This window comes from Solanum dulcamara, chromosome 9 (assembly GCF_947179165.1).
Source record: "Solanum dulcamara chromosome 9, daSolDulc1.2, whole genome shotgun sequence".
NCBI classification, from domain to species: domain Eukaryota; kingdom Viridiplantae; phylum Streptophyta; class Magnoliopsida; order Solanales; family Solanaceae; genus Solanum; species Solanum dulcamara.
Genome location: NC_077245.1, coordinates 68934053 through 69006141, shown reverse-complemented (window position 1 = coordinate 69006141; position 72089 = coordinate 68934053). Strand labels below are relative to the sequence as shown.

Here is a 72089-nt window from a genome sequence, read left to right as displayed (position 1 = left end):
ATCACGATCAAACCAATCATATCAAGCACAATCCACTCAATTGAGAGTTTCTCTAACCGACAACCATCAATATATGAGCAAGTGATAGTACAACAAGCCGACTTGCCATGTCCGTTCATACCTTGACAGGGTATGAACGAATCAACAATCATGGATCCATAACCAATCAAGTCCTATCATGTCAGAAAAGTAATTTAGGAAATATCTGACTTTAATGGTTCAATCCTTTCCTATGTTTGGTGACGTAGTTATTAGTTTGAGTATGGACTATACTCTTACCCAATTTGGTGCTCGATACTCTTTCCAAGACTCAATATGCTCAAATCTATCAAGTGAGTAAAATACTCAAAATACTCATTTAGTCTCTTAGGACTTGTGTTCAAATCAACTCATTTAGTCTCATTGGACTCTTTTCAAAACTCATTCAATCTGATCTCATTGAACCTTCATTCACAATCAACTCATCTCAATCATCAAACTCTTCTTTTAAATATTTGATACCATCTCAATTCAATGAATGCAAAAAATATTAGATGTATTTAAAATATAATTTCAACTCCTCAACTCAAACTCAAAATAGATGTTTTTATGTAAAAATGTTCAACTCGTTTATACTCAAAATACTAATGTTCAAAAATAATTAAAAGACTTCTCAAACTCAACTCATGCTTAAACTCTTTTTAAATCAAAGATGAAAATAATCATTCTTTAAACTCAAAATAGTGTATAAATAGTTTATGCAAAAATGTTCACAAATCATTTATTTAAAACTCCTTCTCAAATAATAATTTATACCCATATGACTCCAATCAAATCAAATTATGCAAATCACATATCATATAGTCACATTAGACTCCAATCCATTTCACCTCAAACATTATCATCAACATACCTCAAGACAATTATGATAAAAGAAATCTCATCTTGGGTTCATGTGAACGAATACATGAATCCATACTCTCAACAAAACTCAACTCAAGAACATCATCAATACATATGAATTTAAAAGGGCAGCCCGGTGCACTTAAGCTCCCGCTATGCGCAGGGTCCGGGGAAGGGCCCGACCACAAGGGTCTGTTGTACGCAGCCTTACCTTGCATTTCTGCCAGAGGCTGTTTCCAAGGCTTGAACCCGTGACCTCCTGGTCACATGGCAGCAACTTTACCAGTTACTCCAAGGCTCCCCTTCATCAATACATATGAATTTATAGATAAAAATTTATTTGTAGTCAATATGTAGCTACGGTTTATGAAATAAATATGAAAGATAATTATTCAATAATTCAAGTCATGAAAATCATTAATCAATTACTAGTATATAAAAATATTCTAGAGTTTAGGAAAATTTCAAGAAAATCTTCATAGAAGGTTCAAGCTTTTCACCATTTTCATCCAACACAACTATGAAGAACTCAATCCATATTTTAGGTTAGCCTTACATACCTTAGAGTAGATTTTGAAGAAACCTTGATGTTAGGTCTTCAATGGGAAGCTTGAATCTTTGAGATTTTGAGAGGATTTTGTTGGAGATGATTTGGAAGAGAAGAGGGGATGAAGATTAGGGTTTTGGGGAGGTGAAAGACAAAAAAAATGATCCCAAAACGTTCCAAGTTAGTGTATATATGTTTAGGGAAAAAGTCCAAGTTGCCCTTCATCAAAAATCTTGAAAATGGGCTAAAAACCCTACTGGCGCTATAGCTGGCGCACCGCGCTAGCACCCAAACTACTGAGGCTGGTTTCGGGCGCTATAGTGGCACCGGACGCCACTGGAGCGCCAGGCCTAAAATTCCTGCAGTGATAGTCTGTATTAAAATGGTCATAACTTTCGACTTCAAACTCCACAAAATGCAATCTTGGTGGCTTTGAAAGAAGACTCGAAGACCTTTAATTTGATGAGTCATGGGACACATAACTCTTAGTATACTGAAAGTTATGATCGTTTGAAGTTGATCCTTATACAAACTCATTCGGAAAATTAATCGATAGAAACTCCTTAGACTTGGTTTGATGTTAGAGATCCCTTATGATCCTAAAACACCTCTAATACACTTCAAATATTTAGGAATTGATCCTAACTCATATATAAAACTATAAGTCATCGAGTTCGATCCTACACGCACAAGAAGAACGGCTCGATATTTGGCAGAAAAAAATATCTGGGGTGTTACATCATGATAAACTGATAATATCTGAAAGACACTTTATTTGAAAGTATCTAAAATCATGAAACCCTATAAACTGAAACATACATCTGAAATAACAAAAATCTGAGCCATGAAAATAGTTATATACTGAAGGTTCATAGAAATAAAATTTAAAATATGGAATTATAAGTGAAACATGCAAGCAAATGCTATTCATGAAGAAGAACTGATGTACATTGAAAACTCATGCTAATCATAGAACCCTAGGTTTTATAGAAATCATAAACTGAAGAACTAAGATTTTCTTGGGACTCAATTGGTGAGAAGATATCCATTGATGAAATCCCACATACCTAGAACTTGAATGGAGACTTTGAAGCTTTAGAACCCTAGTTCTTGCTTGAGAGGAAACTTGAGAGAGAAGAATATGATTTTGGGGAGTTGTGTGTGTAAGAGAGGGTTTAGATCGATAAAAATACATTAATCCCACTTAAAATAGGCTAAAATAATATAGTATATGGATTAAATGAGAGGCAAAATTCCAAAACAATCCTAATTGAAAATTGTCGGAAAGTATCTACGAGGGTCATCTACGGTCTGTGGTTCTATCTATGCACCGCAGATCCCTGTCCGTAGAAATCAGGGTAAGAATCTGAATATCTGAAGTTTGATTCGATGAGATTTATCTACAGTCTATAAATCAATCTATTAGTCATAAAGTGTCTGTAAGAATCAAAGAATTCTTGAGTTCTGAAGTTGGTTTACGATCCCTTTCTACACCCGTAAAACCATCCATGACCTATAGTCCTTGCTTGTCCTGTACAAATGAAAAACCAATTTTTTGAAGTTGATCTACGACTCATATTTACGACCCGTAAAAGGATTTATGAGTCATAAACCTTACCCATAAATCTCAGACCAAATTTCTTATTTTTGAAGTCTCATCTATGGTTCGTAGTTCAATTTATGACCCATAGATGAAGTTCATAAAACCCAAATTTTGTAGATTTCAGTTTTTCTAAATTGTCCAAGACATGATTTGTATTTGGGGACTTCTAAGGTGTTACAATCTACGACATAAATTACCAACTATTTAACATAAATGATCGACATGTTATGTCTCTCACCAGGATTAGATAGTAAGGTAAAGTCTTCCCTAGGATGGTATTATTTTTTAAAAAAATTGAACCTAGGAATAAGAATTACAACATCTTTAGTATTGCTAACATAATAATTGACAAGATTTTAGTGTACCTTGAGGGGGGCCTTTTGGTTCACATATTGATTATATGAAAATTATCATGTTGAGATTGTTTATGAAATAATTAATAATGAAGGAATTGTTATGACAATAAAAAAATCTATATGCATGAATTACTTTGAAAGCTCGTTATTTTTACCTTTAAATCGTTGAGTTTAATTTTGTGTCCAATTAAATCAGACTCATAAAATGAGATTAAAAAATATAATGATATAAGCTTGATTTAGTATATATATATATATATATATACCACCTTTAGCCAGCTATAGCTCAGCTCAGGTGAAGTGCAAAAATATCCACTTTTAGGGTCGCCATAAAACTTATGTCCGGTTTGTATTTTTTCCTACAAGTTTATCTGTTGTGAAAATAATTTTGGTGTATGCGATTGAGGTTGAGAATTCGCATATGATTAGCATGTAGGAATTATTTTAAATCCCAATCATGATGGGTGTTTTTATAAACTATAAGAGTTTGGGGTAATTTTTAAAATTCTCAAATATTAGAACTTGGCCCAAGTTCTAGTTTTTTCTAGAACTTCAAAACTTGGGATATTTGCCAAGTAATGGCAAATTATATAGCCAAACACTAGTTTCCAAATTTTTTTTAATTTTTTTTCAAAAATATTTGGGGTCAAACGGCACCTAACTATATGCTCCTTCTCAAAAGCCATATTCTGATCCAACTATGTCGGGTCTCATTTTGGGATTGGAATGGTACTTTGTCAACATAGACATATGAAATATCGAGTGCACGTCTAATAGTCTTGGAGGTAAGGCCAACTCATAGCCACCTCACCAATGCACCGTAGCACCTCAAACAGATCAATAAATCTAAGGATAAGCTTGCCTTTTTTTTTCCCAAACCTCATGGCACTTTCAGAAGTGATAGTTTTAACAACACCTTTTCTCCAATTATGAATTTCAAATCACAGACTTTTCAATTTGCATAGATCTTTTGCCTGTTCTAGACGTTGCAAATTTTACTCTGAATAACCTTCACCTTGTCCAAAGAATCTTTCAATAAATCAATAACCCATTGTCTTACTTCAAAAGTGTTGAACCACCCAATTGAAGCCCTACATCTCCTGGGTAACTAGAATGGAGGAACCATGGACAACCATGAATGTTGAAAAATCATTCTTCACAATTGATGAACTTCAAATGCTTGTTGAAACATCTCAAGATCAGCTGGGGGATTTCAGTTCCGACAAAACTAAGCTCCGATAGGATTTCAGCTGATTTTGCTGAGGTTAGAAAAAGATATCAAGAAGGGTTCGGATCCCAAAGATGAAGACTAGAATTTTATCTTTCCAGATTGATGCCCGTTCTTTGTACTTTCCTTTTGATTTTTTTACTTTTGTTTTTATTTTCTTTTGGAAAGGGTCACTTTTGGGTCTAGTTGTACAAATTCAATTTTTTTTGTAAATAAATAGTCCTTTGAGCTTTAAAAAGAAACATACATCTTCATACAAGGTATTAAACAGAGCCATCCGGATATTAAAATGATAACTATTATCATAAGCGAACACTGTCAAGCACCTTTAGTATTATACAAGTGATTTGCTGCAATTTACCTAGAGCAAAATAGGTAAAACAATTTTGAGGAAAACAACTGACATGCTAGCTATTATTTATTATGATAATATTATATTTTATCATATTATATTATTTTAATGAATTGTATTCTATCCTTCCAAATTTCTTACCATAAAATTACCTAAAAATTGGCGTCGCCCGGACTCGAACCGGAGACCTTCAGTGTGTTAGACTGACGTGATAACCAACTACACCACGACACCTTCACGCCTTTAAATCATAGAATCTTCATAGTGGAGTAATAAAGTACGGCATTGATAAGAGCGAGCTCCTTTGCTTCTCTACCCTTTCAAACCCTACCCAGATTTCTCAATTTCTTTCTACCTTCTCCTTTCACAAACAAAGAGGCAATTACAAATGGCTGAGGCAGCTTTGAATATGACTCTCGACGATCTCATCAAGAAGAATAAGACCGGTACCGGAGGTAAACCTCGCGGCAGAGGCCGCGGCGGCGCCTCCGCTGCTGGACCTTCTCGCCGGTTCCCTAATCGTTCTGCTAATCGAGCTGCACCTTATTCCACCGCCAAGGTCGAATTTTTTTTTAAAATTGAAAAATATTGGTTTTTCTCGGTTCCATAGGGAAATTTTTTTTTCCGGATTTTGAACGTTCTTCGTGTGGATGAAATTATTGTATCTGATCCAAGTTGCTGGCGGTTCAGGCCCCTGAAGCTTCGTGGAATCATGATATGTTCGCGGCAGATCAAGGCAACGTCTTTGGACAAGCTGGTGGTCGGGCGTCTTCCATAGAGACTGGGACTAAGCTCTACATCTCCAATCTTGATTACGGTGTCTCCAATGAGGATATCAAGGTAGTTTCTTTGTTCTGCCTCTCTGGTAACTCTGGCTATGTTCTTTGTTCAGAGATTTTACAGATGAGGCAACTCTTTGTGTTAGGGAACCTCTAATTGTCTTCTTTGTAATAGAACTGGCCAAAATAGAGAGATTAGTTTGGGATTGAAGTGAAGCGTACTCGTTGTTAATTTTGGAAGTTCAGTGTTTTTCTTTTCTTTTGCTTCCCTAGTGTCTTTTGGTCACACTGTTAAATATCTCCTGATTTGTCGTCAAGTTTTGACCTTTATATTCATTATTTGTGATGCGATTGTCCTCGTGAGAATAGTAAGATGAGAAAAAGGGAGATGAACATGATGTCATAGTTAATCGGCTGAGGAGGTAAATAAGATGTAATTAAAAAAAAGGAGTTATGCAAGAAACTAATGGAGATGTAGCTGAGAAGGATAGAGTTGCTGGTCAAGATTGACTGGGTTAAGAAAGACATTGAATCGAAAGCAGACTTACTTCCTCAGGACTAGATTGAGCTGTCTGTATCCTCACCAACTCTTCTGCCTATATGAAGCTTGTTTCCATAGGAGTTTGTAGTATGTACTTGCATTGGTGTATGAAAAAAGATGTACTATTATTTTGTAAGTAGTGTGTGCAATCTCTTTTTGGAGGTTTATTGATTGGTCACCAATATTATGTTTATGTATTGAATTGCAGGAGCTCTTTTCAGAAATTGGTGACCTGAAACGTTATGCTGTTCATTATGATAGGAGCGGGAGATCAAAGGTATTTTGACGACCTAGAATATGTAGTTTAAAGGAAAACAATGTTGTTTGGCTGAGATTAGTGGAAAACTGGAAATGCTTCTTCAGGGAACGGCAGAGGTGGTTTTCTCACGTAGACAAGATGCAGTAGCTGGTGTTAAAAGGTTCAACAATGTTCAGCTTGATGGAAAGCCAATGAAGATTGAAATTGTTGGAACCAACATCGTCTCTCCTACTGCCCCTTTTCCCAATGGTGCTTTTGCTTTTGGAGACGCTAATGGAGTTCCTAGAAGGTATGCTCTTTTACTCACCAAGATGTTGTTAAATTGATACAATTTTTTTTTTTGAGATTCTCTACTCTGCTATTTGATGATATAAATGAAATTAAGCCAAGTGCAAATTGATTTAGGTGCTTTATTCTGTATGCCAACCATTTGTAAATTTCTTTTCACACACACAGGCCTCTTCACCCACTCCTTAGAAAGGTCATGCAAAGAAGAAGTATATATATTTGATCGTGGGACGTGGAGCACATTTTTGTCCAACCTTGCAGCATTCATGAGTCGCTAGTTCAATTGTCCCTCGAAACAGGGTCGAGAAGTTCCATGCATGGTTGGCCCCGGTCCTTTCTTTCTATCAGTCTCACCCAGCAAGCGTGGAACAAAACATGTTTCGACAATTCCCCAACATAAAAAGAATTGAGCCTATCTTTCAATTTCTATAGGCTAGATTCGCGTTCCCTTTCCAGACTATCAAGGATTTCAAAGATCTGTCCGCTGTTTCTGGATGTTACTTCTGGCAGTAAATTTTAAAGCAGTTTTACAAGACTGGTAACTGTAGTTCACAGTAGTAAGAAATTCATGCATATACGAACAAAGTGGAGAAATTAGCTAGTTTAGTCCGAGCTCTTCAGTTGAAGTGAGATAAGTTAATGAATTAGCAAAGAATGATAAATGTGTGGTTGGTGTTAGAGACTTGTATTGGAGGTTTTTGTTTTTTTTTGGAACAAGTGAGACTTGTATTGGGGTTTATCATGTGGATAGATCATACAGAAGTATAAATGAAACAACTATCATGCAAAGGTATCAGGGAATATTAGTTTTGTTTGGCTGCTGAAAAGGAGAAAACTGAGTAAAATGTGGGAGTTAATAAGTAAACATTTCCTTTGTCTGGACAAGGGTGTGGGGAGTACAGTTGTTTTAAGGAGAAAATTTATAGGTCAAGAAAATATTGTCTCATTCCCCAAGCCCCAAATGATCCTTTGGATAACCAAGTCTCTCATGCGGATTTTTGAGCCGCGTTCCAAGTCCTTGCTCAAGCCGTAGCCGCTCAAGCTAATAGGGAGGTTGTGGCAACGTCAGGGATGACTTCAGAGTTATCATGGTGGTTTTTTCCCCCAGATTTAATGCTTTTGAAATTCTCCCCATTAATATTGCTAAGCTTTGGTTGTGTTTTTTCTACATATTTGAATACTTGAGAGTCACATCTATGGACCGTAGATGGAACCACGGGCCGTTGATGTGGCTTGTAGGTCATTTTCAGACTTGGTGAAAATTTTCCTCTTTTTGCCTTTCTACGGATGATATCTATGGCGCGTGGTTTGGCACCTACTACACCCCCAAGTAGGCAAGCCTAAAACCCAAAAGACAAACTTGCAGAAGACAGTAATTCACTTATAATGATAACAACAATGATAGCTGAAGCAGGAATATCTTATAAGGAAACAACGAATGCGAATGTGGATGGGGAGCAACAAGCTTTACAAGCTCCTAATGATCCCTTGGCCGAGCAAGTTTCTTAGGCCTATTTTGGAGTGGCTTTTCAAGTGCTTGCACAAGCTATGGCGGTACAAGCCAACCGAGGAGTAAAACCATTTTAAAGAGAAATTATGAGTTGAGATGAGTTGACTTAAATTGCGAAAAGTCTAATGAGACAAATGAGATAATATTTGAGTACTTACACTCAAGTATCCCATTAATGATCCCAAGGGGGAAATATTGTAAAACCCCAAAAGTTTTTAAGCCAAGACCCACACCATTCTCCATATGCGTATAGATCCAAACCCTATGATTTCTAGTTGTATATATGTACCACAATGTATTCCATACTCGGATGGATTATTGGTCTTTCTTGGTCTACTAAATTCCTAAATGAGATATAGATAGGTTGGACAAACCAATAATAGAACTTGGTTTCTTACCTTGCTTCAGTCTTTGCTCTTTTCCTTCTCTTTCCCTTCTCTTTTGAGGTTTCTAAACCAAGGATTGAGGATATTCACGAAAGGAATTCAAGAAGATTTGCATTCAACCAAATACGTAGCTTAAAGGCTTGAAATAGATTATTGCTTGTCATCTTTTTGAAACTGAATTAATGGAGATATTTTCATTCTTGTTGAGATTTCTATCATAAATATCAAGAACTATTTATAAAAAATAATTGTAAGACTTATTCTTTTAGTTCGTTACTTTATTAACTTCCTTGTGGTAGCTTCGACTGTCTTTAGTGTATCGAGTACTGGAAGTATTCAAGAGGCATTGAATTGGAAGTTTTTTTTTGTTTTTTTTTTGTATTAGCACTATCAATTAATTCAAAATGTTTGGCCCCTTGAAGCATGCCTTTGTGTTTGATTATTGAGTACTTTCCCTTTTCTGAGGAATACAAAGGTACATGACTATTTATTGATGTATGTTGCACAAAGTTATCATGCAAAATGGAAGTTAGTGAAGAATCAAAATTGTTGCACTTGTGACAAGATTTTCCATGAAGTGAGGTACATAAATTCTTTGTTGGACGCGTACTGTGCTGAGGGGTTAATGTGATGGCTTCCGTTTGAAAACCTTAAGGCTTCCCTCTCTGGTTTAGCGCCCTCCGTACTTGATTAAATGAATAATATGCTGACAAACACTCACTCGGCTGATTGGATGATCAGTCAACTCATTGCAAGTGATTCAACTTCAATTGACGTAAAACATTTCCTCAATAGCTTAATCTCACAGGCTTCCATCTCTGGTTTAGCGCCTTCCGTACTTGATTAAATGAATAATATGCTGACAAACACTCACTCAGCTGATTGGATGATCAGTCAACTCATTGCAAGTGATTCAACTTCAATTGACGTAAAACATTTCCTCAATAGCTTAATCTCATGTTTTAGTACTGTTTGTTTTAAATCTTCAGTTGAGTTATTCATTTGGTTGTCCTCTCTTTTGATGTTGTTTAACGTAGTTATATGATATAACTGGATTGTGGATGTGGAATTAGTTCCGTTCAATGTGTTCTAATCATTTTTCATTTGTGATAAAGCAGTGGTCAAGCAAGAGGTGGTGGTTTTGGGAGGTCATGGGGTGCTAGAGGACGTGGTCGTGGATTCCGAGGAGGCAACAAAGGATGGGGAAGAGGAGGCCGTGGAGAAAAGGTATCTGCAGAAGATCTAGATGCTGATCTGATGAAATATCATACAGAAGCAATGCAGACGAACTGATGGGTCTGGTAGTAATGTTTGCCTCTACATCTAGTGTTTAGTGGAGCCACGCCACAGACTCTCTGTTCTTTAGACTTCCTTTTCGAGTTGCAAGAAAGAAAATACTAATAGGAAAATTTCAGCCGTACCTGTATGAGAATTATGCTGCTTTATTTTTTTTCCTCGCTTTTGATTTGCGACTTGGTGGAGTAATGTAATCTATTCAACTCTTTAATTTATTTAAGAGATGGACGATTATAGTGGAAATGCTTATCCTTAGCCCATCCCACGACAAGGCTTTCCCGAAGGTGGCGTGTATCCTAAAAGTCAATAATGTGCGCATCAATTTTGAGGTAGTTTTTGTCACTCTATTTGTTGCCTCCTGATTTCATAATTGCATTCCTTGTGACGTTACTAAGCTGAATCCTCTGAATGAATTATGTCTTGTTTCAAATATATGGGTGGAGTAAGTTGAATGTTGGTGTTGCTGGGATTGCAGATTGCTCATTGTGGTAATGATACTTGATGTCGTAGAAGAAAGGCTTCATCCTCGTTATGTGAACATGACGTTTGTCTGAAGTGACACACTGACACTGCATTTTTATAGCTTTACAAAACTTGTGCCTTGTACTGTGGAATTTCTAGGGTTTGTTTTGTTTGAGTCTTAAATGTTAGTTTCATACAACTTCCATATTAGGCTATTTCTAATTTAAGTTAAATGATTAAAATCCTTGTCATCATGATAGTTGGAGCAGTTTCTTGATCATTGAGATGGGATAAGTGCTTTGCTATGTTATACCGGTAGATATGTTGCTCATCAAGGGCATGTTGACTCTTTCAAGGCCTAAAATATATCTACTGAGATATCTAAGGTGGATTGTGATCATTAATGGATCTTGAGAGATGTTGTAGCACACAAGATTAACTTTTGGGAGAAAAAGATGCAGTCTTGTGCTTTCCTTGTGATCGACTCTGTATCGGGTAGCGGCAGAGCCACTATGATGAATACAGTTTCAGTAAAATCAATTGGTCCAAAAACTATATAAAATAAGAACCTGTTTCTTTCTTTTTGGGTAACATCTAGAATGTTTTTACTTGCAATAGAGATTCGGATCGCTTTGTTTTTGAACCAGCTAAGCATTTTTTTGCCTACGTGACATAACGTTTGGAACTCACGTAAAGGGGGAGTGTGATTCCGTTTTTCTTCCATCTGAAATTAGTCTTTAGCTATTTATTCTCTTCCAATGTTAAAAGAAACCCATTATCAATGTCCCGTCTTCCTCTTTTCTAATTTAAGCCCTAAATCCCCAAATTTCTGCCATTGTCAATCTCACATCGTCATCTTTTCTTTGCTTTTTCTGTCGAATTCTTCTCCAGCCGTCTTCTCCATCCATCTTTTCTGATAATTTTGACGCCATGTCCCAAAATTCAATGAATATCGAGGAAGTCGATATATGTAATTGCAGTGATTATTGCCGTCTGAAAACTTCGAGGACTCCATTGAATCCAGGGTCTAGATTTTTTGGATGCAAAGCTTCAAAGGTTGGTAAATATTTGAAAAGTTAAAATAAACTTTTGTCCGCTATTTTTAATTTATTACTGTTATATGATTTGTAGAAAAATGATGGATGTGGCTATTTTAGATGAATTGATCCGTCGCTTGAAAGTACTGAAGTGTCGTGCTCAATGAATAAATTCAAAAATTTGATTGATCGACTAAAGGGAAGTTGAAAGAGCTTGAAGAAGAAGGGGATTCTTTGAAATTGAAACTGAATGATTATGAAGAGAAGATGATGGTAGTTAATTAGAAACTCAAGGAAGTTAAACTACAAAGGAATAGGGCAAATGGCAAATTCAACAGACTTGTGCTTGTTATTCTTTGTCTTCTAACTATAAAATGGTTCTTTAATATAGTGTAGTCTTGTAGTAGTTTAAAGTGTACGACCAGTGTAGGTGTATGTTGAATTAGCTGGTTATGTTTTGTATGAAATTGAAATCTTGAATGTGAATTGATTGGCCTTGTTTTGTATCAAACTGGATTGGCCTTGTTTTGTATCAAAGTGAAAGCTTAAATGTGAACTTATTGGCCTTGTTTTGTATCAAATTGATATGCAATAGTGTGTTTAGAAGGTTACCTTGAGGAAAATAACACAGTACTGCATATAAGCAATGTATCAAATTGATATGCAATAGTGTGTTCAGAAGGTTTGCTTTAGGAAAATGGTGACTTACATAAACACACTATTGCATATATGGCATAAACACACTATTGCATATATCTCAAATATAGTTGCATTTATGTCAAAATTTAGCTAAAAATCACAGTTGAAACAAAAGGCACTGTTGCCTTAACACATTGCTTGAAGAAAGGAAGGACATTGCTGCCATAACACACTGCTACTTTAACACAAATTATTCAAACACACTGTTGCATATATTTCAAATTTAAGTTCAAAACCACAGATGCAACAAATCATAAAGGCACTGCCTTCCTAAACACAAGTTGTTCAAAATACATGACACTAGTTGTTCAGAAATACATAACATAAGTTGTTCAAAAATAAACTAAAGTAAGAGTAAATTGTTCAAAGACCTTTTTTAACATTCCTTTTAACATAGCCCAAAATCATAATAGCTTTTCGGATAAACCACTTCTTGGAGGTTCCAACTGATGAAGAAGATTTGTTTTTGTTGTTTGCTCTCATTTGTTGCAACTGTGAGGTGCTGACAACATTTTTTCCATTCCATTTTTGGCCACGTGTTTTAAAATCAATATCTATATTGATTGGTGAAGTACTCTTCAAATTTGTTGGCTAGAACCCTCTTACTTGATGTCCCAGGCTGTAATAGAAGAAAGTGTAAGACAATAGACTAAGTACTTATTCTATAAGAGCATACAACCATAAATGAACATACATTAAGCACTTGAGTCCCAGTTGTAGGATTAGAGTAGACACCAAAAATAGTTGTAGGCCTTTTGTTTCCTCCAGTAACAACAACAAATAAGGAAGAACTGTATGGTCTCTTGTGACTAGAAGAATCATCTCTCTCACTAACAAATGGGGCACCTCTTGTATTAGCTTTTTTTCTCCCCAATCCTCTTCCTAACTCAACTTGCACATTTTTTTGAGAAGCTCTTGGTACAACTGTTGTGTCACCACAAACAGAGCTTGGTTGACTTGATTGTGTATTTGCATAAGTTGGGTTGGAAGTAGATTTTGAAGGACATCCCAGTTTAGACCATACAACATAAATAAAGATATATGAATGAATAATTGTACAATAAAAGACAGTTAAATATAAATGAATATGTCTTACTCCTGTTTGAGTGTCTTTTGGTGGAGCTGTGGTGTCACCACAGACAGAACTTGATTGAAAAGTTTGTGTATTTGCATATATGATTCTAGAAGTAGAGTGTGAAGGACCTCCCCTTCTAGACTATACAACATGAATATGAAGATATGAATGAATAATATGTATAATAACTAAAAGATAATGAATATGTTAATCTAATCTTACTTCTATTTGAGTATTTTTTGGTGGAGCTGTGGTGTCACCACAGACAGAACTTGGTTGAAAAGTGCTCTCATTGCCATACTATATAATACAAAAAATTATATACAAATTATAATAGAATGTATAAACTTTAAGTAATTTGCAAAAGTGAACAGGTCTTGTGAATGAATATATGCTTACTCTTGCTGCACAGACAGATCTGTTATGGCCCAATTTCTTGCATATGGAACAGGTCATCTTCACTACTTTTTTTTTGAAATTTTATCAAATTTCTTTGGCTCATCTTTTCTCTTTCTTCTGTTCTTTCTAGGTTTGCCTGGCATTTTTCTTGATTTTGAAGGCTCTATTGATGGATTTGTAGTATTAGGCCACATCCTCATATTAGGAATAGGTTGGATGAAATAGTTGTAAGCCTTGAGAAATGTTTCTTCCCTATACCAGTGCTCTACCTGTTGATCAGGATCTTGATTCAAGTAATAATAAGCACAAATAGCATGAGGGCAAGGAATACCTCTCAACATCCACAACCTACAGTCACAATATTTCTTGTCCAAGTGAACAACAAATGAATATCCCCCCTCACTAATTTCAAAACCATTCACCCCATTCCATTGAACTTTACACTTATTAGAATACTCCTTGTTATCTTTCAGTATTGTTCTTGCCATTGGTGCAATGTTTGTTATCCATGTTTCAGCAAACTTGATCATGTCTATATGTTTATTCATCATTTTATGCCTAATGTCCCCTAACATGGTAATAATTAATTTATGTCTAGCAGCTAAGACTCAAGAATTGAAAGTCTCACACATGTTGTTTTCTACAACATCACATTTGGAGTGAGTCTGGAAAAATTCCCTAGACCAAGTAGTGGGATTATAATGCAACAAGTCCTATGTTATTTCCTTCTTACCTAGTTTAGATATGGCATGAACTTCCTCTCTAAACTTGACTTCAAAGCTAGACTTTGAGCATCTCTAGAATTGTTTTCTTCTTTCTTCTCCTTTTCAATTCACATGCCAGTTACTCCATATATGTCTAGCATACATTCTTTGCTCAGCATTTGATAACAACTCCATCAAGACATGAACAAGTCCCTACAAAAATATGTATAGAATAAGATAATTAAAGTAGTAAAGCTAAAACTGAAACTAAAAAATAAGAAGTTTCTGAAATTAAAAAATAAGAAGTTGTAGACAGTACCTTTTGCATGTCTGACATTACAGTCAAACCTTCACCAGTTCCTAAATTCAGATCAACAATCAAATACCTTATGAACCAACTCCAATTATGTTTCGTTTCTGCATCCACATCTGTCCAAGCAATGGGATACATTTGATTGTTCCCATTCTTTCCAATAGCAACTAATAACTCACCTTTATAAGGTCCATTGAGAAAATAACCCTAAAAATCAATTATATTCCTACACCCCTCCAACCATCCTTTCTTAAATGCATGAAAGTACATATAAAAATAAATAAAAAGATTCTTTCCTGGTTCAGTTTCCGTATCAATTTTTACCCAACAAGAGATTTCAAGATTGGTTTGCTTGATCATGTCTGCATAGTCACATAATCTGGCATATTTCAGATTTCAATCAACCATATTTTACTTCATAATCCTCTGTTTAGCCCTGTAACACACTATCTTTACCAACATAAAGACCCAACTAATTTCTTACCAAATCATGAATTTCTCGAATTCTTATATAAGGTTGAGAAACAATTCTATTCTAAAATTTTCTTGCTATCAACTTTGAATTACACAACTTGTTCTAGTTTAATGGAATACACTTGTGAACAAGATGATAGTTCTTTACAATGAAATCACCTGAATCCCTGTCAATAGAAGCATATAACAGCCACTTACACTAGTAATTTTTGCACTTTACCCCTCACTCTATGCCTTTCATTAGGTCTCAACTTTAACTGCCTCATGTACTCTACAGCATAATCTGAAACTGCCTTCCTAAACTGATTTACACCCTCAAAGACCATCCCAAGCTCAAATATTGACACCTCACAATCTTCATCATATCTTACTTTTTTGCTTCTCCTTCTAGAAGGTATATCTACCCTCCTAACAGCATCCACATCAAGTTTTTCCTCACTATCATCACTCCAACAATTAGAGCTTTCAAGATATTCCTCATCTCCACCTAATTTTCCTGCATATTTGTGTTATACCCCGTACTTTTGTACCTTGGAAGGTTCTTAAGCTTCTTAAGTTTCTTGATAGGCTCTTAAGTTTCTTGAAAGGTTCTTAAGCTTCTTAAAAGTCACCATGTGAGCCAGATAATCTATAACGCTACCAAATAACTCTAAGAAAAGGAGAATATGATACCCTATAGTAGGGAAGATTTGAAATATGGTTATAAGAATTCGGAAAAAGTTGGAGGACAAGTAATGAGTCGTAGGACTCGACTTACTTACGTAAGCTACCAACTTAAAAATCTTACATTCTTAAGCTACTTGAGTTCATACCAATCTTACGTAGCAAGAATTACATAAGTTCATAAAGTAAGACGAGATTACAAACCAAAGAAGAAGAAAAGAAGGTGACACATGGCAACAAGAGGGAGTGCCATGTGGAAGTAGCTGGAAGTGCCATGTGGTAGCAGCTGAAGTAAGGGGTGGGCCTCCCCCACATGCCATGTGGCAGCCCCTAAGTGGAGGAGGTGATGTGTTGGCCCACTAAGGGCTTGACATGTGTCACCACTTAGGGGATGACATGTGTCACCCCTAAGGTGGCTTATATATATATATATATATATATATATATATATATATATATATATATATATATATATATATATATGTTTTATGATCATCCTTATCCAAACAACTCATTCTTATCTCCAAGTAAATTCTAGAAAAAAAAAGAGAAGAGAAACTCTAGACTAGAGAGAGGGAGCCACGGATTTGGAGAAAAAGGTAAGTTCTCCGATTTTGTTCTGTGAATTAATTATATGGGGTATACCAAGAGGGTATGAAGGTGTTAGTAATGTAAACTTATGGTTTCAAGCATCCCCAAAAAGATAGCAAACCCACGAAGTTTCAGCCGCGCTAAAAGAGCTTCTGAGGCGAGTTTTGGCAAGTTTGGCAAGTTTCGGGCAAGGTAAGGCTTTCTCTTTCAAATTGGAGTTTATGATGATGTTATGAGGTATATTACATGTTTTAAATAAGGTTGGAAGTGGGAAAATTGCATAAGGATGCTTGACGTTAGAAACGAACTAAATTGAAGTCGAGAAGTATTTTGACATTCTGGATATTTCGCTCATTTTCTGTACATTTTGTTCTGGTTATTACTTTATTTATTACAGTCCATGCTTTACATATTCAGTACATTTTCCGTACTGACCCTCATTCCTCGGGGGTTGCGTTACATGCCCACAGGTAAAAATGCTCATTTTGCTGACCCGCTTGCTTAGGACATCCACTCTGCTGTTTGACAGTGCTCCTTTGTCCGAAGCCCATATTTTGGTACTGACCTTTATATAGCCTATATGCATACATTGGTCAGGGGTATGATGGGGCCCTGTCCCGTCATATGATTATGCTATCGTTCGGTAGAGGTCTATAGATATGTATTTGTGGGTTCTGTATATATTTTGGGCTTTTGTGTTCCGTGACGGCCTTATCGACTTTCGTGAGCTGCATCTATTTTCGTGCGCTATCTAGTGACCTTAATTAATTTTTATATTTATCTATTCTGCTAATATGCTAATTTGGGCTAAGGGTACGTATGAGTGTCCAACTCAGATATGAGTCGCGGCCTATGGGATTAGGTCATGACAAAAGTGGTATCAGAGCAGTCCTTCCTTGGAGTATCTACAGACTGTGTCTAGTAGAGTCTTATTTATCGGTGTGTTGCGCACCACATCTATAAACAGGAGGCTACAGGATATTTAGGATGTTACCTTTCTTTCATATCTAAGATCGTGCGATAGATCCGAGTCATAGGAAAACTCCTTATATTAACCTCGAATGTTAACAGAAGGATGACAGCAACGGAAGGAAGTGACTGACGATATTAGAAGTCACAAAGCACGCAGGTAAGCAAAGGCACGAAAGATTTCTATTGGGTAAGGTATTGAAGTAGAATTGAAATGTAAAGTTGTAAATTGAAAGGAAGAGTAGACATGAAAGTGTAACAGGGAAAGTTCCAGTGGACGTACGAGGTAAGTCAATTTTCATACTGTTGATTGTGGGCGCCCTGTGTGGCTGTGATATGATACATATATATGTATCTTTATACATGTTGACCCTGTGAGGCACTGTTGGTATTTTCTGCGTGCAGATTTGAGATAGTAGGAAGTATAGAGGAAACTCTGCCTAAATTTTCCTAGAAATAAAAAGACAATGAGATACAGGGCTGTAGTATGTCTTGAAAGGTCGTGCCCACAATAATGATGAGATTTGTCTAAACCACGAGTATGACTGACATTGAGAAATAAGTTAATTGTTGAATTGATGGCAATAGAAACTAGAAGGTCGATATAGATATGGTAAACCGAAGTTGGAAAAGACTTGTGACCCTAGAGAGATGATTTAGAGAAGACTTGTAGTTCTGGATAGAACGATGTATTAAGGCATCGACGGAATTGATACACAGGGATAAACTGTGATGAACTATAATTAAAAGGAGTAACAGTATGATTAAGACAAGAGTGCAAGGGAAACAGAATTGTGATGACTATGAAGTATTAATAGGACAGCTTGGGAGATATTAAGGATAAGACTAACTAAGAAGGGTAAGTAACCCATAGCAAGAATCATAAAAAAGGTTAAGAAGTGTTATACTATGGGGTGGAATACGAACAGGATATGATGTGAATATAACGAGGATCGTTATGAAAATAAGTAAAGCCTAGTGAGAAAGTGGCTAGTGATAGGACGTGGTCCGTGTAATAAGAATATAAGGGTAAGTGTGAAATGGAAAAGCGGGCTATGGAAAAAATAAGAAAGACTTATCAGGTTCCGTAGGGAAAGTTGCGAATAAGGATTATGCGATAACGTAAATAATAGCGAGCACAAGGAAAGGAGAGTAACTGAAAGGAGTAAGCAAGAACTAAGCGAGATGACAGTGTAACAATAGGTCATGACATGTGTAGCCGAAGATACAAATGCTAAACGTGACGGGACTACGAAAGACCAAGCTGTAGAAGGATGAGCAACGAGATAGAATGGGTGTAAGGAATGATTGGTATGATACGAATAAAGATGGATGGACAGAATACGTTTTGGAAATGAGAAAAAGGATTATGTGGAAGTAATGCATTCCGAATAATACAGAGGTAGTATAAGATCCCTTTTGTACGGAATAAAAGATAGACATAGACAGGATAAATGATAAGAGAAATCTACGGAAGCACCCAAGATAGATATGATTAAATGAATACAGATACGGAACAAAAGGGGAACGTACAATATGAACTTAAAAGTGCAATACGACTACATGGTTATAAGGTAAGGCCCTGATTGAGGCGAACTTGGTATGTTGTTGAGAAAATTAAAGCCGGTGTTGGGTACACAGTAAGGGCAAGGGGTATAAGGTATAAAGGGGTGGTGTGTGCACACAACGTCGCCCCGACAATAGTGGAATCCTTAAGAGAAAAAGACGATAAACTTAAGGATTAAATGGTGCAATATACATTCATCCCAAGAAACAAAGGATATAGGTTGGGATAAAGCTACTCCTGTAAGAGAACCTTGGACAATTATCGTCGGAATACAAGTATTGCCTAATTGAAATTGGAACGACTAAAAGTGCTAATTAACTTTTGATAAAGATAAGTGAAGTGCGGCCTTGGATGAGTTGTTCCATGGGTCACATTACACAAGTACAGATTAGTAGATGAGATATCGCACTATGTATGGAAAGGTTTCATCGCTTCGTGACTTAGTCAAGGTTTCGTACGTACAGAATTAAGTTATAAAGGATGAAGAAAGAGATGGACATGATACGGTACCAAGTGGATTGGGAAAAGAGATTGGATGAGTTTTGAGATGGATAAAGGTATAAGTACCCCCCCTCCCTTAAAGGGGAAGCGAGTGAGAAGAATGCAAGGTCAAGATGGAAACATTGGATACAACAATATAGCGGACATGGATGTTCAAACTTCAAGAAGATCCCGTGCTGAAGCAAGTTAGAAGGGCTGAAAGCCAACAATAATGGAATAGAAATCAGAATGGTATTTAAGGCGGTGTCGAGAAGTTTTTGGCAAAACCCTGCACGACATAATATTAGAAGATGGGTGTGTATAAAAAAGAAAGGGTACGACCAGGGAAGGGTATCGAACAACTCAAGAGATCGTGTGAAGGATAACGATACCATGCGGGGTCAAAAGCCAAGATATTGGCTATAGCGTTGGTCACAAATGATGCTGCAATAGATAAATAACCAAGGAAAAGGGACAGCAAGCCTCCTATGATTGAAAGTGAGAAGAGAAAGGAGTGAATAAAAGAAAAGAAAAAAGTATGATAAGATGGGACAAACGAGTTTCAATGTGAATGAGATAGGTGAAGCAGAATGAACCCGGAGATGAAAAGACTACATCTACCTCATACAAGTTGTACCAGCGGGGTTATGCAACCTATGAATATATATGTGTTACGTATAGGGACAAGTGAGTAAGTACATGGTAAAAAGAATAAGAGTTCAATAAGGACAATACAGTTATAATATTTTGGATATGTTATAGAGAGGTAGAGAAGAGATATCCGTACTTGTTCCCTATATCCAAAGGTAGTCTAAACTCCTAAAAGGATTGGAAGACAACGATTATAGAGAACTCCCGAAAATCCTCGTAAAACCCTATAAGACGAGTTAACATTCGAGGACGAATGTTCTAAAGGGGGAAAGAATGTTATACCCCGTACTTTTGTACCTTGGAAGGTTCTTAAGCTTCTTAAGTTTCTTGATAGGCTCTTAAGTTTCTTGAAAGGTTCTTAAACTTCTTAGAAGTCACCATGTGAGCCATATAATCTATAACGCTACCAAATAACTCTAAGGAAAGGAGAATGTGATACCCTATAATAGAGAAGATTGGAAATATGGTTATAAGAATCCGGAAGAGGTTGGAGGATAAGTAATGAGTCGTAAGACTCGACTTACGTACGTAAGATACCAACTTAAAAATCTTACATTCTTAAGCTACTTGAGTTCATACCAATCTTACGTAGCAAGAATTACATAAGTTCATAAAGTAAGACGAGATTATGAACCCACGAAGAGGAAAAAAAGGTGGCACGTGGCAGCAAGAGGGAGTTCCACGTGGCAGTAGCTGGAAGTGCCATGTGGTAGCAGCTGAAGTAAGGGGTGGGGCCCCCTCCACATGCCACGTGGCAAACCCTAAGTGGAGGAGGTGATGTGTTGGTCCACTAAGGGCTTGATACGTGTCACCACTTAGGGAATGACATGTGTCACCCCCTAAGGTGGCCTATATATATATATATATATATATATATATATATGTTTTATGATCATCCTTATCCAAACAACTCATTCTTATCTCCAAGAAAATTCTAGAAAAAAAAGAGAAGAGAAACTCTAGACTAGAGAGAGGGAGCCACGGATTTGGAGAAAAAGGTAAGTTCTCCAATTTTGTTCCGTAAATTAATTATATGGGGTATACCACGAGGGTATGAAGGTGTTATTAATGTAAACTTATGGTTTCAAGCAGCCCCAAAAGGATAGCAAACAGCCACGAAGTTTCAGCCGCGCTAGAAGAGATTCCGAGGCGAGTTTTGGCGAGTTTCGGGCAAGGTAAGGTTTTCCCTTTCAAATTGGAGTTTATGATGATGTTATGAGGTATATTACATGTTTTAAATAAGGTTGGAAGTGGAAAAATTTCATAAGGATGCTTGACGTTAGAAATGAACTAAATTGAAGTCGTTAGAGTTAAATCAAAGTCGAGAAGTATTTTGACATTCTGGATATTTTGCTAATTTTTTGTACATTATGTTCTGGTTATGACTTTGTTTATTACATTCCATGCTTTACATATTCAGTACATTTTCCGTACTGACCCCCTTTCCTCGGGGAATGCATTACATGTACGCAGGTACAGACGCTCGTTTTGCTGACCCGCTTGCTTAGGACATCCACTCTGCTGTTTGATAGTGCTCCTTTGTCCGAAGCTCATATTTTGGTACTGGCCTTTCTGTAGCCTATATGCATATATTGGTCAGGGGTACGACGGGGCCCTGTCCCTTCTTATGATTATACTATCATTCGGTAGAGGTTTGTAGATATGTATTTGTGGGTTCTGTATATGTTTTGGGCTTTTTTGTTCCATGACGGCCTTATCGGCTTTCGTGAGCTGCATCTGTTTTCATGCGCTATCTAGAGATCTTAATTAATTTCTATATTTGTCTATTCTGCTAATATGCTAATTTGGGCTAAGGATACATATGGGTGTCCAAATCGGGCACGAGTCACGGCCTACGGGATTAGGTCGTGACAATTTGTTAGTTTTATCTTTTCCAATATCATCAAAGCCCCTATCCATACCACTAGCTTCTCCAGCTAGTATTTCTTCAGGTTTAGCAGTATTTTTTTTTTGTTTTTTGTTTCTTCTTTCTTGTCTAAAAGCTATCAACTCCTCATAAACATCTGAGCCATCTTTTGGAGGTATATCTCCTAGATCTGAATCACTACTCCAGAAATCTGATAACTCACCATCTACATCAACATCTTCTAGGTTATTAGAATCAACATCATTCTCTTCACCTAGGTTAACAGCCTCACCAACACCAATACTATCATAAGTTAGATAGCCAACTGGTCACTCAGTATCAACTACTGGTTCATCCAATACATGATAAACAAATACTTCAAAAGTGTCCTCATGTTTTAAGTCTTTAATAAGGTATAGTAGATGTTGGTCAGATTTAATTAGGTTGAATTCTATAGTCACTAAATCTCGATAATAAAACCCTCCAATAGTTGCATACCCCAATTCTTTAGTATAATATAATAGTTCCAATATGGAAAAGTGGTCCTTATCTATATACCTGAGGGCTGGCTCACAAATTCCAACACAAGTAGGGATAGGAGGAATCTAAGATAAGCTTCCACCATGGTAAATTTTCGTAAATATGATCTCCTCCATGGTCAATTGTTAGGTAACCCTGCAAAATATCAAACAAATCAATTAAAGTAATGGAATATACTGATTTACCATGGTAGTAAATAGTGTGAAGGAGATGAAATATTCTCTATTTTAAAAAGCCTAACCCTAGATTTTAAAAATCCTTAAATTCAAGAACGATACACAAAATTAAGTTAAGAATATTTACAATCCTAACTTACATGAAGAGGATTCTTAAAGATGATGCATTTCTTCTTGTCTTGCTTGAACTGAATCGCCGAAAGAGAGAAATCGTCGAACAGAGAGAAACTATCAGGGAGAGGGAAATGGTTAAAGATAACGATTTAGGGCTTTTGCCCATTTAATCTCTACGTGGAAGCCTCAATACACTTAGAATACACGTGGGATAAGTTGTCAACTTATCCCCGTCCGGTGCGATTAATAACACACGTTGGTGACTTAATGCAAAGTGGCAAAAAAATGCTTAGCTGGTTCAAATATTGGCTGATAGTGGTGTTCAATAGGTACTAGTCCTAGTTGAGATATTTAAATGAAATATACGGACAGCTTTAAATGTCTATCGATGACTTATTATTTGATGGAGATTGATTCATCAAAGCAAACATAAAATGTATGAATATAATATAATCATTTCAACTTATATAAAGGAATTCAAAGGCAAACTACTTAATTGTGATTATGAATTTGAGCATAAATTTTGATAAAATTCACACTTGAAAACCATAGAAAAACTTAATACTTCATTCATTTCAATAATTTGTTTGTTTTATTTTCCTTTTTAGTTAGTTTCAAAAAGATATTCTTTTTTTGACAACTCTTTAATTTAAAACCACAAGATTAAAGATTAAAGAACATTTTGATACATTTATTTTTAGTTTAAAACTATAAAATATAAAAATCTTTATATGTAACTCTCCAAAAGTAACATCTTTGGATAAAAAGGGATGAGTGTCACGGGCTTAGACTTCAACTAAGACCTCCGTGCGGCACTTGACAACTTACTCACGAATCTTTCACGATCTTGCAAGCTCAAGTAAGCCTTTAAGACTAGATCGCTAAGGGAATGCTAGATTGTAAGAAAGACAAGAGAGCTTTTATGAAGAAGCTTTTGTATTGCTTTGGAAGAATGCTTGATTGCTTGATGATTTGCTACAAATGAATGCCCCCTCTATTTATACTACTCCTTAGGGCCTTAAGTGTAAATAAAAATTACACACAAGTCCTTCCATATTTACAAACTAATCCCTCTTCTAGATTTCTCTACACAACTAGAAGATTCTAAGGACTTTCCATGCAAATCCATGGAATTCTAAAGTCTTCTAAGGAAATTCTCCACATGTCTCTAGAACCTTCCACTATGGACTAGTATTTTTCCTATGTAAGGCTTCCACATGGGCAACTTTGTGACATGTGGCACTTACGTGGCACTTATGTGGCGTGATGATGTGGCGGGTCATCACATGAGGCTGTATTTAAACCTTTAGACCGGAGAAGCAACTGTGTCCAAAAGAACTTTAGTGGTGGTCTTTAATTTGGGGGAAAATATACAAAATAAATCCAATTGTGATGTATCATGATGTTTTGGAATGTATTCGAATTCCATCAAAATTAAAAAAATTCTGTAACTTAGAAAAAAGTAGGGATAGGATGTAATTAGCTCTTGACACTAAGGGATTTGCGTAATCCATTTAGGAAAAATTACTTAAATACATAACTTATTTTACCATTTTCTTTAAAATTCCCTACCATTTGAAAAATTACAAAAATTCTTATTCTCTCATATTCTCGGATATATCACTTTCGCGATGTATCAATTGGATACGTCACTTTATGTGATGTATCGGGCATCAGATACATCACTTACACGATATATCAGTCGTATACATCACTTTACACGATGTATTGGTCATATACATCACTTCAGGATGTTTTGGAATGTATCCGAATTCCACCAAATTTAGGAAAAAATATAATTTAGAAAAGAGTAGGGATAGAATGTAATTAACTCTTAACACCATGAGATTTGTGTAATCCATCCAATTTTACCATATTCTTTAAAATTCCCTACCATTTGAAAAAATTGCAAAATCCTTACCTCTCCTATTCTCGGATATATCACTTTACGCGATGTATCAGTTGGATACATCACTTTACGCGATGTATTAGTCGGATACATCACGTAGATACATCACTTTATGCGATGTATCGGTCGTATACATCACTTTACACGATGTATCGGTCGTATACATTACTTCAGGACGTTTTGAGATATATCCTAATTCCACCAAATTTAGGAAATTTTTTTAATTTAGAAAAGAGTAGGGATATGATGTAATTAGCTCTTAACACTATGAGATTTGTGTAATCCATCCAATTTTACCATATTCTTTAAAATTTTCTACCATTTGAAAAAATTACAAAAATCTCTACTCTCTCATATTCTCGGATATATCACTTTACGTGATGTATCGGTCTGATACATCATTTTACGCGATGTATCAGGACGTCGGATACATCACTTTCGCAATGTATCAGGCAGATACATCACTTTAGGTGATGTATCATAACGTTTTGGGATGTATTCGGATTCCAACAAATTTAAGAAATTTTTATAATTTAAAAATAAATAAAAATAAGATGTAATTAGCTCTTAACAATATAAGAAAATATTGAAACAATGGTACTCAATTGATCAAGCATGGGAAGTTTTCATATGAAAGAGACTTACAGGATCCTAAGAGGTGATGTGGCGAAAGTTCCATGGAGAAACATAGTGTGTCATAATGCAACTAGTTCGAAAATAGTGTTTATCCTCTACTGGTAAGGTCGAGCATTCGGGATAAACTACTAAGATGGGGCATCCCCTGTTTGAATGTCATTTCTCAAATGAGTTCTGCAAAAAAAAGGTATATGCAATGGTTGAAGTGCAATACAAGTATCTTAATTTAGGAGCAAGAATGAGAGTGGATAAGTGCAAATGCTAGAAGCAGAAGACCTCAGAGTGTCCTCATTTAAGCCAACAACTGTCGATAATTTCTGGATTGAGAGAAACCATGTATAACAAGAAGAGAATTAGTAGAAATCAAGTGTTTGGTATGAAGGTAAAATGTTTTCATGGAAACAAGTTGATTTTTTACTAATTTTTTTTATGTTTGGTGGATGAGTGAAAAATATTTTCTGCTTGTTTAATTGATAAATGATAAATATTTTCTAAAAAAGATTTTTATATTTTGCTACAAAGTAGAATATACTTTTAGAAAAATAATTTTTTGACCCGAAAGCCAACCTTGATAATCGATCGGATCTCGATTCAGGTGTTGAGTCTCGAGTCGGATCCTGAATGGGGTGTTGGTATCGGGTCCCGAGTCCAGTGTCGAATTTCGAGTTGGGAGTCAGGATCGAGCCTCAAATTGGGTGTCAAGATCGGATCCCGAGTCAAGTGTCGACTCAAATCTCGAATTGGTCGACGAGGTCGGGTCCCGATTTGGATGTCAGTGTCGGATCCTAGATCAGGTGTCAAGGTCGAGTCTCGGATCGGGTGTAAGGATTGGATCCTAAATTGATAGTTGAGATCGGATCCTGATATTAGTATCGATGTCAAGTCCCGGTTTGGGTAGCGACTCCCGAGTCAGGATTCAGAGTTGAGTCTCAGTTTAAATATCAGGTCCGAGGTCGGATCTCGGTTCAGGTGTTGGGTCTAGGTTGGGTCCTAGTCCAGATGTCGGGTCTATGATCGAAATTCAGGACCCAACCCCGATGACTGACCTAGGATCAAACTTCGATGACTGATCTGGGATTTAACCCCGAGATCCAACTCGATACCCGATCCAGGATCCGACTTCGACCTCGCCACCGACACATGACCCCAACACTAGGGGTGTGCACCGATCAGTTCGATTCGATTTTATGTATTATCGATTCGGTTTATCAATTTTTATATACGCTAAATTAATAAGATATTTTTTATCGATTTTTGATATATCGATTTTAGTCCTTCATGGTTCGATTTTTTATTTAATCAATAAAAAATGCTTATAAAACAATTATATGACTTCTCCAACTGATGCGACAAGAGGATAATGTAACTTTACGTAATGCTCATAAAAATATATTTAGTAGTAGCTAACATGAAAAGAATGCAAGTGCAACAAAAATAAAAGAATTAAGACAATAATGTGAGTTGAAGGCTAAAGGGCAAAGGTAGTTACCAATAAGATAGTGATATTAATATTTAATATTTATGTAGGGGTAAAGTAGAAAATTAAATATGCTTTAATGGGTTATCGATTTACCAAATAACTCAATATTAAAAAATCAATATCGAACCAATTATCCAATAATTTTTTTTATAAAACCATTAAAAACTCAATAACCCAAATATTTTTTTCGATTCGATTTTATCATACCCCTACCCAACACTAACACCGACACTCAAATCGAGACCTGACTCCAACACCCGACCATATACTCGATACAGGATACCCAAACAGGGATCCGACCCTAAATATCAACTCGAGGCTCGACACTCGAACCAAGACACAAGACCCGACTCAGGTCCCGACACTTGAATCGGGACATTCCACCTGAATCGAGGACTGACATCCAAACTGGTACACGACACCAAAATCGAAACTCATTCCCACTCGAAACCAAGACTCAAATTCGAATTCGATACCCAAATAGTGACCCAACCTAAGGCCCACCCAAATCGGAAGACGACACTTGAACTGGGACTTGATCCCTACACATTACCCCAACCCCAATACCCAAATCGAGACCTGATCTCGACACCAACCTTGACACTTGATATAGACCCCAATATCAACACTCGACCCCAACATTCGAAATGGAATACGACCTTGATAATTAATCTAGGATTCGATTTCGACATCCAACTCGAGATCTAAACCTAACATCCAATTTGGGATTCGACTTCGATTCCCAATTGGGACTCAACACCTGAATTGGGATTCGACCCTGTCCCCAACAATGACACACGATTCAAGACCTAATCTCGATGATCGATTCAAAATATGATCCCAATACCGAACTCGGACCCGACCACGACACCCATTTGGGGTCCAACCCCGACACTCAATCCAAGATCTAATTCAAAACCTGACCCCAACATCAGACTCGAGACCTAGTGAGGGACTCGATCCGAGACCCGACATTCGAACTGAGACACAATTGACATCGACGTTGGTTCTCATGTCAAAAAGTATTTTTCTAAATAGTATTTTCTACTATGTTGGGGTGTGAGGTTAAGAGAGTTATGAAAAATGTGTTCCTTACTTTTTGAAGGTAAGTTATTTTCCTTAAATTTGAGAAAAATAAGTTGATTTGAAGAACATTTTCCAAAACATTTCAACCAACGAAATCCACTCCTGAAATCACATCTTTCAGTACTGGGACTGAAGTAAAGTACTTGAGAGCTGCTCTGAGAAAATTAAAAAATATTTTACAAAAAATATTTTCCAGAAAAACCAGATACACAAGTTTTTGAGCCAACCACTGTCTATAATTTCTGGTTGGAGAGAAACCATGTAAACTAGGAAGAAAATCAGCAGAAATCAAAAGGTTTTACCCAAAACTCTGATGTCTCCTAAAGCAAAATAGATACTCACGCGGGGCTGCATCTGAACAGAGCTACCAACTTGGAACGCTTGCTACCTGAGCCGAAGACCTTTATTTGCATTAGAGTCCGACAGAATAGGCTTCTTTTTGGTTTTGTGAATTCTTTGCTATAGAATAATTGAGTGACAGAAGGGGAGCCTTGGAGTAACTGGTAAAGTTGCTGCCATGTGACCAGGAGGTCACGGGTTCAAGCCTTGGAAACAGCCTCTGGCAGAAATGCAAGGCAAGGCTGCGTACAATAGACCCTTGTGGTCAGGCCCTTCCCCGGACCCCGCGCATAGCGGGAGCTTTAGTGCACCGGGCTGCCCTTTTAGAATAATTGAGTGACAGCGATTCCTAGTTTCAGTAGTTTTTTTAGTCTCTCACAGAATAGTCTTTGCTTTGTAAAGTCCGCTTAGTAATGGTCTTTGCTTTGTAAAGTCCGCTTAGTAATTAATAAAAGTTCACTTTAACAATCAAAACAAAAAAAATGGTGTGTTCCTAACATAACATAAGATGATCCATAATTAATCTCAGAACTATAATCCCTTAACACACCCAACCAAACCTCCTTGGTTAGGCTAAAATAAGAAAGAATACTGACGAGAATCCTGTCATTCTCTTCACCTACAAACTGAACTGAGAAAAGTCGAAAGCACACGAGTAATATATCTGCCACAGTAGAAATGAGAACAACTCTACCTCTACGTTCTACACCACCTTGCTTTCAAAAACAATAATTCTCGATGTCTTAATTACATGCAGGAAAAAACCTTTGATACATCAGGAACCGAAAAAAACATACAACATTAACCCCCACACAGCTTAAATGTAGAACATCATTGCTCCTTTGTTCTACTCCTCACTTTATCGCAACTAGAAAATATTAACCTCAAAAGAGAATAGAATACCGCCAGAATGCAAGACTTTATAAAGTTCCAAAATGAAGAAGGCCAACACCAAGGATACAGCAAACGGAAAAAGAGACTAATAATATGCCGAGGATATCGTCCGACCTGAAAACAATACATTAAATCACGTTACAGGATAAAGTGGAACTCTAGGACCAAGATAAAGACAATAAAACTCCCCAGCTTACAATATTCTCTAATGGCAATCATGTGCCTCCATGTTCAAAAAGAAATACAGAAGCTAACAAAGGATTCAGCATTTACCACAAACTAGCAAAGTAACTGAAACAGCTTCTCTAAGCAGTTATCTTTGTATACCATCCACTTACAAAAATATCCCCAGTTGCAGTTATCTTTGTATACCATCCACTTACAAAAATATCCCCAGTTCCACCTACATATTAGGTTTCTCTCTTCTAGTCCAGATTTTTCTTCTCAACAGCTATGCACAAGATGTTACAGGCTAGTCCAAAAATATACACAGCTTAAGGTTCAAGCTGCATTTCTGACTCTCAGAGAAAAACCTGATAAAGACCCGAGTATCTTTTAATTTAAAGATAGCACAAAGGAATCTGAACTATTGTTCCTGCAATTCATTATCTACATGCTGGGTGTATTTGCGTCAGGATACTTTGTTACATTGTTAAACATCTCATGCACAGATGACAAGTACATCTTACATCAATCCATAAAATGTCCGAAATACGACGAAGTAATGATATCAAATCATGAGCTTTATTCAGATAAAGAAAAGTTTACTCACAGGATATAGCAAATCTAATGCATCCCATGCTGCATGGCGGACAGCTCTTGTTGGATACATGGGAGCACCTGGTGACGTGAAGCTATACAAGCAAGTTTTCAATCTTGTACTAGTAGCCATTCTCAACTCTAATCCTGCAGAGAGGTCGTAATAAATGTAACTCCATTTTTTTAAAAAAAACCAGATGTATTATAGACCACTTACAAATTAGCTACAGAACTAGCTTTACCTTGAAGGACCTTCAATTGGGAGAGATAATGCAACAACACTGGCTCCACTTTTAGTTTTTGAAGCTGACATAATCAGTGTAAATGAGAACAAATACAGGAAGAATAAGGAAACGGCTTGGGATGTTGAAGATCCTGCTCTTACCTGATCAGCTAGTTCAGTGACAAATATATCTGCTGCACCACCAATCAAGAAAGCATTCGGGAAGTCAGGGAATTGCCTTAAGAAACTTCCTAGCTTGTCACCTGCAGAAAAATTTAACATAAGGATGCATACTCAAACCTTCTATGAGAGGTTACTGCTAAGATCAACTTACCTAGGTTATAAAAAAATATGAACCGTGAGAGGAAAAGAAATAAATCTCTTTGGGCCTGACAAGATGAAGACCGCAAATGACGTTAGGACATGCCCACTAAAATTAGATTTGCTTTGGCACACAGGAAAAGCAGAGGGGGCAAACATCAGACCTGCAAGGGGATCTTCTTTAATCGGTCAGGAACAAGGGCAACTTCCTCGAGCAGATACTGTTACACACATCCATACAACTAACTGTCACCATTTGCTTCGATCGATCATAAAACAACCGGAAAAAAACACCAGTTTTACTCCAAATACTTAAAGAAAATAGAAATCAAGTCACTGGTATTTAACCTTAAAAAGACTCTGGAAACGCCTTGTGTTTGTTTGGATGTCAATCCTGCAAAAAGGATATGTCAGCCAATCACTTAACACATTTTACCATAAACCCCATACCCCATCCCCAACCAGTTTTTCTTCTTTTGATGCACTGTGAAAGAAACAAAAGAAAGCAACTACATATTCTGAGAAGTTGTTCTGAAGCACACAATAAAAAAATACAGAAGCACAGAGAAAATGTTGAAACCTAAAAGAGCAGGATTATATTTAAAGCATAAACCTGTCAGACACTACAGTACAGTTGGACAGAAAAATTAAGCAGTCTATTGTACGAGCAACAACAGAGTAAATTTCTGAATAGCAATAAATATTAACGTAGATATGAGTGATGCAAGAAGGTGAAGAGCTTTGAAGATACTTCTCTTTGATGATATTTCTTTATAGGCTACAAAACTCATCCAACATGATGATACATTTCATTCATGCAAGAGAATGAAAGCAAGAGCAATCAATGTGGCAGGTTGCATAAAGGGAAAGCTAGCGCTGAGGAGTGTATAAAACAACATGCCGTCCAGATTGATGCATAAAGGATAGAACCTATACTCATCACATTTAAATATAGAGAGTTGTGCCGTTGAAATATTAGCAAGTTTAGCACTAGAATAGAAAGCTCACATACTGATCGCTTAACATACTTCTGATTTCATAGAAGCCGCAAATGAAAAGCGACATTGGCAATCAATAAAATCTTAAGATAAGAGTGGAACCCATACCAGAATACATTTGTAGCTCCTTGAACAAGAGCCGAGGAGTAGCGGAGGACGACTTCAGAATTTTCAAGTTGAACCTCAAACAACTGCAAAGTAGCAGAGAAAAAAAATTAGAAGAGTAGTTGCATGACCAAAATACACACACTCCTCTCCTCCTACCCCCCCCCCCCCCTTTCCAGCTTTTCTTCCTTGTGAGGTCCTTTTTCTTTGTATCTTTTGTTGGAGTTGGGAGTGGGAAGGAAGAGGCGACTTTGTACGAACATCTTGATAATATTTACAGATCACACCTTGAGAATACGGTCTTCACTCTGGGATATGCCAAAACACTTGAACATTTAAGAGATTCTAAGGGACGCATAAATATATCCCTCCCAGTCTTTTAAGCAAAATGAGTGAAATCATTTGGGAAGTCAATCCGGAGAGTAAAACCTCTTTTGGCCCATTTGTTCACAGCATATTTAAATATAATGACCAAATTGCCCACAATATTGTGAGAAACACATGATGCTAGGCCAAGAAAGAAATATAAAGGCCCCCCATAAGTTGGAAAAAAAGGAAAAGAAGAAAAAAGAGAACAATGAAGTCAATTGAAAAAGTTCAAAAAAATATCAACACCAGAGCTATAATATCATCCTTAACTTGTGGCTCTGGAAACCATCTTTCACTCCTCGATTTGGGAGTTCTCATTCTACCACTACATACAGAGTACATAACTTAAAAGGGAAACTAAGATCATTGACGGAAAAATTCTACTAACCCACTTATGGAAAAGGCATGAAAAAATATTTGAGGCAAAAGATTGGCTCCACAGTTGGACTATCAAATCAAGGATCGGTTTTCCATTCTGAGGTACGTGGACAAAATGATCAGCAAGCACATAGTAGTAGCATGTCGGTCCTTCAGCCCGTTCCTCTGCAACCGTAATAGCATCCTCACTGCCGAGTATTATCTCTGTTAAAATGTTAAATCATAAAATAAGTTCTCTCCCCTGATAGATCACCAAAAATTCTTCACATCAAAATTGAGTGAGTATTATCTCTGTTAAAATGTTAAATCATAAAATAAGTTCTCTCCCCTGATAGATCACCAAAAATTCTTCACATCAAAATTCTCAATTTCCTCTAGCAAATGATATCTCGAACTTCTGGACACTTTTAGCTTGAAAAACAGATTAATGAGATTCTTCAGATTGAAAATATTAGTTCATACTTTTTTTGATAAGGTAAAGATTTATTACGCAAGATAAAGAAACAATACAGAGAGTCAGAATTGACTACATATTTGGCTGCACTGCTACACAGGTTAACTTCGTGCAATTTGATTAAATTCTTAATAGGGAGAAGTACACAAGGACATGAAGAAAAGGAGAAGATACTAGTTACTTTTTATTCAGAAAACAGGACATGGAAGTGAAAGGAAAAACCAAGAAGCAAGTGAAAGGAAGTGTGTTCCCTCTCTTTGTTTGGTTTTGGAGAAAACAACTGAAACGTGACAAGAAAATAAGAAAAGTATTTGTTTCAAGAAAACTGAAAGTCTCTCCTACTTTGAGAAGGTTAGTAAAAACTCTTTGTTTCAAACAAACACAAAAATTTGGCGGGCAGCAGTGGGCACAATGGAAGTTCCTCTGGAAGGTGATTCTTTTCATCTCTAGATATTTTCTAGATTACTCTCTCACAAAAAGCATATTCAATCAGAAGTAACAAGATGATTACATCTTTCGATTATTCTTTCCTCTTCTTTTTGTTTTAAATGAACCAAACACAGGGCGAGAAAATTGTGATTCTTTCGTCCCTTTCACTTCCCATTCCTAGTTTCCAAACAAAGGGTAGTGGAGAAGACGAGGAAAAAAAATATGAATAGAAGATCTATCTTCAACCACTAAAATACTTGATTAACGTTTCAGAACATTGAAGTTTAGGAGCAGGAGCTCCACATGTGAGAGTTTGTTATAAGTAGTCTAGCCTAAAGGCCCTTTACTAATATAATAAAAGGTAAGACCGGCTTGCATGCAACTGTTGCCCTCTTGCTTCTTGCCCATAGAGAGTTGGGATATTCATGAGCTCCTTCGCCTAGCGGAAACCTCCACTTTACGGCCGTAATCCCATCCTTCACCAACGCATTCAATGGATTCCACCATGAACTGTGAGCGGGCGAAGACATACAATTTCCTTTTCTTGGGGTACGCAATCACATGATGAACAACACACACTCACACAAGGACATCATCCACTTGAACTGTGTCATGCCCCGGGAGGTACCCTAGACGTGGCCGGCACTCAGAAACCATTATTGGCTCCCAAGCGAACCACTTGACCTGATCACACATCCGTTTATTCATTCAATCAGCGGAAGACTTAAAATAAAAAGGTAATTAAGTGGGCAATTCCAATCAACAATCTAGTTCAAGGAAGAAAGGTCATGGGCCAACAAATCTAGCTCCAATCTATGTCATTAAATAGTTTGACAAGAACAATTCAAGAAAATAAAATACTCAATCAACCCATCACTATCTAGTCTATGAAGCCTCTATCACTACTATCTAATTGGTGCCAATGACAGGATCATGGCTACCTCAAATCAGAATGAAAAGACTAAAATCAACGCAAGAATAACATAATTGGTATCCTCCGAATGTAGGGAAGGACTCACCAATAAGCTAAGTGTGAACAGATCATCAACGGTGCGATTATTGATGATTTCTTAAATCTGTCTTTGCATCATGAAACAATGCAGGTCCAAATGGACGTCAGTACGTGAAATGTACGAGTATATAATATGGCAGAATGAAACATACATCAAGGTAGAATAATATAAGTCCAAATATCTCAAATCAGAAAGATAAGAGAGACTCAATCAAGATGTCACAAGTCTAAAGTAAGAATGCGGTTTAGACAGAGACCAATCATATACAATCCAATCCAATCACATACAATTCGATCCAATCCAATCATATACAATCCGATCCAATCCAATCACATACAATCCGATCCAATTCAATCACATACAATCCGATCCAATCCAATCACATACCATCCGATCCAATCAAATCCAATCATATACTCAACGAATAAAGTCAAAGGATTCAACTCAATAAACACGTGAATTAGAATTTAGAAATGTTTTACAAATCGACTCAATCATCTACAATACCAATCAAACCAATCAACCAAGTATTCAATCAACTCCATAATAAACTCAAAGGACTCAACTCAACAAATATGCAAATTAGAATTTAGCAATGTTTTGCAATTCGACTAAATCATTTACAATCTCAATCAAACCAATCATATCATGCACAATCCACTCAATTTGAGAGTTTCTCTAACCGACAACCATCACCTATGAGCCAGTGATGTACAACAAGCCGATGTTGTTGCCACGTCCGTCCATACTTTGCCAGGGTATGAACGAATCAACCAATCATGGATCCAATAATCAATCAAGTCTTATCATGTCAGGACAATAAAATAAAAAACATCCAACTTTAACAGTTCAATCCTTTCCTACGTTGTCTACGTAGTTTATGGGATTCGAGTAGGGACTATACTCTTACCCAATTCGGTGCTCAATACTCTTCTCAAGACTCAATATGCTCATATCTATCAGGTGAGTAAAATACTCAAAATACTCATTTAGTCTCTTTTGGACTTAGTTCAAATCAACTCATTTAGTCTCATTGGACTCTTTTCAAAACTCAATCAATCTGGTTTCATTGGACCTTCTTTCAAAACTCAATCAATTTCAATCATCACTTCATTCAATTAGGCAATCCTTTCAAGAATCATTCATGACTCATCAGAACTCCAAATCAACAATCGTTAATGTTTTCATTTAAGACATGCTTTCAACTTAATCATGCAGTAAATATTAAATGTATTTAAAACATAATTTTCACTCCTCAAGTCAAACTCAAAATAGACGTTTTAATGTAAAAATGCTCAACTCGTTTATACTCAAAAGACTCATGCTCAAACTCTTTCTAAATCAAAGATGAAAATAATCATTCTTTAAACTCAAAATAGTGCATAAATAATTTATGCAAAAATGTTTACAAATCATTACTAAAACTCCTTCTCAAACAATCATTTATACTCAAAGTGCTCACAAGACTCCAATCAAATCGAATTATGCAAACCATATCATGCAGTCACATTAGACTCAAATTCATTACATCTCAAAACATTATCATCAACATTACATCTTCATCAACCATTTCACTTTTTAAAGATGAACATCATTACATCATCATCAAACATCTTGCTCCAAAATGCTCATTTAACTCTATGTTCAATTTCATCAAACTCATTAAAATATGAGTCACCTCACTTTGAAAGCAATATTTTAGTTATACATGAAAAACCATCAATCTCAACCTCAAGACAAATTATGACAAAAATGAAATCTCATCTTGGGTTCATGTGAATGAATACATGAAACCATACTCTCAACAAAACTCAACTCAAGAACATCATTAATACATATGAATTTATATACAAAACTCAATAGAAATTATAGATAACTCAAGAACTCAACTCATGGAACCTCAAACTCAACTCAAATCAATGAAGATGTAGGGCACGTGGATAAACTCAATCCAACGTTATGAGTAGCCTTACATACCTGAAATGTAGATTATCTCACCAAAAATCAAAAATTTGGCTTGAAGATAATTTGAGAGCAAATTTGTTGGAGATGATTTGAAAGAGAAAAGGATGAAGTTTGGGGTTTTGAGGAGGCTAAAGACAGCAAAAATGCCCTAAAAACGTGTCCAAGATTGTATATATATAATAGGGAATGGTCCAAACTAAAATCTGAAAAAACTGGGCAAGTCTGCGACAGGTCCACGTCACGGACTTGTCGCGCACCTCTTTAGACAAAAAAATCTGGAAAAACTGGCCAAGTCCGTGACAGGTCTGCGTCGCGGACTTGTCGCGCACCTCTCTGGTCGACTGGGCATAACTTTTTATTTCGAACTTCAAAAAATACAATCTTGTGGCGTTGGAAAGAAGACTCAAAGACCTTTAATTTGATAGGTCATGGGGCACCCAATTCGTTATGTTTTATGAGATATGGTCGTTTGAAGTTGACTCTTCTACGGTCTCATACGAAAACTTAGTCGATAGAAATTTTTTGGGCTCGGCTTGGGGTTAGAGATCTCTTATGACCCTAAACCACATCTAATACTCTTCAAATACTTAGGAATTGATCCTAACTCATATATACAATTAAAAGTCATTCAGTTCGAGTCTATACGCATATGAAGAATGGTTCGAGTCTTGGCGAAAAAAAATTTGGAGTATTACAAACTGTCTACTCAATATGTGAAAAAAAAATCTAGAAAAGAAGTCCCCCAATGGGAGGGGAGGTGGGGAGATTTTATATAAAATTGTTGTCTCTCCTGCATTTAGTCTTACCACCATACCCTTCTCACAAATTGAAGTGATCAAAGAGGAACAGCTAAAGATTTAGGGCCAGGAAACAGATGATGTTGGACACGATAGAGTGGCCTCATGGTAAAGGTATCCAAAGTCCATAAAGTTCCTCTTGCAATGTCTTCAACATCAATGATGATTCTTTGTTCTTTAACATATCTTGAATGAGTACAATGGCATATACATTACTATAATAACGAAGTCAGTATGAAACATTAGAACTATTGTTTTTCTCTGTTTACAGAGAAACAGAGACTTCTTCTAACGAATAAGATGTATTCCACGAAAGATACATAACCAAGAAAGTGCTTTGTAAAAGTTGAGACAATAAAAATCCTAGGATTAATAAAACCTACAAAAAGTTGGCTTTCTAATTTTTCCAACGCTGAATTGTTTGAGTGGATTAAGAGAAATGTTCACAATGGAGAGTAAGCAGTCATGTGACTGTCCTTCCGTTTGACCGTATCAGAGCAGAAATGAATGCGACCCTCTGCCTCAGCATACTACTTGAGTTGATGCCAAAAAAATCTTACAATCTATTTCACAATTTCTCCCACTAGGTCAGTTACATAGTCAAGAAATTGAAATGAACCACCCTCTCCAGCAACACAATCCCACAGCTTCAATTTTACTGGGTGCTGTACAGTCTCTGATATGGGAATCTCTTACATAAATCCAGTTGTACTCTATTAGCTCACGTGAAATATTACACGGTTGCTAACCTTGAAGCAACTTCAAGGCCATTACACTAATTACTCTATTTTATTTGTTAAATTATCTATCCTAATTTATTAGGCCAGGTCCACAACCCTATGGCTGGCATACTAAAAATAATCATCCAACTGACGCGTTTTAATTCCAATATGAATGCTTAGGCTTCAATTCTAAGTTCTAGATTTTCTTCATGCAACAAGTAGATGTATACATGAATTGAAACAGAATGTAGTAGTCTAATATTTCATTCTATACTTAATATGGGAAATACAAACTTTAACCCAACGTTGTATTATCGTCTGTCACCCAATTAGCTGTTTCCAGCATTCTCAGATATTAGTTATCTCATAAATATGCAAGGAACATTTCTTTTTTTTGATAAGGAATGCAAGAAACAGTTTTTATCATTTGAAATCCTCATATGGAAAAAATGCCAGTCCCAGAAATACCATCTCTATAATAATATTAGATGAAATGGAGTATGTTATATTCTAATACACACAATGAACATACAGAGCACAATATTCGCCACCCAAAAGGGCTCTAGTCTAGAACAGCTTCCAACCAGAGCACCAAATTCACCCAATGAATGAAACTGCAACAGTTCTGAATTAAAGATATCTTGCAAATGCAACTACCACACATTTTATACATACAGTATAAATATACTAACAGCATAGCATCTCTGTGACTGATATGGTTACATTAACCGACACTCACAAAAGCATTAAGAACAGATAAGTACTTATGTAGCACTTTTGCAAGACTTCCTGAAGAAGCATCCTCAAGAAAATTCACTATCTTAACTCATTCTTTCTTTTCTTTTTTTTCAAATTGGGGATAGGGAAAAGGGAATGTGGGAGGGGATTACAAGATGCGGAATCGAACCCTTAACAAGGTGAAAGTCCAAGTAGCCAAGGTAGTCAGCCAACCACCTGAAATACTAAGATTCCTCATGATCTCAATTCATCAATGAGATGTAGACGTACCTTCATATCAATCATTCAGTTTGCAAGAGAAGCAAAGAGATGAATAAAAGACCATATATTTACAGGAATCCCAATCTTATATCCCAAAGGTTCTATTAGAAGATGAAGGTGCTCTACGAAAGAAAGATCCCAAAAAGAGGGAGTAAGAATACAAAGAGAGAAGTTGTTATATAGTCTTGAGTGTGTAATTGGATAAGTTATTAGGAATATGACGGAACGAAAGACCAAGGAAAGAAAGAAGAATACACCAAAATGCAAGTGCTGCACCAAACACTGGTCCTCTTTAGTAGTTGTTCCTTTTACAAGAGAGAAGTGTTAATTATTGTTTTCTCCTTGTATTTGACAGCAGTGTACTCCATATTTGAATAGTTAGATCCTTCTACCCGTGGTTTTTTCCCTCTATCTGTTAGAGGGGTTTACACGTAAAATTCTCGTGTCCAATTTATTTTCATATTTATTGTCATATCAAACTTTAGTTGTGGTGCTTCCTCCCCAAACACTCTACAGGTAAAATTGGTAACATTAACGTCTAATAGACTAGTTGCATACTTACCAAACAAAATGGAAAGTCACGGTCGAGTTAATTTTCAAACACACCGAGTGTTTACCAATTTTATCTTAGCAACATTATCATCTAACAGGCCTGCTTCACACTTAACAAACAAAATGGGAAGTCATTCTTGAGTTAATTTTCAAACACACGTAGTGTTCACCAATTTTATCTGTAGCAACATTAACATCTAACAGGCTGCTTCACACTTGCCAAACAAAATGAAGAGTCACTGTTGAGTTAATTTTCTGAACACATGGAGTCCCTGTTTACCAATTTTATCTGTAGGAACATTAACATCTAACAGGCTGCTTCACACTTGCCAAACATAATGGAAAGTCACTATCAAGTAATTTTCCAAACACACGGAGTGTTTATAAACAAGATTGAACAATCTCACCAATAGAACCTCCCGGATGACCCCTCTCCTCCTCTCCAAAAGCACCGCTTGGACTAGTCATTAAACTTCAGTAGTAAATACATATTAATTCAGCAGATCTCCTTTTGTTCAACTAGGCAATTTTCAGACTTTATTTTGTTTGCCGTGGCTCATACCTAACAGAGCATGACATTTTTGCTACCCCTCTTAACATTTTTTTAAGCCATAAATATTCGCACAAAATGCAAGTAGAAAAAACTTCCTAAATTTGCCATGCCATTTTCACGTTTAACAATCACTAAGTTGACTTTGTTTGCCACATCACGGGAATGATGTGCTTAACAAAAGCACCATATTGAAGCCAGCAAAAAGTGAAAAAGAAGAGTAATAACTTTGAGCTATCTTTTGCTCGATCATATTACTTTCAAAGCTATATCAGCAAATAATGTGCTTAACAAAAGAGCACACCATACCTAAGGCAGCAAAAAGCGGGAGAGTAGCAACTTTTTGAGTTACCTTTTGCTCGATCATCTACTTCCAAAGCTATATCAGCAAAAAGCTCTTGCAACAAGTTACGCCTCTGCGACGGCGAAGTCAATGCCTGAACCAGAATTCGAAAAAAAAATGCATAGAATTCAACCAACTCAATTAGTCAATGAAAACACAACAAACATCAAAATTCAAAAAAATAAATGCCGACGACGCACAACATAAAATCAAAGCATATACGTACACGTTGAAGCTTCTTTTCAATCTCTTGTGTAAGAGCTGTAAGGTAACCGGAGCTTCGAGCTGTTGAAACGGTAGCCATTGTTGATCTCTCTTGAAAATTGCCCTAAAATCCAATTCAATTTTTCTGTATTTTGGATCGCATTAATCATAAAGTGAGAATATTTTACATATACAGTAACATCAATGAGACTTCATTCATTGATTTTTGACATTCAAAGTTATAATTTATAAACAAAAGTAGCGTCGACGGTAAGGAAAAGGCGGAGAAAAAAAGGAAAAAGAAGAAGCAATAATTCTTATTTTTGATGTGTATGTGGCGTGGCCAGGGATAGTAGTGGCGTGGCGTTTATGGGGGAAGGAAATGGGGGCAGATGGCTTCTGGATTATTAATACACGTTTCCTGCATTATTTATTTTTTGTACCCTATAATATCCATTTTGGATAACGTTGACCCAGAAAGCTCCATCGATCTCCTCTCTCGAGTCGGTCACACTTGGTACTCAAAGGTTAATCATTGATATTTAGAGGTGTTTTACATGAAAATCGATTTAAATTAATTTATTTTATTTAGATTTAATTTAGTTTTATATTTTTAAAATTGATAATATTTAATTTAATTTAGATTTTGTTTAAAAAAATTGAAGAAATAACTGAATAAAATGTTTTAATTAGAATATTAATTCGCAAATGAATGAATTAATCATATTGTAATAATTTATAAACTATTTCACTAAAATTTTGTAATTGGACACATCGATTTAATTTCAAAATCTACCATTACATTTTATTTAACTCTTCATTTTAGAAATACCAACACCAATCAATTAAAATTAAATTTTCTAAATTAATTCATTGATTAATTTAATCATTTATCATTATACTTAATTTATTTCACATGACGGATATAAAATTCACCTATAGAATTTTTACGTGAAAACTTATAAGTAACCATAAAAGTGTGTCTCACATCTCAAGTCTGAGACATTGTTCTATCAACTAATTATTACTTTACTAATGTAATATAGTGGCTCATAATAGAGTCTCGGATTTTAATAGATTATAATAATAAATCAAACTACATAGTTCATAATAATTAAGCAAGATTAATAGTATAAGTATACATAATGAACTACAGAGTTGTTTATAAAAATTCGAAACATAATGAACATCTCTAATTGGTATGTTCAATACACATGGAATGTACTAGCATAAGAAGTTTGAATTTTATCATTTTCATAATTAAAATCGAATTATATTTAATCTTTTGCTACAATCAAGAAGATGTTTGTTCAACTTCACTTTTGATTGTGAACATTTAATTTATAACTTATAAGAACCAATAATTTTAATCTTCCGTATATGAGTTACTCCAGCAAAAAAAATTGTCTACTATGCATATATTAACACAATGATCTATTTAAATAAAGACTTTATTATAATAAATAAAATAAAATAAATTATCTTTACAAGGGATGAAATAAAATAATATTACTCAACTACATGATTAATAGTATATCCCAATAAATTCAATAATTAAAAGTTCTGTAATGTCAGTCGTCTAACTATTTTTTCTTTTAAATGAAGTGTTTTTTTTTTCTTTTGAATGATTTATTTTTTTTATTTTTGTACATGGTGAATAACCTAATCAAATCAAACCGAAATCGATAAAAATCAAACCGATAAATGTATATTATATTTAGTTTAATTTGATTTTAATAATTTAAAAATTGATTAAATTAGTTTAATTTTAATTTTGATCAATAAATAATTTTTTGTTATATAGTTTGGTGGGAATCCCACATCGGTGGATGAGAGCCAATTTTGTGCCTATTTAAGGTCAAGCCACTTAGTTAAAATAATTGAGCAAGCATTTATGTATATATATATATATATATATATATATATATATATATATATATATATATATTTAATTATATATCCAAAATGACTTGGGGCTTGGGTGTGTGCCGGATCAGATCTTTTATTTAATTAAAAATTTTATTTCGTAATTTATTTTTTATCAATTTGTTTATTTAATATTTAAATTTTAATTAAACAGAAAGGTTGCGTCTATTTAGAAAAGGAACGACTCTTCTGAAATGTCTCCTTAACAGACTCTATAAATACAATGAATTCTCTGTTGTAGCGTTATTCGATTGCATATATTGTTTAGACTTTGTTGTATTCTGTTAGAGCGTTGCTTGTAATCCCTCAAAGTAATACAGACAATGACTCTTGAAAGATAGTGATCTTTCACGCCTTAAAGCTTTAAAATTTCTCTATAATTTTTCTAACATTTTTTCATTCTATTTTTTACTTGTTTAGTATGTCAAAACAATAAAATATTTACTTTTATTTATTATATTTATTTTTACATGTTATGTTTTACTTCTCGAAATTTAAATTGCATAGATATTGACTAATTTTTTATGACGTATTTTTTTATCATATTAATTTGGAAAGGGTGACACCTTATATTATTCATATAATTTTTAAACATTTAAATTTTGAACTTAAATTTTAAATTAATCTAATTCAATTTAATTTTAAAGATTAAACAAATTGACTCAAGTGAGGCAAAACGTAATAAGAAATGAACAGAGAGAGCAATTCCTAATTTATTTTTATTATTAACTATAATTATTTTGTGCATTTTTCAAAATAATAAATTTATTATATTCAAAAATAATATAGTAAAATTATTATTTTATTTATTATCTTTTAAATATGTGTCAAATTCATACTACACAAATAAAAATGAACAGAGTATTCCGCTTTTATAATTAATTAATGTTCGGCAACGAAAATCATCTAGGAAACATGCTTCTATAAATTACTACATTGGAAGAAAAAAAAAATTGCTACTAAGATTACTTATTATTATTATTATTATCATCAATTTAACTTGATGAAAAATGCAGTTCTTAGATTACTTAAAAGTAAGAGTCAACAATATTTTTAACATATTAAATATAATTTAATATTTTTTTAGACCCCAATTTTTGACATTAAATTTTAGGTTTAAAATATTTCTTCTTTCTATCTAGTGGATATTATTTACCCTTGATGTCAATTTTCGTTTGAGAATACAATATTTGATTATGCAAACAATCTTTAATCTATTCTAGATCTAGATTCAACTCTGCTTTATTATCCTTTAACAATATTGATATATTCTTAGAAATCCATCCGACACAATCCCCAACAAATAAATTTGAACGCATAAAGTTATTTATGGGTTAAATTTAATATACACATGAATCAATAAATTAATATCATTTAGTTAATTAAAGTTTTATATATACCATTTTATGATTTCATTTAAAATGAGAGATAAGTTTAATCATAAATTGACAATTGAACCTCCATTTTTTTTAGTTTTGATGACTATCATGGTATTCATAGTAAGGTGGAATACTTTGAATGCGTTGATCACTTATTTCGAATAAATAAATTTGAATGCGTGAAGTTATTAATTACAAGTTGAATATGATATTCACGTAAATCAACAAATTAATATCACTTATTTAATTGAAGTCTCACATATATCATTTTATGATTTGATTTAAAATGAGAGATATGTTTAAATGTAAAATGATAATTGGATCTCCACCTTTCTGCGTTTTGATGACTGTTTTGGTATTCATAATAAGGTGGAATACTTTGAATGCGTTGATAACTTATTTCGAATAAATTAATTCGAACGCATGAAATTATTTACGGATTAAGTCTAATATTCATATAAATATATAAATTAGTATCACTTATTTAATTAAAATCTCTCTCGTATATACCATTTTATGATTTCATTTAAAACGAGTGATATGTTTAACCATAAAATGGCAATTGAACCTCTGCCTTTCGGAGTTTTGATGACTATTATGGTATTCATAGCAAGGTGGAATACTTTGAATGTGTTGATCACTTATTCCGAATAAATAAATTCGAACGCATGGAGTTATTTACAGGTTAAGTCTAATATTCAAGTAAATCAATAAATTAGTACCACTTATTTAATTAATGTTTCGCATATACTATTTTATGATTTCATTTAAAATAAGAGATATGTTTAACCATAAAATAAAAATTAAACTTCCGCCTTTCTGAATTTTGCTGTCTATTATAATATTCATAGCAAGATGGAATACTATAAATGCGTTGATCACTTATTCCGAACATATAAATTTGAATGCATGGAGTTATTTACGGGTTAAGTAAGATATTCATGTGAATCAATAAATTAATATCACTTATTTAATTGAAGACTCACATATACCATTTTATAATTTCATTTAAAATGAGAGATATGTACGTTTAACCGTAAATTGGCAATTGAACCTCTGCCTTTATGAGTTTTGATGACCGTTATGCTATTCATAGCAAGGTGGAATACTTTGAATGCGCTGATTACTTGTTCCGAATATGTAAATTCGAACACATGGAGTTATTTGCTGATTAAGTCTAATATTCACGTATACCAATAAATTAGTATCACTTATTTAATTAAAGTCCCACATATATCATTTTATGATTTCATTTAAAATGAGAGATATGTTTAACCATAAAATGGCAATTGAACCTCTGTCTTTTTGAGTTTTGACTACTGTTAGGGTATTCATAGCAAGGTGGAATAATTTGAATGTGATGATCACTTATTCCGAACAAATAAATTCGAACACGTGAAATTATGTATTGATTAAATCTAATATTCACATGAACCAATAAATTAGTATCACTTATTTAATTAAAGTCTCACATATAAATCATTTTATGATTTTTATTTAAAACGAGGCTTATGTTTACCCATAAAATGGAAATTGAACCTCAGCCTTTCTGAATTTTGATAACTGTTATTTATAAAAGACAGCAAATCAGTATTATCTCAGAGAAACATCGAAACCACTTTGTTTTGATGTAGCTGCAACCAGCAAGAAGCAGAACCTTCTCTAAAGGAGCTCAACAAAACTACTAGATAGATCAAACTTCGAAGAAACTTTTCACATATATTTTCTGTGAGTTATTCTCCATCATTATATACAAAAGGAAAAACAAAAACTGACCTCTGCTGAAATAATCTTTCCAATACCAAGCTAAAGAGCCCTAACTTCTTCTTTTTTTTTTAAACGGTAAAGTTGTATTCCTTAGCATCAAGGATATGCTGGAGACCACCAAAAAGTTGTTTGGAACAGCCTAAATTATTTACAAAGAACCTAAGAAATCTACTAACTGTTCAGTTTCTTCAATGCAAAGTTCTTTACACTAAAAATGAAATGTAGCAATATATAGCTTCCTTTAACTTTCTGGATGCTGTTAACTTTGTTTTTGAAACATCTTCCATTCCTTTACCTCCAAATTGTCCACCAAATACATGATGGTATCAGTCTCCACCATTTCTTCTGAATCTTACTGCCCCCTCTCCTAATCCAACAGCCTAGAAGGTCTGGTGTATGCTCAGACATAGTCCATTTGATCTCTGTTAGGCATATAGCACTAAAGTGCCCTACTTTTCACTCTACTACAAGAGAAAACTATGTTATTCTAACAGAAGACACTCACCAATAGAAGAGCGGGCAAAGAAGAAGTGAAAAGGGGAGTCTATGGTTGCAGATAGAGAGAGAGAAGCCATGATAGATGCACCAACACTTCATAACAAGGTAGCAACTCATGATGTGGAAGATGTAGCAGAACTTTCAAGAAACACGGCACAACTATATTTCGCAAATGTCGACACAAAATGAAGTATGTGAAAGAAAACAGAAGAGAGTGAATTTCTTTATATACAGACAACCTCAACTGAATGCGGCACCAGTTAACGACTGCACTATACAAAGGGATCATCGATGCTTGACCGCATTATTTTATATATAAAATACCTAAAAAGGTGACACAAGAAAGATGAGGGACAAGCTCATCACTTCTGAAAACTTGTTTCAGAGGGAGACCAGAAGAGAGTCAATGTTTGAGCTCACCAACCCATCAATGTTCTTCTGACTTCGTCTACAATCTGATTTCTACCAACCATAGATGACATGTCAAATCTACAATCTTCATCTAAAAGGAATCTGTAAAACTCCCACTCACGATCACTTGTACAATGCCTTCCGATTTCAGCCTGCAAAAAGATATCAAAGGTGATCCACCATGAGAAAAGGAATAAGGTGATATAGTGAACCATCTGGAGATATGAAGTTAAAAACATGGGCATGTGCACCAGGTCTAAATGGTGAGGTTAGTTACTTAAAAGAGATAATGCCTCCATTCAATTTTCTTTAGAACTTTGGCCTTTAAGTAAAGTTGAAATATGAAAGCAATTCATCACTTGAAAATGTTCCTTCACATGTAGATACTTACCGAGAAGATGCAGATCCCAAGAGTCTTCAATGCCAGTGTAACGTCATAGAAAACACGTGGTCTACCCTTTCCAGATAGCTCCACAGGATTAGCAACCAAAAGTTCAGTATCTGGTCCACGATTTGTGATAATAACACGTAGAGGATGAAGCATTTCCACCTTCAAGCGAGAACAAAGAGCATCTTGTTTATCTGGATCCACAATCTTTTTCCCATCCTTCTGCTGAATAAAAAGGTCTAATTCCCTCTGACCCTTATTAACTGGTGAAAATCGACCATAAGCAATCTAAACACAAGAAAGATCAACTATCAGATTAACCAGCATGCTACTCTAAATCATTATTTCGGACATAACCCAACAAAAAGTAGAAATATAAACTGGGATGTAGAGAAACTATTGTTTTATAATGTTGTACAAAGATGGGCTCAATTGGAGCGACAATGAGTATTCATTTAGTCGACTCAAACTTGCTTGGGTTTGAGGCATATAGCTATTTTTATTGTTGTAATAGTGAATAATGCAATTATTGAATTCAATTTCATTGAAGTTGGCAGGCCCAATTCAAGTCAACATGGCACTAATAGGATACACTTGCAATATAACAACAAAAATGATAGGGGAACGATACGAAGTATATAATTGATAAATGTAAAGTCAGTACCTGAATATTGCAATCTTTCAATGTGCGCATAATGTCATAAAGAAAACCCTTGTGATCAACACAACCGATCTGAACCAGTGTATGCCCTGGGCTCAGGGAATTGTCTATTGTCACACTAGCCTTCTTCAACTGTGTCATATCTGGGCTAAGAGCTTGTGAGCGAAATACATTATCTGATAGTCCACACCTAAACAATTCCTCAGAAACAGATGGAGAAAGAGAAGAGATACATTGAAGGTTGTCATACTGTGGCCCTGCTAACTGAAGCTCACAACTACATGATTGGCCCAGAACAGCATGCAACTGCTTGTACGTTTCATTTTGCCTCTCTTTTGTGTGTAAGAGCTCACTGAACATGTAATAAGGTAGATTTTAACATTAATGAAGAGACATCACCATCCATATATAGATATAAGATCTTTAACTCATACAGTACAAAAGCAGAAGTTTTGTGTTGAAAGATCAAAATTTACAAAAACCAGAACTATATCACAGACTTTGACTGCTTAATATATTAAGAATATTTCATTTTCCATCATTAACATATTTGCAAGAAATCAGGAGGAATGCAATTATAAGATTTATGCAGAAAAAGGTAAACATAAACATCATCTGCAGATTATATAATTGTTAGTCCAATATAAAATGTTTAGAAGGTACCACCCTCCTTAGAGCCAAATACTGTCAGAGAGCCAACCCCATCAGAAAAAAATTCCATTCTGGCCAGTCGCTTGTATGGAAACACATGATGCACAACAAACACATTGCTGAACCTCACATTCAATGGAGGCTTCACTCGGGTTCGTGTTATTTTTGGTGGGATGATTGGCTAGGTATCGGCCCCTTAACCAACTATAGGCAGGAATTGGGAAACGCAAGCAATGCGAGGGTGGCTGATTTTCTTATAAATGGGCAATGGAACGTCGATATGCTAAATCAGTTGGCACCAGCGCAACTCGTCCCTCTCATTACTTCTTCCACAATTCAGATGCAAGGAAACACACCCGATCAGGCCATTTGGAAGCCTAATACCAATGGGAACTTCACATGTTCCTCGGCATGGCAGGTTGTCAGGGAACACCGGACCAAGACATTTTCCGACTATTACACTTGGCACAAAAACATCCCCTTTAAATGCTCTTTTTTGTTGTGGAGGGCTTTTAGAGGCAAGCTGCCAACGGAGGAAAAGCTAACTGCATTCGGCTATGATTCCACTACATGTTGTTGCTGCCACATTCCAGGTCCGGATACCATAGAGCACATTTTCAGCACTGGCCAATTCGCTAGGAATATTTGGCGCTACTTCTCAGATTCCCTAGGCATAAGGCATGAAGCCACACCCCTCAAACCTCTTGTTATGAGTTGGTGGCTTCGCAAGTACCGCACAGAAGCTCACAAACTTATCCTCCACTCCACCCCAATATTTATATATTGGAATTTGTGGAAGAATAGGTGCGCGAGCAAATACGGGGGGAAGAGTTCTAGTTTGGCGAGAGTGAAATTTGCAATTTTCAAGGACATCTCAAATCTCCTTAGAGTCGCGTACCCCTATATCCATTGGCCCTCGAACTGGATCCACACCATCTCTTGTATAGATAAGTGTACTCATGAGATGAAGATCACCCAAGTCTCGTGGATTAAGCCACAACTAGGTTTCGTCAAGCTGAACACTGACGGCAGTGCGTTGGGTAATCCGGAGGCAACTGGGGGGGGGGGTGGAATCTTAAGAGATCACATGGGTAAACTCATCTTCGCCTACGCCATACCGTTAGGGGAGGGAACCAACAATCAAGCCGAACTAGAGGCGGCAGTTTATGGGCTTAAATGGTGCATTCAAAAGGGCTTTCAGCACGTTATCCTAGAAGTTGACTCGGAGTTGCTCACTAAATGGATCAATCATCAAACGAAACCTCTGTGGAGCCTTCACCAGGTAACTCATGACCTTGCTGTTATTTCCAAATTATTTGCTTTCTTTTCTTGCAGGCATGTATACAAGGAGGCAAACTTCACTGCGGATGCTCTCTCCAAGCACAGTCACATTCTTACCACTCCAGGCCACTACACCACCCTCCAGCAGCTACCTCCTGGTACTCGAGGATACTACATGCTAGATAGAGTCGGTCTGCCCAGCTTCAGACGGAGGAAGACCAAACGGATTAAAAAGCCTCCATGATCTACTATTTCATTTTGTACCCTTGGATTGAGCACCCAATTACAGTGTTCTCCCCTATTTATGCTTTCCTAGTTTCTTTGTGTCGAGAGGAGTCCTCTCCTTTAGGTGCATAGTTTTAAGGTTTTCTTTTCGTGTGCATATATCGGGGATGAGTTGGCTGACCTTAGTAGGATGGCCGGCTTATGAACCACCATAGGATTGGAGGTTAGGTCTATGCCCCCTCCGTGTATTTCTTTCTGTTTTATGTATAATACAGCTTGGGGGTAAGCGGCTTAACCCCTGGCCGCGCACGAGAGGTGGAAGCCTCGTGTAGGGTCTATTCCCTTAACAAAAAAAAAAAAAAAGAAGGTACCACCCAAATTTAAAGGAAAGTTTTACAAAGTGGTGGTTACACCTTTCTTATTGTATGGGGTGGAGTGTGGTCCAGTCAAGAACTCATATGTTCAGAAGATGCATGTCGAGGAGATGAGGATGTTGAGATGGATGTGTGGACATACTAGGATCGACAAGATTAGGAATGAGGTTATCCGAGAGAAGGTAGGAGTGACCTCTGTGGCGGAAAAGACGAGGAAAGTGAGGCTGAGATGGTTTAGACATGTGCAAAAGAGGTGCGTTGACGCCCCAGTGAGGAGGTGCGAGAGGCTGGTTGTAGGGGGTACCCGGAGGAGTAGAGGTAGGCCAATGAAATATTGGGGAGAGGTAATTAGACAGGATTTGGCGCTGCTTTATATTACCGAGGACATGAATCTAGATAGGAAGGAGTGGAGGTCGTGTATTAGGGTAGAAGGTTATTAGGGATGAAATGTTTTCTTGTCTTATGTTGTGTATTGTGTTTCGATTATCACACTACTTTGTTCTTGTTATTGTTTCTTGCTTGTAGACTTTACCCATTGCCTTTTTTATTAACAACTAAGCTTTCTTCATTGTTTCTTCTTCTTCTTTTACTTGGGTTTGATACTTGAGCTAAGGGTCTTTCATTGTTGTTGTTGTAGTCCAATATAAAATGTATGAAAAAGTCTTTGCGTATCAGAAATGGATGTCATCCGTCTTCTGAACAGATATACTAAACATGCTTTTTAACATTCTTGCGTCTTCTGGACAAGGATATACCAAACATGCTTTTTAACATTCTTGAAAATTTGACACAAATAAAGCAACATCATTGGAGAAAATATAAGAATACCTAGTTTTTTCAAATCGATCATATAAATTAGAGAGAGTCTAAAAAGAAGAGCATCTTATAAGCCCCAATATATTGAGGCAGAAAGACACAAGTAAGTTAACAAAAACAGTGTTGTTGCCTGTTGCTCTTAAAAAGGTGTTAATAGTTACTTAATTTACTTTTAGAATTTTTGTTTACTTAAACCAGGTTCCAGGTTCTCTTTTTCCTTCAGACCCCATTGTCCCCATCCACCCTGCATTTTAACCCAACTTCTGTATTTGCCTGTTCAAGATATCACAACAACTCTACAACTCAATATTCTCTGGCAAAATGCAGAAGAGAAATCCTTACGAGTTATCTGTTATAAAGAAAATGTCCAGGACACGATCATCTGGAGTTGTTGTCACCTTTACCCTTTGGATGGCAAGCTCAAGATCGCAGAGAACTTGGGTAACATCTATTGAAATCATGCACAATAACATCATAAGAGAAACAAACACTAGTCAATAAGTAGAACCATTACAAGTAATTTGTTCTTACCATGCAATAATCCTCTTCGGTCGCGGCTACAAAACATCAGCAAATATACAGGAGAAGAAGCTGAGCGTGGGGATGGTTCATTCAAATAGAACGAAACGGAGCATGATGGGCATACTGACAGAAGGCGCTCCTTCAAATTCACCCACCTTACAATAGATGAACTAGAGTGAGGAACCACCCATAATACCACATAGCACCATATCCCATCCGTTGAAACATCTGATTCACAGAAAACCTCGAACACTTAGTTAAAGCTGACGAGAAAATGCATATATGCAAGGAACCCAACCGTTATCAGATTGCAATAGCTTTAACAAAGAACAGAAAAGGTTGACAGCTGAAAAACGCACAGTTTTGATACTTATTGACAGTGCACGAAAGAAAGAAAAAAGCACAATTCCATAGCGTAGCTTCACATATTATGTGCATAATGTATAATCAATTATCTATCAATCAACTGTGTCTTAATCCCGAACTAATTCAGTATGTGCAGTATAACAGGATAAGAAAAATATTACTTTTAAGCTACAACAACAACATGCCCAGTGTAGTCCCACTAAGTGAGGTCAGGGGAATTAAGATTGTATGCAAACCTTGCCCCTATCTCACAGACACATAGAGGTTGTTTTCGATAGACACTCGGAAATAATTTCTGTTCATTAAAATATTGCATTCAAACCATAAATAGTTGAAAAGCTTCCCCTTAACATGAAAACCGAAATTGATTGTTAGGGCCATTAGAAAATGGAAACTTTGAATACTCAGGTAAGAAGCGATACATATCCAACATTCAAAACCCTAATCCGACGAACCAAAGACTAAACAAACAAATAAAATTAAAAAGTGAATATGCAGAAAACGAGAAGCTGAATATAACAAATTATGAGATATAAGAAATACCTCCTTTGATAATGTAGAGACCGAAATCGAGAATAATATGGCAAATATCACATCCGAGACCCGTTTTATCAGGACAATTCACCGTAATTACATGAGGTTCACCGGACCTGTTCCCTTTCTGGATCATTACGGCGTCATCCATCGGCAATCCCATACCGGAATTCTAACAACACAAAGTAAACAGCCGCCCGCAGCGCAAGTTTTGGAATTTTCCGGCAGCAATTCTAGAACGTCCGGTGATATAGATGGTCTGAAAATTTCCCGGCGAAGCCGGTATTATGTTGTTCCGACATATAAAATGAAAGTCCGATATATTGAAGGAAGGGGAATGATCCACGTTAATTGTTATTGTGAGATTATATTTTATATGTATTATCCTAAAAATTGACGAGTCCATTTGCTAATATAGTATTATTATTTTTTTTCCTTTCAATTTACTTGCACTTTTGATTTTTGTAATTTAATTTGACTGATTTTTAATTTAAATTAAATTAAAGTAATTTATATTTTAAAATTTAAATTTAAAATTATATAAATACAAGTTATAATTCTTCTCAGCATAAAATACATTTAAAAATGGGGAATTTCATGTGTTGTTGACTTTAAAATTATAAATTTATGATAGATCTTAGTTCGGGATTAAAAGGGTGTTTGGATTATTTTTTTTTAAGAAAATAGATTATAATTTAAAAGCTAAAAGTCATTTTGATACTTTTTTAGCGTAAAAGTAAGTGTTTAAAAATATTTTTTTTATCTTTTCTAAATATCATTAAAAAAAATTAAAAGCCAAAACTACTTAAAATAAACCAATTCAAAGCCCCTTTTAAGACAAGTGGATTGATGGATTGATTGTACATTGTGCTCATAATATGTGAAGTTAAGATATGGAATTGTCTTTTTAAAATTAAAATTATATAGAAAGTATTTTTTTTATAAACGACCAAAAATATATCACATAAAGAAAGTTGAGAGAGTAATAAGAAATGTTTTTTTTTTCTTCGAGATTTAGTTAAATTATTTCTCATAATATAAGAATATAAGAATTTTGTGTTGATCTTTTTCCGCTATTTAATTGTGTGTATACATTTAAAGTGATCAGACGTTAATTTTTAAGAAAGTTATAGTCTTATATATACTTTATTTTAATCTCTCCCTAAAAAATTTTATTTTTATTTTTTTCAAAGAAATTTGAGCTCCACTTTTTAGATAGGAAGGTCATTATTGATATTTTTAAAAATTTCTCCCTAATTTTTTTTATCTTTTATATTTTCTTGATGGCTCGAACTCATACTCTTATGAAAAGGGGGTTCAAGATAAATATTTAAATATTTTTATATTTGCCCTTTTTTTTTATTGAAGTTTCGCATTTTTCCAAACCTTTTTGAGTAATGACTATATTTACTTTTAAAATTAATTTGGAATAAATAAAAAAACAACAGTAGAAAATATAGTTTAGATTATATCCTTGATTATTTTTCTTAATAGGTCTGCATTGCCTTACTTACAAATTCACTTAATCTATAATGTGGAGTATTTAACAAGTGCTCTTAATAAAAAAAAGTTTGTATTTAAGTTTTATAAACAAAATTATTTTTAACAAAAAATATTTGATTTCTAAAATAATTTTTTAATATAAATTCAAATTAATCAAACATAAAAAAATATATAAAATATCAAATAAAAAAAAATTGGGGAAGAGTATCTTTATGGGTGGCAATGTTATGGATATGGTCCATCTAATTATTTGATACAACTTCATCTTATCTTATGCTTTTAGATAAGTGTAGAAAATATAATCCTGTTGATAGGTGGGTTCTACTTAACTAAAAAGTTAACCAGCAAAACATATATAGTACTTTTAAAAAAAAAAAAAATTTGGGTAAGATCCATCGAAGTGGGTAGTCTTAACCGGATGTGTCTCAAAACATATATATAGTACTTACCCCTTGGATGGTTGATACCCGTTGTATTGTATTTTAGTTTAAATATAATATTTATTTTGATTATTTTTTAAATTATATTATATTGTATTGTTTAAATTTATTGTTAGATAAAGATGAAAAGAGTCATTTTATGTAACGATCGATTTGGTGTGATCACGTCGTTACCTTAATATTTTTTTCTCATTTTGTTTTTATTTATTATTTAATAATTATATTTCATCTTTTACCCCACCTTTTCCGAGTAGCTCTACCCCATACCCTATTTTTCTTGTAAGTTTATCATTCAAATCATGGAGGTATGATATTATGTAACGACGGAGAATGGTACAATCTATCCAAACACTATATTCATTAAAATAATATAATACAATACAATTCAATATGATACATTATGAAACAATACGTAATAACTATCCAAACAAAGTGATATAGTTCCCTTCATTTCAAAATAAATATTTTTTTGGAGCATGACATACAAATTCAGCGTTAAAATAAGGGTCATTTACTTAAATAATATAGTACATAACATTAATTATGAGTTTTAGTACATGTTTTAGCTTTATAAAAAATGACAGTATTTTTTTATCCGAAATAATAAAAAAAGAATTAAAAATATTTTTCTCTTTCTTTTTTCTTTTGCCCGTTCCCCCCCCCCCCCTCCCCCCTCTCTCTCCTTCTTCTCTTTTTTTTGTCCCTATTTTTTTTCTCTCTCTCTTTATCTTTCACTTTCTCTTTCTCCCTTTTTTAAAAATAATAATTAATTATCCTAATTTAAATTTAATTTTGGATTGAATATTATGAAAATGATGATTTTACTACTTTTTACATTTGATAATTTTTTAATGTAAATACAATATATAATGCACTTCTAACATAATAAAGGAAATAAGTATAAACGATAATTGTAATACATTTTGAATTCAATATATTATACATATTATAAGCATGCTTCAATGCACATGGTGAATATATAATTAAAATATTTTTAATACAATAATATATTTCGTTAATAAGAGAAAAAAATAAAAACGAATTATAATAGATTTTGAATTCAATATATTATATTATAAGCATATTTCAATGCATGTGGTGAATATATAACTAAAACATCTTTAATACAATAATATATTTTAGCATCGTTAATAAGAGAAAAAATTAAAAATAATTATAATATTTTTTTGATTCATATATTATACATATTATAGGCATGTTTCAATGTACGTGGTGAATATATTATACATATTATAGGCATGTTTTAATGCATATGCTAAATATATAGCTGTTAGCGGAAACGTGAAAATATAAAGAACAAGAAAGAACAACAATATTAACGTGATTCAGATCAGAATGATCTTACGTCTACTAGAGAACAACTGTCTTTATATTAACAAAGAAATGAGAGAGATCTCAATACATCTAAGAGAATTGTTCTATCAATTTTCTACTCTTTTAATATATTTTACAAATGTCTTAGAATATGAGAAAATAAGTGAGAGATGTGATGAGAGGTGTGTTTCAAATAAATCAAGAGCTACATATTTATAGAATAAATTCTTGTTCTTGATGTCATCCATGACATCACATTGTGTCAAGATGTCAAAGTTTACCAAACTTTCACCTAATTTTCACCTATCAAGTTGCTACATTAATTTATCTAGAATCTTGTCAATTTTAACAAATCTCCACCATGGCAAGATTCTCCATTTTTAACAACTTTTGATTTTGTCTTCAACCTCAACTCTTTCAATCTCAACCATGGTTTGCGTTCCGAGCATGCCTATGAACAACTCCGGCCAAAAAAATTCTAAGCTTACTGGGCAATCCCATTGTAAGAAATAAGAAGAATCAAACCTTTGTTGAACACACTAGCTCCACTTAGTAGTTGTTCTCCCAGAGTTGCATCAGTTGATGCATACTCCCGCCAAGTCCTTGCAATGTGCAAACTTGGCAAGCAGGACTATCTTGGTCAACATGCTTGTAGCGTTATCGTCTGTGATAACCTTTTCGACCTTGATAGATTCCTCTTCAATGACATCTCGAATGAAATGGAATCTGACATCAATATGTTTGGTGCGCTCATGAAATTTTTGATTTTTAATCAAATGAATAGAACTTTGACTATCACATCTTAGAGTTGATTCCAGCTGAACTAAGCTCAATTCTGCAACCAAACCTTTCAACCAGATAGCTTTTTTCACTGCCTCGGTTGTTGCCATATATTCTGCGTCTGTTGTAGACGAAGCGACAATCAACTATAAATTTGATTTCCAACTAACGACACTGCCAACGAGAGTAAAGATATGTCCAATTGCGGACCTTCTTTTATCAAGATCCCCTGCATAGTCAGAATTTATATAATTGAGAATGAAATATCTTCACTTTTTCGAAAGATTAGGCCAACATCAAAAGCTCATTTGAGATATCTCAATATCCACTTGACAACTTCCTAATGCCTTTTTCCTGGATTGGCCATATAACTGCTTACCACACTTACAGATTGAACAATATCTGGACGTGTGCACACCATAACATATATAATGCTACCAACTGCGCTAGCATAAGGAACTTTTGACATACACTCCACCTCATCCTCAGAATGAGGCATTTGTAACTCTGAAAGCTTAAAATGAGAAGCTAATGGTGTACTTACAGGCTTGCTCATCTACATATTGAATCTCTTGAGAACCTTTTTCAATGTACCTCTTCTAAGAAAGATGTACATCACCATCTTCTCTTGAAATCTCCATTCCAAGAATTTTCTTTGAAGCTCCCAAATCCTTCATGTCAAATTCCTTGCTCAACATTTTCTTCAAGATATTTATCTCTGTGATGTTGTTAGCCGCAATAAGCATATCATCAACATACAACAGTAAATAAATCATAGAGTTACCAGACATCTTCTTGTGATACACACAACTATCAAATGCACTCCTTGAGAATCTATGTATAGTTATAAATGCATCAAACCTCTTATTTCACTGTCTAGGGGATTGCTTCAAACCATATAGAGACTTTTTTAGTTGGCATACATGATCTTTTTTCCCTCATCTAGGAAACCTTCAGGCTGATCCATATAGATTCTCTTCTGATCACCATGTAAGAAAGCAGTTTTGACATTAAGTTTTTGAAACTCCAAATCAAATTGTGCAACCAATGCTAGTAGCACGCAAATTGAGCTATATTTCACGCCCGGGGAAAAGATCTCATTATAGTCAATTCCCTCCTTCTGACTGAAACCCTTTGCAACTAATTTTGCCTTGAACCTAGCATCTTCCGCTTTTGAAATACCTTCTTTTTTCTGTAGATCCATTTGCATCCAACTATCCTCTTTCCCTTTGGCCTTTAAACTAAGACCCGTGTCTCTTTTTATGAAGAGACTCCATCTCTTCCATCATGGCTAACCGCCATTGTGCAGTATCCTTGAAAGAGGTTACTTCAATATACAAGAAGGGATCGAGATCTTTAATCTCTTCTTCTTTAGCTATGAACGCATATGTAATCAGATTTGCTTGCTCTATAAGATGTTTCGATTTTCGTATCTACCTTTTGTCTATTCCCTTCGCAATTATGTATGGTTCATTGACAATAAGTTCTTCAAGATCTGCATCTTTTGACTCATCAACTTAAGCCCCTTGATACTTTTCCTTGGTAAGCTCCACCGATAGCTCCACCTACTCATTGTTCTTGTTTCTTGATAACTCCACAGAAACTTGACGAGAATAAAGTATAGAGGATTCATTAAAGGTAACATCTCTACTAACTACAAATTTGAGTAAAGACAAACACCAAAGTTTTTACCCTTTTACTCCATCTACATACCCTACGAATATGGCCTTTCTAGCCCTTGGTTCAAGATTTTCTTCATTAACATGATAATAAGTTGGACACCCAAATATTCGTAGGTATGAATAGTTAGAGGGTTCACTTGAACATACCTCATTCGGAGTCTTAAAGTCAATCGCTGATGCTAGAGATCGATTGATAATATGAGAAGCAATGTGAACTACTTCAGCCCAAAACACTTTGGATATTTTGGCTTGTAAGAGCATACAACAAGCCTTCTCAAAAAGAGTTGTCATGCCTTGAGAGGGTACCCTAGGCATGGCCGGCACTCAGAAGCCATTGCTGGCTCTCAAGCGAACCACTTGGCCTGATCACACATTCATTGATTCAGTGGAAGACTTAGTTTAAGAGAAAAATAAATCTTAGTGGGCTAACTCAATCATTAATCTCCATCATTCAAATCAAAAACATAGTTTGAAAGAAAACTAATCAAGAGTTAAAGACATCAAAATAAATCCATCACTATCTAATCTATGAAGCCTCTATCTCTACTACCTAAATGGTGCCAATGACAAGTTTATGGCTACCTAAAAAAACTACTCATAAGCAATGGAAAGAATGAATATGATCCCTCAGAAGGCAAGGTGGTCTCACCACTATCAAGAAAGAAATAGATCTTCAACGAAGCACTTATTGATGATCTCTAACACCTTTTCCTGCATCATAAAATGATGCAGGCCCAAATGGAAGTCAGTACATGGAATGTAGAGTATGTAATATGGCAGAATGAAATAACAATACATCAAAGGTACTCAAGATAGAATGAAACTCATCCAACTTAGTATGATGTGTAAGTATAAAATATAACAATGCTTTAAGAAGGACTCGGTAATATGCAACTTGTTCAAAACATGTCATATACTTTCATGTACAATCTGGGAGTCTCTCTTAACCGACAACAATCTCACCGTCTATAAGCAGGTGATGTACAATGAACCGACATCGTTGCAACATCTGTCCAATACTCGCTAAGGTAAAGGACAAATCAACCAATCTGGATCCACTAATCAATCAAGTCCTATCTTTTCAAGACAATGAAATAGGGAAACATCCGACTTTAACGGTTCAATCCTCTCCTATGCTGGGTACGTAGTTATTGAGTTTTACTCTCATTTAATTCGGTGCTTGATACTACTCCCAAAACTCTATATGCTCATGCAACTTAAACAATTCGATTCAATTAAAACTTTCGACTAGTCTCATTGGACTCCCATCAAAACTCAATCTCATCTGAACCATTATGCTATTTCAAATCAACTCAATCAAATCCACTCATTTGAGATTAAATGCTCAACTCTTTTAAATCTCTTTAAAACATGCAATTTTGACTCAAAATAATGCATAGCAAAATCAAGATCAAACGGTTAAAAATCTTAAAGACTCTTTCAATTCAATTCGGGCTCGACTCATGCTCAACTCATCAAGTTCTTCCAGAAATATATTTTTGAAAATCAATCACAACTCATTAAAACTTTATCTCAAAACCATCATTTATGCCCAAGATATCCATGTTCAAAATCATGAAAAAAAATCAACTTATGTGAAAATATCAAACTCTTGTACAATCAATGTTCAAAATCAAATATAATATTCAATTAGGGTTCATGTGAATGAAGACATGAACATGCATCCAAATCAAATACTCAACCCATAAGCAACATCAATATGTATTTTAAATATGTACAAGGAATCCTAAAGACAATATATAACTCAAGAATTCAATTCAAGGAACTCGAAAACTCCAACTCAACTCAACTTGAATCAATAAAAATAAAGGGGCACGTGGACAAACTCGATCTAACGTTGTGTTATCCTTACATACCTGAATATTAGGAGTTATTTGATAAAGGTGTTGGGTTTGAAACCTTGTAGCTTGAAGTTGAGAAACTAATCTATGGATTTGTGAAGGAGATCTTGAACTTGGATGTAACAACCCCTAAAATATTGTATGTCGGTATTTCAATTCTCGATGAAAATAATACAGCCTCTGTATTTTGGGCATAACTCTTCATAGGTTGGTCCAAATTCGGTGATTCAAATTTCTGGGTAATAACAACATCCTTACCTACAACTTTCATGAAGAACATAACTTCAAATTCGGAGTATAAGTAGGTCAAATAAATTAATCTTTGCAAGATATAGTGCTGTGACGGAATTGAGTGTTGATAGAAGAAAATTCATATCTCACTGTAGGTTGCTCCAAATTGGTTGATTCTTGAACGATATGAAACTAGACTTCCATATATACAATTCTTATGAAGACACCAAATCCTAATAAGGAATTTATCTTATTCAAACGCAGCTTCGAAAACGAGTATTCTGTTAAAAAGAACTCATCTTACCTACCATGGAAACATCTAGATGCATTTGACATCATGCATGACATAAATTGTCCTCCATTTAACATCATCCATGACATCAATATATTCCATTAAATTTTCAGATTTTTCTTTATAATTATTTTATTTATTGTTAGGTCCCTCTTTCCCACCTATAAATACCCACCTTATTTCTTCATTTTATTCATCAAGCTTTCTTAAGCATTTCTTCTCTCTATATACTTCTTCTCAAATATAGTTTTAGTTTTAGTAGTATAAAAATACTACTCCGGTTATTCTTATACTCCGGGTAGTACACAAAACGCTCCGGCGAGAAGAAAAGGCTAGGGATCCAAGAGTATTCCAATTCGGAGTAAACCTTCGGATTTAAGGTATGTAAGGCTTTCATAGCATCGGATTGAGTTCGTCCATGCGCCCAATATTTAAATTCATTATAATTGAGTTATAGTTGAGTTTTATCCAAATCTTAAATTCTAAATGAATTAATTCTTCTTCTATTGAGTTAGATATATTTATGCATTAATATTATTATTATTGTTATCTCTCATATTATTGGAATTATTGTTCATGGCTACTTTCCCATGAATCCTAATTGATTTGATGTTCATGAATATTTTTACACATATTTTGAGTAAAGATGTTGGCTTTTTATTATTTTCATTGATAAAAAGAGAGTTATATGAATTAATACTATATATGTATTTTATTGAGTTTTGAAAGAGCAAAAGAGTTGAATTTGAATGAATTTGAGAAAATGATATTTTGAGCAAGATGTTTTGATGAGATGAAAATGATGTTTTTGGAAGTATAATGATTTATGAACATGAAATGAGATGAGTTTAATGATTTAAATTAAAGTCCAATGAGACTAGATGATTAGTTTAATATGAGCACATATTTTGGGAGTAGTATTGAGCACCGAGTTGGGTAAGAGTTTAATTTACTCAAACCCCAGAACTACGTAGCCAGCGTAGGATGGAGGCTATGCCTCTTAAGTCCCAAAAAGAGGACTTTGATAAATGGATCCAAGATGGTGATGTCCTTTACCCTGGCAAGGTATTGGATGGATGTGGCAACGACATCGCTTCGTTGTATCATCGCTAGCTCATAAGTGATGGTTGTCGGTTAGAGAAACTCCCAACTGAGTAAGCATTGCTTATTACTATTATTTATATTATTATATTTTAAACTTGCATTACATATTCATGTTGAGATGATGTTGAGTTTTGAGCTGAGTTTTCTCGAGAGGAGTTCTTGATATCTGTCCTTACCTTCCTGCCATTTTACATACTCGTACATTCTACGTACTGACGTCATTCGACCTGCATCGTTTTATGATGCAGATACAGGTGTTAGAGATCCTCAACAGGCGCATCGTTGAAGATCATTTCTTTTCAGCTATTTGGTGAGTCCTTCTTGTATTCGAAGGAACTCCTTATCCTTTTATTATTGTTGAGTGTGATGTTTCTTTTGAGGTAGCCATGGATATGTCATTGGCACCATCTAAGAGTATTAGAGGCTTCATAGACAGAGTCTGATGATGTAATCGGAGTAGTTCTCCTTAGAAACTACTTCTTATAAAAATTATCTATTTTTCCTTTGATTATGACTAGCCCACATTAGTATTCTTAAGTCTTCCGCTGATGAATAAATAAGAAATGAGACCAAGTGGTTCTCTCGGAAGCCAGAAATGGTTTCTGAGTGCCGGCCACGCCTAGGGTACCCTCTCGGGGCGTGACAAACTTGGTATCAGAGCACATAGTTCAAGAGTCCTAGGGTGTCTATGAAGCCGTGTCTAGTAGAGTTTTGTTTATGGGTGTGTCGTGCACCACACTTATAATCAGGAAGCTATAGGACATTAGGAATTATTTCACTTCTTTCATAATCTGAGTTCGTGCGATAGAGTTTAACTCTATAAAAGCTTTCTTTCTAATTCGTGCGTTTACACGTTTCAGACATGCCTCCTAAACGTTCAGCTAGTCAGAGGAACGCTGCCAGCACTGAGGTTCCACAGTCAGTGATGCCTCCACGGAGAACTAGGGGCCGACCTGCAAGGTCTACTGAGGTACCCCAAGTACCTACTGTTCAGACCACTCCTACTTCTGAGGAAGATTTTCGAGGAGCGATTGCTATGCTCACCCAGTTGGTGGCTGCTCGAAATAGTAGCCAGAGTTCACCAACTCCTATCTCTAGTTATCAAGAGCTGTCTGCTGCCACGAGGATCAGAGATTTTCTGAGAATGAATCCGCCGGTCTTCACGGGTTCCAACGTTGATGAAGACCCCCAAAATTTCATTGATGAGATGTGGAAGATACTAAAAGCGATGCATGCTACAGAGATTGAAGGGGTTGAGTTGGTGTCTTATCAACTCAAGGATGTGGCAAATGTCTGGTATAACCAGTGGGAAGAAAGTAGAGGTGAGGATGCAGAGCCTGCTCTTTGGGATGAGTTTGAAAGAGCATTTCTTGATAACTTCTTTCCCCAAGAGCTACGTGAAGCAAAAATTGAGGAGTTTGTGAACCTCAAGCAAGAGAGTATGACTGTGAAAGAGTATAGTTTGAAGTTTATTCAATTGTCCAAATATGCCCCAGAAATGATTCCTCATATGAGGTCTAAGATGAGGAAGTTTGTCTCTGGCCTAGGCAAACATATAAAGAAAGAATGTAAGGCAATGCTAATGATTTCTGACATAGATTTTTTTAGATTGATGGTGTATGCTCAGCAGGTTGAGGATGACAAGAAAAAGGACCCAGAAGAACACCTAAGCAAGAAGGCTAAGTCTGCTGGGCATGAGAATGAGCAGAAGCAAGGGAAGGGTAACAATTCTTTCTTTCAGAAAAGGTCTTCCAATTATGCACCTTTCCCAACAAATGCTTTTACACCTAATACCAGGTATGATCAGAGATCGCTAAGTCACCAAAACTTTCGATCTCAAGGTTCTCAGTCCCAATTAAGTATGGCTCAAGGTTCTAGAGGAAAACCACCATATGCTAGATGTGTGAGGCTCCATTTGGGAGAGTGTCGTGTGGGCACCAATGCTTGCTACGGATATGGAAAGATAGGTCACTTCCAGAATAAGTGTCCTTCAAAGAGGCAGGGAGATGGAAGTAGTAGAGCTCAGTTTTCTTCTGCAGCTCCACAGAATAGAGGTAATCATAGAGGTGCAGCTTCAAGTACAGGTGGGGGAACCAACCGTCTGTATGCTATGGGTAGTCGCCAAGACCAAGAAAATGCACCCGATGTTGTTACTGGTATGCTCCGAGTCCTTTCTTTTGATGTGTATGCATTACTTGATCCAGGTGCTACATTATCTTTTGTGACTCCTTACTTGCCTAGTAAATTTGAGATCCTTCCTGAGTGTCTTCTTGAGCCTTTCAGTGTGTCTACTCCTCTTGGTGATTCTATCTTAGCTGAGAGGGTCTATAGAAATTGTACTGTGTCAATCTATCATAGGGATACCATGGCTGACTTAGTTGAGTTGGACATGGTTGATTTTGATGTGATTCTTGGCATGGACTGGCTTTATTCTTGTTATGCTTCAGTTGATTGTAGGACCCGAATTGTCAAGTTTCAATTTCCAAATGAGCCTATCTTAGAGTGGAAGGGGAATTCTGTAGTGCCTAGGGGTAAATTTATTTCCTACCTTAAGGCCAGAAAATTAATCTCTAAGGGATGTATATATCATATAGTCCGAGTCAAAAATATTAATGATCAGACTCCATCTCTTGAGTCAGTTCTCATTGTGAATGAGTTTCTTGAAGTCTTTCCTGAGGATCTACCCAGAATCCCTCGTGATAGAGAGATAGACTTTGGTATTGATATCCTTCCTGATACACAACCTATCTCCATTCCTCCTTATAGGATGGCTCCTGCTGAGTTGAAAGAGTTGAAAGAACAACTGAAAGACCTCTTAGATAAGGGGTTTATTAGGCCAAGTGTCTCACCTTGGGGCACTCCTGTCCTATTCGTGCGAAAGAAAGATGGGTCCCTTAGAATGTGCATTGATTACCGACAACTAAACAAGGTCACCATTAAAAACAAGTACCCTCTTCCCAGAATAGATGATTTATTTGACCAACTTTAGGGTGCCACATGCTTCTCTAAGATAGACCTCAGATCAGGCTATCACCAGTTGAAAGTGAGAGAATGTGACATCCCGAAGACGGCTTTTCGAACCCGCTATGGTCATTTTGAGTTTCTTGTTATGTCCTTTGGATTGACAAATGCTCCAGCAGCTTTTATGGACCTCATGAACCGAGTATTCAAGCCATACCTAGATACGTTTGTAATTGTCTTCATCGATGATATTTTGGTCTACTCTAGAAGTAAGAGTGAGCATGCTAATCACCTTAGGATTGTCCTTCAAACTCTTAAGGAGAAGGAGTTGTATGCTAAGTTTTCAAAGTGTGAGTTTTGGCTTGAGTCTGTAGCATTTCTAGGCCATATTATATCTGGGGATGGAATCCAAGTTGATACTCAAAAGATTGAGGCAGTTAAGAACTGGCCCCGACCCACCTCTCCAACCGACATAAGGAGTTTCTTAGGTTTGGCTGGTTACTACAGGAGGTTTGTTGAGGGATTTTCATCCATATCCTTACCATTGACTAAGCTGACTCAGAAGAAGGCTAAGTTTCAATGGTCTGATGCTTGTGAGAAAAGTTTTCAAGAGTTGAAAGCTAGATTGACTACTGCTCCAGTACTATCCCTACCCGAAGGAACAAATGGTTTTGTAATCTATTGTGATGCTTCAAGAGTTGGTTTGGGATGTGTATTGATGCAGAAAGGTAAGGTCATTGCCTATGCCTCCAGGCAGCTTAAGACTCATGAGAGGAACTACCCCACTCATGACCTTGAGTTGACAGCTGTGGTATTTGCTCTTAAGATTTGGCGTCACTATCTTTATGGTGTACATGTGGATGTGTTCACAGACCATAAGAGCTTACAGTATGTATTCAGCCAGAAGGAGCTGAATTTGAGGCAAAGGAGATGGCTAGAGTTGCTCAAGGATTATGACATGAGCATTCTCTACCACCCAGGTAAAGCAAATGTAGTTGCTGATGCTCTTAGCAGGTTATCTATGGGGAGTACAACTCATGTGGAAGAGGAAAAGAAGGAGTTGGCAAAGGAAGTGCATAGACTTGCGCGTTTGGGAGTTCAACTTATTGACTCTAGTGAGGGTGGTACAATAGTACAAAATGGAGCTGAATCATCTCTAGTTGCAGAGGTGAAAGAAAAGCAAGATCAGGACCCCATTCTTCTTCAACTGAAAGATGAGGTTCACAAGCAGAAGGTAATGGCTTTTACCAAAGGGGGAGATGGAGTGTTGAGATATCAAGAAAGATTATGTGTTCCAAGTGTTGATGGTATTAGGGAGAGAATCATGAAAGAAGCCCATAATTCTAAGTATTTCATCCATCCAGATTCAACAAAGATGTATCATGACTTGAGAGAAGTATACTGGTGGAGTAGAATGAAGAGAGATATAGCAGAGTTTGTGTCCAAGTGCCCTAATTGCCAACAAGTTAAAGTTGAGCACCAAAGGCCTTGTGGAGTGGCTCAGAATATAGAGATACCGGAATGGAAGTGGGAAATGATCAATATGGACTTCATTACCGGTTTACCACGAACCCGCAAACAACATGACTCTATTTGGGTGATTGTTGATAGGATGACCAAATCGGCCCATTTCTTGCCGGTTAAGACTACGAACACTGCAGAGGATTATGCCAAATTGTATCTTAGAGAGATTGTTAGACTGCATGGAGTTCCTTTGTCTATCATCTCTGATAGGGGAGCTCAATTTACTGCTCAGTTTTGGAAGTCATTTCAGAAGGGCTTGGGTTCAAGAGTGAACCTTAGTACTGCTTTTCATCCGCAAACAGATGGACAGGCAGAGCGTACGATACAGACTTTGGAGGATATGTTAAGAGCCTGTGTCATTGACTTCAAAGGTAATTGGGATGATCATTTACCTCTTATTGAGTTTGCATACAATAATAGTTTTCATTCGAGTATTCAAATGGCTCCTTATGAAGCTCTGTATGGGAGGAGATGTAGATCACCAATTGGTTGGTTTGAAATTGGTGAAGCTGAGTTGATTGGACCAGACTTGGTTCACCAAGCTATGGAGAAGGTGAAAACCATACAAAAGAGGTTGAGGACTGCTCAAAGTCGCCAAAAATCCTACACTGATGTTAGAAGAAGAGATTTGGAGTTCGAAGTGTACGATTGGGTATACTTGAAAGTTTCACCCATGAAGGGTGTGATGAGATTTGGAAAGAAAGGGAAGCTTAGTCCCCGCTACATTGGTCCTTATCAGATTATGAGGAGGGTAGGTAACGTAGCCTATGAATTGGAGTTGCCTCCAGAATTAGCTACTATTCATCCCGTGTTTCACATCTCTATGCTTAAGAAGTGTTTGGGAGATCCTTCACTTGTTGTCCCAGCTGAGAGCATTGGGGTGAAAGAGAGTTTGAGTTATGAAGAGATTCCAGTTCAAATTCTTGATCGTCAGGTTCGCAAATTAAGAACTAAGGAAGTGGCATCTGTCAAAGTCCTATGGCGAAATCAATTTGTTGAAGAGGCTACATGGGAAGCTGAAGAAGATATGAAGGCTAACTATCCTCATCTATTTGTGCCTTCTGATAACAATATTCAAGGTAATATTCCTTATTTCTACCTTTGAATCGATGTTTATTCTTGAGTTTGAGTCATTGACCATTTGAGTATCAGAGTTTTTGAGAAATTGATGTATTGATGATATTCATTCTTTATGTCTCCTATTTTCATCTTCATTCGAGGACGAATGATCCCAAGGGGGAGATATTGTAATAACCCCTAAAATATTGTATGTCGGTATTTCAATTCTCGATGAAAATAATATAGCCTCTGTATTTTGGGCATAACTCTTCATAGGTTGGTCCAAATCGGTGATTCAAATTTCTGGGTAATCACAACATCCTTACCTACAACTTTCATGAAGAACATAACTTCAAATTCGGAGTATAAGTAGGTCAAATAAATTAATCTTTGCAAGATATAGTGCTGTGACGGAATTGAGTGTTGATAGAAGAAAATTCATATCTCACTGTAGGTTGCTCCAAATTGGTTGATTCTTGAACGATATGAAACTAGACTTCCATATATACAATTCTTATGAAGACACCAAATCCTAATAAGGAATTTATCTTATTCAAACGCAGCTTCGAAAACGAGTATTCTGTTAAAAAGAACTCATCTTACCTACCATGGAAACATCTAGATGCATTTGACATCATGCATGACATAAATTGTCCTCCATTTAACATCATCCATGACATCAATATATTCCATTAAATTTTCAGATTTTTCTTTATAATTATTTTATTTATTGTTAGGTCCCTCTTTCCCACCTATAAATACCCACCTTATTTCTTCATTTTATTCATCAAGCTTTCTTAAGCATTTCTTCTCTCTATATACTTCTTCTCAAATATAGTTTTAGTTTTAGTAGTATAAAAATACTACTCCGGTTATTCTTATACTCCGGGTAGTACACAAAACGCTCCGGCGAGAAGAAAAGGCTAGGGATCCAAGAGTATTCCAATTCGGAGTAAACCTTCGGATTTAAGGTATGTAAGGCTTTCATAGCATCGGATTGAGTTCGTCCATGCGCCCAATATTTAAATTCATTATAATTGAGTTATAGTTGAGTTTTATCCAAATCTTAAATTTTAAATGAATTAATTCTTCTTCTATTGAGTTAGATATATTTATGCATTAATATTATTATTATTGTTATCTCTCATATTATTGGAATTATTGTTCATGGCTACTTTCCCATGAATCCTAATTGATTTGATGTTCATGAATATTTTTACACATATTTTGAGTAAAGATGTTGGCTTTTTATTATTTTCATTGATAAAAAGAGAGTTATATGAATTAATACTATATATGTATTTTATTGAGTTTTGAAAGAGCAAAAGAGTTGAATTTGAATGAATTTGAGAAAATGATATTTTGAGCAAGATGTTTTGATGAGATGAAAATGATGTTTTTGGAAGTATAATGATTTATGAACATGAAATGAGATGAGTTTAATGATTTAAATTAAAGTCCAATGAGACTAGATGATTAGTTTAATATGAGCACATATTTTGGGAGTAGTATTGAGCACCGAGTTGGGTAAGAGTTTAATTTACTCAAACCCCAGAACTACGTAGCCAGCGTAGGATGGAGGCTATGCCTCTTAAGTCCCAAAAAGAGGACTTTGATAAATGGATCCAAGATGGTGATGTCCTTTACCCTGGCAAGGTATTGGATGGATGTGGCAACGACATCGCTTCGTTGTATCATCGCTAGCTCATAAGTGATGGTTGTCGGTTAGAGAAACTCCCAACTGAGTAAGCATTGCTTATTACTATTATTTATATTATTATATTTTAAACTTGCATTACATATTCATGTTGAGATGATGTTGAGTTTTGAGCTGAGTTTTCTCGAGAGGAGTTCTTGATATCTGTCCTTACCTTCCTGCCATTTTACATACTCGTACATTCTACGTACTGACGTCATTCGACCTGCATCGTTTTATGATGCAGATACAGGTGTTAGAGATCCTCAACAGGCGCATCGTTGAAGATCATTTCTTTTCAGCTATTTGGTGAGTCCTTCTTGTATTCGAAGGAACTCCTTATCCTTTTATTATTGTTGAGTGTGATGTTTCTTTTGAGGTAGCCATGGATATGTCATTGGCACCATCTAAGAGTATTAGAGGCTTCATAGACAGAGTCTGATGATGTAATCGGAGTAGTTCTCCTTAGAAACTACTTCTTATAAAAATTATCTATTTTTCCTTTGATTATGACTAGCCCACATTAGTATTCTTAAGTCTTCCGCTGATGAATAAATAAGAAATGAGACCAAGTGGTTCTCTCGGAAGCCAGAAATGGTTTCTGAGTGCCGGCCACGCCTAGGGTACCCTCTCGGGGCGTGACATTGGAGTCTTTAGATCTTCCAATATTGGAGAAATCCCTTTATTGAAGTTCTTGATCTTTGGGAGAAGGAGAATTTGGGATTTTGATAGTATCTCTACGTATAAGAATATTATTAGGTTGAAAGATTGAGAAAAATCACCTTTTAATAAATTCCGTCGGTAATTTTGGCAAGTTGGGGGTCTCCTCACCGAACCATTTGGTGATTCACCAAAGGGTGTTTGAGCTCGCGTAAAATAATAGTTTATGGAGGATTTCAGATCCATTTGGTGAGCTAAATCGTGTTGTCATTGAAACATTCGGCGAGTCGCCAAATTGGCAGGTGAGCTCGCCGAATTGTCCTGTTCGGATATGCTTTAGTAAAATAATTATAACTTTCTACTCCAAACTCCAAAAAATTACAATCTTGGTGGCGTTGGAAAGAAGACTCAAATACCTTTAATTTGATATAACATCTTCTTTACCACCAAAAATGGTAACATAAGACCCTTCTTCACGGGATTCCCAATTCGTTATATTGTAAGAGATATGGTCATTTGAAGGTGAACCTTATATGAACTAATTCGAAAATTTAGCCGATAGAAATTCTTTGGACTTGGCTTGGTTTTAGGAATCCCTTATGACCCTAAATCACATCTAATACCCTTCAAATACTTAGAAATTTATCCTAACTCATATATATAATTACAAGTCATTCAGTTTAAGTCTACACACATATGAAGAATGGTTTGAGTCTTGGCAAAACAAATTTGGGGTGTTACAAGAGTTCTGTTCATCCTCTCAACAGTCTTATGTCTTACGATCACATGAACCTTGCAAAAATTATTGAACTTTTCACTGTAAAACTCCAAGCCATTGTCTGTACGAAGATACTTAATTTCTCTACCATTTGATTCTCAACCAAAATCTTCCATTCTTTAAATGCTTCAAAAACATCACTTTTTGCCTTCAAGAAACGCACCCAAACCTTTCGTGAAAAATCATCAATAAATGTGAGAAGATACCTCTTTCCTTCTTTCGATGGAAGCTGAGAGGTACCCCATAAATTTGAATGCATGTAATCTAGCACCCCTCCCGTCTTGTGCTTGCCAGTGCTGAAACTGCCCTTTTTCTGCTTATTTAGGACGCAATGCTCACAAAATTCAAGTGTGCCGATGTTATCACTATTCAAAAGTTTGTGTTTTCTCAACATCTCCAGTTCTCGTGCGCTCATATCGCCCAATCTCATGTGCCATAATCTTGCCTTGTCATCATCAAATATCTGCACTGCAGATGCATTAACAAAGTCAACAATGGTGCTTCCTGCTAGTGTGTAGAGGCCATTGTTATATTGAAAATAGACGGTTTAAAATTAATTTCAACTTTATAGAGAAAAAAATTAATTTTATAAAAAGAAAGAGTCACCACTTAATTTTTTTAAAGAAATTAAGAAAATTTAATTTAAAATACCCCAACTGATTTAAGTCTTAAAAATTCAGAGAAAAAAGTACGAGGTTCTTATTTCTACTTTGAGAAGGTGTTAAGCACTCAAAGTGGCCGTAACGCGCGGTTATTCGGCGATTTAAAAACTCTAATTTTGACTAACTTTGGAAAAAAGTTTTTAACGCTAATCAAGGCATTAAACAATTTGAAAGGAATATAAACTTTAAAATATTTAGGATAATTTATAGTAGAAATAGACTTGGTATGAAAATAATTAAATAAAGGAGGGATAATTTAAATAAATCATTTAAATGAAATAAATGATCATAACAATGGTCTCTCTTCAAGAAATTTAATTAAGTTAAACAAACAATTAATGTTAGAATTAGCATAGGATAAATATATATCATCAACTAATTAAAAAAAAGTAAAGACAAGCGGAATAATAGAAATTAGTGATGCCTAAAAGGAATCATTTCAGTTTTTTTTAAAAAATAATAAACTACCCCAAATATATATAAACGAAAATATTTAAAAGTAGACGGAATACAAATATTTATGTACTTATATTCTTCGTATTAGCACCGAGTTATTAATCGAAAGACAAAAATATAGTATTTTGTCATTTTTCTGCTCGAGTCAACTTCCATCATTTTCGAAGGGCCTATCTACCCCTACCCTTCCTAGGTTTATTTATTATTATAATGCTAAAGAGATCTAAAAGAAATAATAAAAACTAACATCCTAAAATATGTCTAACGTCCCAACTTAATATCCAACTTAGACTAAGAAAATATAGGTCTCCTATTTAGAAATCGTCAAATAAAACAGATGGAAATCTAATCTCTCTATAAATAAAATTAATGTCAAGACCACCATAAAATAAATTCAAATCATGATTATATTGTAAGCAGATGGAAAAAAGAACAAAAACAGTTGTACATATTACTACAAAATATTTCTCCAAATCAAATGCTAGACAACAAATTATGTTATAATTAAGCTAAAATACCCCAAACATTCCAATTTTAACCAACTGCATGATTAATTAAGAGAGTGACATATGCCCAAACTCAGTAAGAAATCAATTTTCATATCAAAGCTATTCCAATTATCCTAGTACTAGAAACTCCGAATTTAATAGGGATAAACAAACATAGTCGAAGTCGATTTAGACAAAGATGAGGATTTAGCACATCAAATATGACAAATCAGTGAACCCAGAATCTAACCTTAAAGAATTCATGCTTGTAGACAGAATTCATAGCAAGGGAAAACATGCATATGAAGACCATATCGAAAATAAAAAGTCCGAATAAAAAATGAGAAAACGAACAAAAATGGATATGTTAAGATCCGTCTTTAACAAGCCAAAATTTCGAATTAGTCTTCACTAGAATAGCTGAGACAGTGAGGAGAGGGAGAG

General features: G+C 35.5%; 4 protein-coding genes and 1 non-coding gene across 11 annotated transcripts; 1 reads left to right on the top strand and 4 right to left on the bottom strand.

Moving 5' to 3' along the window:
- Window positions 1-5128: 5128 nt before the first annotated feature.
- TRNAV-AAC (transfer RNA valine (anticodon AAC)) lies at window positions 5129-5202 on the bottom strand. Its single transcript has one exon. It is a non-coding gene; the product is annotated as a tRNA-Val (tRNA).
- Window positions 5203-5258: 56 nt separating this feature from the next.
- On the top strand, window positions 5259-10270 carry LOC129902053 (THO complex subunit 4A). 2 transcript variants are annotated; one of them, XM_055977072.1, is made up of 5 exons: window positions 5259-5527; window positions 5659-5808; window positions 6497-6565; window positions 6652-6836; window positions 7004-7464. In XM_055977072.1, the coding sequence occupies exons 1-5, from the start codon at window positions 5357-5359 to the stop codon at window positions 7056-7058; spliced, it is 630 nt and encodes a 209-aa protein (XP_055833047.1). In that variant the 5' UTR covers window positions 5259-5356; the 3' UTR covers window positions 7059-7464. The 2 variants fall into 2 exon arrangements, with proteins under 2 accessions (XP_055833047.1, XP_055833046.1); XM_055977071.1 differs by lacking the exon at window positions 7004-7464 and adding an exon at window positions 9850-10270 and having other exon boundaries at window positions 5262-5527.
- Window positions 10271-12363: 2093 nt separating this feature from the next.
- LOC129902054 (uncharacterized) lies at window positions 12364-22973 on the bottom strand. 6 transcript variants are annotated; one of them, XM_055977073.1, is made up of 8 exons: window positions 22835-22973; window positions 22537-22653; window positions 14723-14832; window positions 14433-14616; window positions 13700-13968; window positions 13523-13600; window positions 12920-13441; window positions 12364-12844 (listed from the first exon to the last, which is right to left on the bottom strand). In XM_055977073.1, exons 5-8 carry the CDS (start codon window positions 13754-13756, stop codon window positions 12773-12775), a joined length of 729 nt encoding a protein of 242 aa, XP_055833048.1. In that variant the 5' UTR covers window positions 13757-13968; window positions 14433-14616; window positions 14723-14832; window positions 22537-22653; window positions 22835-22973; the 3' UTR covers window positions 12364-12772. The 6 variants fall into 6 exon arrangements, 5 of the variants coding, with proteins under 5 accessions (XP_055833048.1, XP_055833049.1, XP_055833052.1 ...); XM_055977074.1 differs by lacking the exon at window positions 14723-14832; XM_055977077.1 differs by lacking the exons at window positions 14433-14616; window positions 14723-14832.
- Window positions 22974-28959: 5986 nt separating this feature from the next.
- Window positions 28960-40760, bottom strand: LOC129902653 (uncharacterized). Its single transcript, XM_055978002.1, has 11 exons — window positions 40356-40760; window positions 40139-40223; window positions 32316-32509; window positions 31562-31644; window positions 30804-30849; window positions 30620-30676; window positions 30469-30523; window positions 30297-30397; window positions 30154-30217; window positions 29925-30058; window positions 28960-29266 (listed from the first exon to the last, which is right to left on the bottom strand). Exons 1-11 carry the CDS (start codon window positions 40431-40433, stop codon window positions 29090-29092), a joined length of 1074 nt encoding a protein of 357 aa, XP_055833977.1. The 5' UTR covers window positions 40434-40760; the 3' UTR covers window positions 28960-29089.
- A 5264-nt stretch (window positions 40761-46024) lies between these two features.
- On the bottom strand, window positions 46025-52497 carry LOC129902830 (ACT domain-containing protein ACR9-like). The gene is made up of 6 exons (XM_055978251.1): window positions 52142-52497; window positions 51242-51460; window positions 51053-51158; window positions 47367-47715; window positions 46706-46990; window positions 46025-46466 (listed from the first exon to the last, which is right to left on the bottom strand). Exons 1-6 carry the CDS (start codon window positions 52293-52295, stop codon window positions 46320-46322), a joined length of 1260 nt encoding a protein of 419 aa, XP_055834226.1. The 5' UTR covers window positions 52296-52497; the 3' UTR covers window positions 46025-46319.
- Window positions 52498-72089: the final 19592 nt, after the last annotated feature.

Bases quoted from the DNA above. Each gene is read 5' to 3' on its own strand.
- LOC129902054 (XM_055977073.1), bottom strand. From the start codon at position 13,756: ATGACCTGTTCCATATGCAAGAAATTGGGCCATAACAGATCTGTCTGT. The intron at 13,442-13,522 runs GTAAGATTAGAT...CATGTTGTATAG, and splicing joins CAAAAAATACTCAAATAGAA to TCTAGAAGGGGAGGTCCTTC. The intron at 12,845-12,919 runs GTATGTTCATTT...CTTCTATTACAG, and splicing joins CTGGGACTCAAGTGCTTAAT to CCTGGGACATCAAGTAAGAG.
- LOC129902053 (XM_055977071.1), top strand. From the start codon at position 5,357: ATGGCTGAGGCAGCTTTGAATATGACTCTCGACGATCTCATCAAGAAG. The intron at 6,566-6,651 runs GTATTTTGACGA...ATGCTTCTTCAG, and splicing joins ATAGGAGCGGGAGATCAAAG to GGAACGGCAGAGGTGGTTTT. The intron at 6,837-9,849 runs GTATGCTCTTTT...GTGATAAAGCAG, and splicing joins GCTAATGGAGTTCCTAGAAG to TGGTCAAGCAAGAGGTGGTG.
- LOC129902830 (XM_055978251.1), bottom strand. From the start codon at position 52,295: ATGGGATTGCCGATGGATGACGCCGTAATGATCCAGAAAGGGAACAGG. The intron at 51,461-52,141 runs GTATTTCTTATA...TCTGTGAATCAG, and splicing joins TCTCTACATTATCAAAGGAG to ATGTTTCAACGGATGGGATA. The intron at 46,991-47,366 runs GTACTGACTTTA...TCTTGTGTTTAG, and splicing joins TGAAAGATTGCAATATTCAG to ATTGCTTATGGTCGATTTTC.
- LOC129902653 (XM_055978002.1), bottom strand. From the start codon at position 40,433: ATGGCTACCGTTTCAACAGCTCGAAGCTCCGGTTACCTTACAGCTCTT. The intron at 30,850-31,561 runs GTATGGGTTCCA...TCCTTTTTGCAG, and splicing joins GGAGCTACAAATGTATTCTG to GATTGACATCCAAACAAACA. The intron at 29,267-29,924 runs GTGAGTAAACTT...TATTGTTTTCAG, and splicing joins CATTAGATTTGCTATATCCT to GTCGGACGATATCCTCGGCA.